Source organism: Ambystoma mexicanum, chromosome 3q (assembly GCF_040938575.1).
Source record: "Ambystoma mexicanum isolate Mex_15411 chromosome 3q, UKY_AmexF1_1, whole genome shotgun sequence".
NCBI lineage: Eukaryota > Metazoa > Chordata > Amphibia > Caudata > Ambystomatidae > Ambystoma > Ambystoma mexicanum.
In genome coordinates, this window is record NC_090926.1 from 1,079,440,650 (window position 1) to 1,079,512,738 (window position 72,089).

A 72,089-nucleotide genomic window follows, 5' to 3' on the forward strand; every position below is an offset into this window, starting at 1 on the left:
GCTGTTGGCAGCTTATGTCCAGGTAGTACAATGATGGCAGTGCTTGGCAAATGTCTGCTCATGCATACACAAAAGACAAATCTGTTGGCTGTGTTTTGAGGAAAGGATTCACTCTTTGCATAATTGCATTTGACTTTTAACTCCGTGTCAACTCCACTGGCAGGTCTTTGAAGTGGTAAGAGAGACCCCATGTGAGAACTCCAGTTTGCTGTCAGGAATCCCCCATAGTTCTACAGAACTGGTCAGCGCTTAAAACCGAAACACTCCCACTCTTGCACTTCACCCTATCACCCCCACCCCTCCCCGCGGCCTGCACCCTTGCACTTATCACCTTGTCATGCACTTTCCCGGGAGGATTGTCACAAGGCCAATATAACCGTTTCTTTGTTTTTTGGTGTTGTTGTAGTCTTATGAATCCCATGCCCCCCTCCCCCAAATCCGGTCTTGTGACGCCTGGAAACACCTGTGTTTAGGTGCCTTACAAATGTCCAATTAAACTAAAATAAAATAAAATAAATATATAAGTCACATGATTTATAGGCACTTCAAATAGCTGTTGACGTGGCCCACTTTTAAGCCTGCGCACTTTCTGGAAGATATGAGAATCCAGCCACAGAGAGATGGGATCATTTGCCTGGGGTCAAAGGATGATATCAAACAGTGAAACGTGGATAAGAACCCAGGTTTCCAGAACCCACAGTGTCTGTCTTCAATGAAACGCGGATTGGAACCCATAGTGTGTGCCTTCAGTGACACACAGATAGGAACCCAGGTTTCCAGAACCCACAGTGTGTGCCTTCAGTGAAACACAGATAGGAACCCAGTTTTCCAGAACCCACAGTGTGTGCATTCAGTGAAACGCAGATAGGAACCCAAGGTTCCAGAACCCAGAGTGTGTGCTTTCAGTGAAACGCAGATAGGAACCCAGGGTTCCAGATCCCACAGTGTGTGCATTCAGTGAAACGCAGATAGGAACCCAGGGTTCTAGAACCCATAGTATGGGCCTTGAGTGAAACGTGGATTGGAACCCAGGGTTCCAGAACCCACAGTGTGCCTTTAGTGAAACGCAGATAGGAACCCAGGGTTTCAGATCCCACAGGGTGTGCCTTCAGTGACACGCAGATAGGAACCCAGGTTTCCAGAACCCACAGTGTGTGCATTCATTGAAACGCAGATAGGAACCCAGGGTTCCAGAACCCACAGTATGTGCCTTGAGTGAAACATGGATTGGAACCCAGGGTTCCAGAACCCAGAGTGTGTGCTTTCAGTGAAACGCAGATAGGAACCCAGGGTTCCAGATCCCATAGGGTGTGCCTTCAGTGAAACGCGGAATGGAACCCAGGGTTTTCAGAACCCACAATGTGTGCCTTCAGTGAAACACACATAGGAACCCCGGTTTCCAGAGCCCACAGTGTGTATATTTAGTGAAACGCAGATAGGAACCCAGGGTTCCAGAACCCACAGTATGTGCCTTGAGTGAAATGCGGATTGGAACCCAGGGTTCCAGAACCCACAGGGTGTGCCTTCAGTGAAACGCGGAATGGAACCCAGGGTTTTCAGAACCCACAATGTGTGCCTTCAATGAAACACACAATTGAAACCAGGGTTTCCAGAACCCAGTGTGCGCCTTCAGTGAAACGCAGATAGGAACACAGGGCTCCAGATCCCACAGTGCGTGCCGTCAGTGAAACGTGCAGCGGAAACCAGGGTTTACAGAACCCACAATGTGTGCCTTCAGTGAAACACACATAGGTACCCAGGTTTCCAGAACCCACAGTGTGTGCATTCAGTGAAACGCAGATAGGAACCCAGGGTTCCAGAACCCACAGTATGTGCCTTGAGTGAAACGTGGATTGGAACCCAGGGTTCCAGAACCCACAGTGTGTGCCTTCAGTGAAACGCAGATATGAACCCAGGGTTCCAGAACCCACAGTCACGCCTTCAGTGAAACGGAGATTGGAACCCAGGGTTTCAGAACCCCCAGTGTGCGCCTTGAGTGAAGCGCTGATTGGATACCAGGGTTCCAGAACCCACAGTGTGTGCCTTCAGTGAAACGTGGATTGGAACCCAGGGTTCCAGATCCCACAGGGTGTGCCTTCAGTGAAAAGCGGATTGGAACCCACAGTATGTGCCTTGAGTGAAACGTGGATTGGAACCCAGGGTTCCAGAACCCACAGTGTGTGCCTTCAGTGAAACGCAGATATGAACCCAGGGTTCCAGAACCCACAGTCACGCCTTCAGCGAAACGGAGATTGGAACCCAGGGTTTCAGAACCCCCAGTGTGCGCCTTGAGTGAAGCGCGGATTGGATACCAGGGTTCCAGAACCCACAGGGTGTGCCTTCAGTGACACGCAGATAGGAACCCAGGTTTCCAGAACCCACAGTGTGTGCATTCATTGAAACGCAGATAGGAACCCAGGGTTCCAGAACCCACAGTATGTGCCTTGAGTGAAACATGGATTGGAACCCAGGGTTCCAGAACCCAGAGTGTGTGCTTTCAGTGAAACGCAGATAGGAACCCAGGGTTCCAGATCCCATAGGGTGTGCCTTCAGTGAAACGCGGAATGGAACCCAGGGTTTTCAGAACCCACAATGTGTGCCTTCAGTGAAACACACATAGGAACCCCGGTTTCCAGAGCCTTCACAGGGTGTGCCTTCAGTGAAACGCGGAATGGAACCCAGGGTTTTCAGAACCCACATTATGTGCCTTCAGTGAAACACACATAGGAACCCCGGTTTCCAGAGCCCACAGTGTGTATATTTAGTGAAACGCAGATAGGAACCCAGGGTTCCAGAACCCACAGTATGTGCCTCTAGTGAAATGCGGATTGGAACCCAGGGTTCCAGAACCCACAGGGTGTGCCTTCAGTGAAACGCGTAATGGAACCCAGGGTTTTCAGAACCCACAATGTGTGCATTCAATGAAACACACAATGGAAACCAGGGTTTCCAGAACCCAGTGTGCGCCTTCAGTGAAACACAGATAGGAACACAGGGCTCCAGATCCCACAGTGCGTGCCTTCAATGAAACGTGCAGCGGAAACCAGGGTTTCCAGAACCCACAATGTGTGCCTTCAGTGAAACGCGGTTTGGAACCCAGGGTTCCAGAACCCACAGTCACGCCTTCAGCGAAACAGAGATTGGAACTTAGGGTTCCAGAACCCCCAGTGTGCGCCTTCAGTGAAACAGAGATTGGAAACCAGGGTTTCCAGAACCCCCAGTGTGCGCCTTCAGTGAAACGCGGATTGGAACCCAGGGTTCCAGATCCCACAGGGTGTGCCTTCAGTGAAACGCGGAATGGAACCCAGGGTTTTCAGAACCCACAATGTGTGCCTTCAGTGAAACACACATAGGAACCCAGGTTTTCCAGAACCCACAGTGTGTGCATTCAGTGAAACGCAGATAGGAACCCAGGGTATGTGCCTTGAGTGAAACGTGGATTGGAACCCAGGGTTCCAGAACCCACAGTGTGTGCCTTCAGTGAAACGCAGATATGAACCCAGGGTTCCAGTACCCACAGTCACGCCTTCAGCAAAACAGAGATTGGAACCCAGGGTTTCAGAACCCCCAGTGTGCGCCTTGAGTGAAGCGCGGATTGGATACCAGGGTTCCAGAACCCACAGTGTGTGCCTTCAGTGAAACGTGGATTGGAACCCACAGTATGTACCTTGAGTGAAACGTGGATTGGAACCCAGGGTTCCAGAACCCACAGTGTGTGCCTTCAGTGAAACGCAGATATGAACCCAGGGTTCCAGAACCCACAGTCACACCTTCAGTGAAACGGAGATTGGAACCCAGGGTTTCAGAACCCCCAGTGTGCACCTTGAGTGAAGCGCGGATTGGATACCAGGGTTCCAGAACCCACAGTGTGTGCCTTCAGTGAAACGTGGATTTGAACCCAGGGTTCCAGATCCTACAGGGTGTGCCTTCAGTGAAAAGCGGATTGGAACCCACAGTATGTGCCTTGAGTGAAACGTGGATTGGAACCCAGGGTTCCAGAACCCACAGTGTGTGCCTTCAGTGAAACGCAGATATGAACCCAGGGTTCCAGAACCCACAGTCACGCCTTCAGCGAAACGGAGATTGGAACCCAGGGTTTCAGAACCCCCAGTGTGCGCCTTGAGTGAAGCGCGGATTGGATACCAGGGTTCCAGAACCCACAGTGTGTGCCTTCAGTGAAACGCAGATAGGAACCCAGGTTTCCAGAACCCACAGTGTGTGCATTCATTGAAACGCAGATATGAACCCAGGGTTCCAGAACCCACAGTATGTGCCTTGAGTGAAACATGGATTGGAACCCAGGGTTCCAGAACCCAGAGTGTGTGCTTTCAGTGAAACGCAGATAGGAACCCAGGGTTCCAGATCCCACAGGGTGTGCCTTCAGTGAAACGCGGAATGGAACCCAGGGTTTTCAGATCCCACAATGTGTGCCTTAAGTGAAACACACATAGGAACCCCGGTTTCCAGAGCCCACAGTGTGTATATTTAGTGAAACGCAGATAGGAACCCAGGGTTCCAGAACCCACAGTATGTGCCTCTAGTGAAATGCGGATTGGAACCCAGGGTTCCAGAACCCACAGGGTGTGCCTTCAGTGAAACACGTAATGGAACCCAGGGTTTTCAGAACCCACAATGTGTGCATTCAATGAAACACACAATGGAAACCAGGGTTTCCAGAACCCAGTGTGCGCCTTCAGTGAAACACAGATAGGAACACAGGGCTCCAGATGCCACAGTGCGTGCCTTCAGTGAAACGTGCAGCGGAAACCAGGGTTTCCAGAACCCACAATGTGTGCCTTCAGTGAAACGCGGTTTGGAACCCAGGGTTCCAGAACCCACAGTCACGCCTTCAGCGAAACAGAGATTGGAACTCAGGGTTCCAGAACCCCCAGTGTGCGCCTTCAGTGAAACAGAGATTGGAAACCAGGGTTTCCAGAACCCCCAATGTGCGCCTTCAGTGAAACGCGGATTGGAACCCAGGGTTCCAGATCCCACAGGGTGTGCCTTCAGTGAAACGCGGAATGGAACCCAGGGTTTTCAGAACCCACAATGTGTGCCTTCAGTGAAACACACATAGGAACCCAGGTTTCCAGAACCCACAGTGTGTGCATTCAGTGAAACGCAGATAGGAACCCAGGGTTCCAGATCCCACAGTATGTGCCTTGAGTGAAACGTGGATTGGAACCCAGGGTTCCAGAACCCACAGTGTGTGCCTTCAGTGAAACGCAGATATGAACCCAGGGTTCCAGAACCCACAGTCACGCCTTCAGCGAAACGGAGATTGGAACCCAGAGTTTCAGAACCCCCAGTGTGCGCCTTGAGTGAAGCGCGGATTGGATACCAGGGTTCCAGAACCCACAGTGTGTGCCTTCAGTGAAACGTGGATTGGAACCCAGGGTTCCAGATCCCACAGGGTGTGCCGTCAGTGAAAAGCGAATTGGAACCCACAGTATGTGCCTTGAGTGAAACGTGGATTGGAACCCAGGGTTCCAGAACCCACAGTGTGTGCCTTCAGTGAAACGCAGATATGAACCCAGGGTTCCAGAACCCACAGTCACGCCTTCAGCGAAACAGAGATTGGAACCCAGGGTTTCAGAACCCCCAGTGTGCGCCTTGAGTGAAGCGCGGATTGGATACCAGGGTTCCAGAACCCACAGTGTGTGCCTTCAGTGAAACGTGGATTGGAACCCAGGGTTCCAGATCCCACAGGGTGTGCCTTCAGTGAAAAGCGGATTGGAACCCACAGTATGTGCCTTGAGTGAAACGTGGATTGAAACCCAGGGTTCCAGAACCCACAGTGTGTGCCTTCAGTGAAAAGCAGATATGAACCCAGGGTTCCAGAACCCACAGTCACGCCTTCAGCGAAACGGAGATTGGAACCCAGGGTTTCAGAACCCCCAGTGTGCGCCTTCAGTGAAGCGCGGTTTGGATACCAGGGTTCCAGAACCCACAGTGTGTGCCTTCAGTGAAAAATGGATTGGAACCCAGCTGGAACACAACCATTGGCAACTAAAGTGCAGATCCCAACAGCATGAAGTAGTAACTGGCGAGTATACAGCTAGGGAAGGAGAACGGTGCAGCACACATTGGTAGTTTGTAACACTAGTAAGCCATTTAAAAAGCATGATTATTTATGCAAAGGGCATTATAAAGATATTTGATATGGACTGTACAAGTGTATCAACTACCCAGTTAAAGTTAGTACTCTTTTTATCGACCTGGGATTTATCAAAGGATGAATCAAACCTGCAAATAATAAAATGATCTCTGCAGCCAGGGCTTAACTCGTTGGTCTATCGTTCCGAGTCCAGTGGGCCTGATATGGTGTGGGCTAAGGCTGTCAGATATTTCTAGAAGTGGAGAAAACAGCAGGCACTCATTTTATGCACTCGCAAGGACTTGGGGTGGATGTAACTCACACGAGGAACAACGCTTAGGGTATTCAAACTCGCGTCGCAGTGTATTCTGGTAAATGTAGTCCAGCCAATGAGCTTGTGCGGGCACGCACTGAGAAAATCACTTCTGAGTAAATCTGTTTTATTTTGCAGATTATATATATCAGCCCATGCACGCGCCTCCATGTTCAAAGAAAGGCGCTGGCAGGGGTCCAGCCAGGTCCTATGCTACATGCAGGATACAACGAGCACTTTGCATTGTTCAGAATATCTACTATGCTGTATGCCATAAACAGTTCCACTCAGATAAAAAGGGAGAATGCAAAGCACAAGTGGCCCCAACAGTGCAAACAGGTCTCTGAATCCACAGTAACTTCTCACAAAGGATCCAGTAGATTCTCTGCAATTGGTAGGATGGCTGGGGTTTGCCGATTGGAAATGTGCAACCAAGACCTGTTTATGAACACACTCCAGTGGAGTAGCTCAGTGTGCCAGGCGGTGCCCGCAGCCGACACTCCAGAAACTCACAAAGTGATCGGGCTGGAGAGGGCAGCACAGATGTTCTAAATGCAGTTCTGTTCTGTGTTCAGACACGATGTTTTCAGCTCTTTTACATTGATGCCACCATGGCACGTCCCACTGGAGATATGTTACACCAATGCGTGTTAGCTGTGGCTTAACAAGCGGTGCTGTAAGTGCTGCATTTAAGCCAAAACTATTGGCATTGGAATTAAAGATAGGGGAGTGACGGAATGTGAGGAGGGACACATAGCCCACAGGAAATGCTTGGCTTTTTACCAATGCTTTGTCCAATAATGTCAATGCTAGACCCTACGGCCACACCTATCTACAGCATGCCCCCCGCTCCCCAGCCCAACCCCTTGGGTCTCTGTGTAGGCTCTGTGCTATTATGGGGATGCCAATGTGATTTATAAGTATTTTTGTGAAAGGTAATGGCTTTACTCCAACTGTAAATGAGCTCCTGGAGTAAAACAAATGTCTTAACCAAGTGTGCCGTCAGCAACTTGATTTTGAAGCAATATGTTTAAACCTGAACCTGTTCCTTGTACTGAATTCCTGTTAAAAGCAAACTTTGGCAAAGCCAACAGTTTTGGTACTTGCCTTGATGTTAGATAGACAGTGGAAACGCTGTGCCATAATATGCCCTGGCTCGGACTGCGGCATACCCTTGTCTCGGGAACCAATGAAAAAAAGGCTTACGGTTGCCAATGGCAATTCATTCCTTTTGTGACAGACCGTTGGAGTAGTACCCCAGAGGGAGTTATTGCTAAAATGTGATTGCAAATTGTGCATTTTGAAGAATATTTATTCATTAACTATGGTCAAAACTACTAGCTGCATGGTGAAGTAACTCATCAAAAAAGTGGGTACATTAACCCCCGAAAATGTGCCATTATAGCATTAAGCGTTTTGGGTTCGGCCTTTGCCCTATAGGCCAGTCCGAGCCTGAATATGCCCGGGTACTAACACCACTTACCAGCTGTTGCCATCTTATATCCACCGGAGTACCCTGATGGCTGAGCCTGAAATGCATACACAAAATCCAGTGCTTGTTTTATGTGCAATCAGCATTCTTTAACCACGTAAAGCACGTGAAGCACGCTTTAACCAATCCCCTTAGTCGCCCTTTGCTTTGGATGTCCAACTCTCCATCTTGTTTATGTGGTTGTCTCCCGCGTTCTCATGTCGAAGAACCGCGACTCATGACCTGATACTGACTTCGGTCCAACACACCAGAGCAGTCTTTCCAGCTGGGCACGTGACCGGTTTCACCCGAGCCCTGCCACCCTTCCAGAGGCCCTCGTCTAACATATCACTGCGTTAGCCTGACATGTGACTGCCAGCAGCGCCTCCAGCCACACCCCACCTTTTAGATACTCGCGGCGATCCGCAAGTCAGGCAACCCACGCGTGCACTCGTACACACATGCACACCAAGAACGCACGCCGGAGACGTGCGATGGCTCCGGTCTCCGGCTGCAACTGCCGAGCACCGCCTTTATTTGTTAACCGCGCATGCGCGAGCCCCTAGAGCCTCGCGCATGCGCACTACGTGTACGTAGTACACAACACTCCTCCTTTTCCCCCAGAAACAGAACAGTTCAACATGAACGCAACATTAACACAAAAACTTGCTTGTCATCATGAACAGGATATGTCTTAGCCGTCTCTGCTAGGGAGCCGGGTCCATGATGAAGTCCCTGAACCTCTGAGGTGGTCTCCGCCCTACCCTGCTCGGGTACCGTGGCGACGCCTCCTCCGGAACTTCTGGCGCCGGCATGTCGGCTACTGGAGGACCCTCTGCCGGTCCTGGCACACTTTCCTGTGCCGGAGCACTCTCCGCTGCCGCGTCATCCTCTGCTGTCTGGATGCGCTTGAAGAACGACACATTCCGTGTAATCGTGCCTCTGGCATTGGCTGCAGTGATCATGGTGCCCTTTACATGAGTTACACCTAGCGGTTGGGTCTCGTATGTTGTCGATAGTTTTCCTTCCGACCTTCGGTTTCGTACTAAGACAGTGTCCCCTACTGCTATTTGCTTCTCGGGTAGCCGTCTCCGTGCCGTTTCTCTCTCGTTTCTGGCCACTCTATCCAGCTGCACCTGCTCGTTGTTTATTACACCCGGGTCTCGCCCTTCGGTCTCTGGTATGAGCCCTCGCGGTATTCTTCTGAAGAGTGCCTCCGCCGGGGCAACTCCCGTGGATCGGTGCGGGGTTGTCCGATACTCCCGGAGAAATTCAAACAAGTTCCTCCGGAGGTCTTCCCCTCCATTTTCGGAAATTCGAAAGACCTTGTTTAGGGTGCGCATGAAACGCTCTACCTCGCCGTTGGCCCTTGGCCATAACGGGGTGACTTTCCGATGCTTTATCCCTTTTTCTTCGCAGTATCTTGCAAAAACTTGCCCCTGGAAGGGTGACCCGTTGTCTGAACACAACTCCACCGGAAAACCATGGGTTGCAAAGATCTTGTCCAGTGCTGCAACGGTGTGATCGCTGGCCGTGGATTCTACGAGTTCCACCTCCGGGTACCGCGACCACTGGTCGGTCACAACCAGGAAGTGCAGTCCTCGACCGGTGGAGCCGAAGTCGGCATGGACCGTCCCCCAGGGCAGTTCACTTCTCGCCATGGACTGTATTGGCGGTCCTCTGTCAGCTGGGCTGGTGGCCTGGCATGGGATGCACGCTCTCACAAACTCTTCGACTCTTTTCTCTAGGTCCGGGAACCAAACCTTCAGTCGGAGACGTGCCTTCATCCTGGTCATTCCTTGGTGTCCATTGTGAGCGAGGTGAAGGACCTTCCCAACGAGAGATCTGGGGATCGCAATCCTGTGTCCTCTCAGGAGCAGTCCGTCGGTCGTCACGGACAAATCATGACGTGCGCTCCACAAGGCCTGTAGGTCCTTTTGCACTTCCACGTTCCTCCTGGCGTTGTTCAAGAGGAGGTCCTTCCAGGCGCCTGATGTTACTGCTTCTTTTGCCCTCAGAAACGCCTCGTCAGAGTTAGACTCGTTGGCGATTGCCTCCCTTGAAAGTGCCACAGGCAGTGCCGATTCAACAACCAGATGAATGGAGTCCGCACAACTCGCGACTTCTGTGGTCGCCCCTGACTGCCCTGAACAGGGGTGACGGGACAGGTAGTCAGCGGGGTTGTTGGTTCCTGGGCGGTAGATCAGTCTGACCCCATACTCCATGAGGGACAGCATCCATCTTTCGATCCTCGGTGGTGGCTTGGACGATGCTCCCGCCAGGATGGGCAGTAATGGCTTGTGGTCTGTCACCACGACAACTGGCTTCCCCAAGATGTACAAACGAAAATGCTTGCAGCCCCATAATATCGCGAGGGCCTCACGTTCAATTTGGGAATACCTCCGCTCGGTGCTGGTCAATGCCTTGCTGGCATATGCGATGGGTCTCATCGCTCCCTGTTGATCTGCCTGTAGGAGAACAGCCCCCAGTCCCACGGGACTGGCATCCACCACTATCTCCGATTCCCGGGTTGGGTTAAAGTAAGCCATGGTGTCAAGTTCGGACAGGGCTTCTTTGATGGCTGTGAACGCCCTTTGTTCTTTGCCCGTCCATGCCCAAGCCACGTCCTTCCTGGTGAGGGCACGCAACGGTTCGGAAATAGAGGCCAAGTCCCGGATGAACCGTCCGCAATACGTCACCATGCCTAAAAAACTGCGAACTTCCGCCGGGGACGTGGGTGACGAAGCCTCTCTGATGTCCTTCACCTTCTTCGGGTCAGGGGAAATGCCTCCAGCGTGAAAAATGAATCCGAAGAATTCCAGGCTGTCCCTCATAAACTCGCACTTCTCCTGGTGCAGCGTAAGGCCAAGGTCTTGCAATCTGCGAAAAGTGTCCTCCAGGCGCTTGATGTGTTCCGCCTCTGACCTGGCGAATACAAGAATGTCATCCGACATGTTTATAACCCCTTTTAGCCCCGACAGGGCTCCTCTGATGGAGTTTTGGAATACCTCCGCCGCGGAGGATATCCCAAAACTGAGTCTCTTGTATTGGTATAGTCCTTCATGGGTTGTGAAGGTCGTTATATACCTGGACTCCGGGTGGAGTTCCAGCTGGTGGTACCCTGCTCTCAAGTCCAGCTTGGAGAAGATTCTAGCTCCTTGGAGTTCGCCCACAATGTCGTCCAGAGTTGGCGTGATGTGACGCTCCCTTTTTATAGCCAAGTTGGGCAGTCGCATGTCGACGCAGATTCGCACCGCTTCCGGTTGCTTTGGCTTTGGGGCAACAACGATCGGGGAAACCCAGGGCGTCGGCCCTTCAACCTTCTCTATAATGTCTCGTTCTATTAGGAGTTGAAGTTCCTTTTCCACCTGGGCCCTCAGGTGAAAAGGGATACGGCGATGCTTTAGCGCCGTTGGCCTGACCGACTTGTCGATGTGCAGCCGCACAGGATCCGCCTTGAGTTTTCCTATCCCACTGAAGAGTTCCTGAAAGCGTGCCAGCAGGCCATTCAGGTCCGACAGATATACGGCAAATGTGAAGTGCACCAAGTTAAGTGCTTCCGATGCCGCACAGCTCAGCAAAGAATGCGGGCTCACACTTGTGACGAAAAATCTCGCCTTGATGCTGTTCCCGCCGTGGGACACTGGGGCTATGAACACTCCTTGTATAGGTAGGGGTTCCTCCTCACCAAACGCATATATTTGTGCTCTTGATTGAGAAAGTTTCGGTGGGCCCGCGAGGGCCTTGTAGTGTCTGTCCGCGAGCACGCACACCGACGCCCCCGTGTCGATGAGGACTGGGGTGGGGACTTCCCCAATATTCACGGTGCATGTGGGTTTTCGTCTAGTTCCGGGGCCACTTGCAATGCTGGAGATACAGAAGATTTCACCTTCTTCTTCCTCTTCCTCTTCTTCGGCGATGTTCATGTTCTGTATCTCTTGTTCCAAAGAGGATACGCCCTTCACATTGCGGGCCCCATACCTCATGAACCTCTCTGGTCCCCTGTTGGCTGCTACGGGCACAGTGGCCCTACACATTCTGGCATAGTGTCCGGGGGCCCCACATCTGCCACATGTCCTCGACTTGGCTGGGCACTCACCCCTGTGAGGGAGATCGTACCCACAGTCCGAGCAAGATTGAGACAAGTTCGATCTCGTGGTCCTTTCCTCCGTCTTTGGTGTCCATTTGACCTTCCCCGGCATGAAACGCCTGACAGCGAGCGCTTCCTCCTCCCCTTTGGGTATGCTGGCTGCGTCCATCTTTGATCCTCTGGCCTCCGCCAGTTCGTGCGCCCTTCCCATGTCTAGGATCTGCCGGAGGGTGAGTCCAGGTTCTCTGAGGACTTGCCTCCTGAGTTTTCCAGAGCAGCATCCTTGCAGTAGTTGGTTTCTGACCATTTCCTCTTCATCTGCCCACCTGCAGGAGCTCGCCAGACGCCTCAGACGGGCACAGAATTGGTCTAACGATTCTTCGCTGCGTTGTCTTTCAGCCCCCATAACGAATCTGTCGAAATCGACATTCGCAAGTGGTAGGAAGTGATCCCTTAGCGCTTGCTTAACTGCGTCGTAAGTTGCCACCGGAATGTCGAGGGAGTCGTATATTTTCTGGACCTCCGTGCCTCCCGAGTACATCATGATGGCAATTTTTGCCTCATCCTCTGTTTCCCCTGAGGCCCTGAACATCATTTCCAGTCTTTTAACCCATGTGAGCCATTTGGGGCCGAGTTTAGATGGTGGGCCTGTAGTGTCGAACTCGGGCATGGGCACCCTCTTCATCACCCATCTCCCTGGGTACTCACAGTTGGGTCTTGACAGAAGACTGGTGATCCGACTCCAGGCTGTGGCGAAGATCTCCTGTGTTGACCTTTGTCCCTTCTTTTATCACAGCCCTGCTCCTGCTGGGCTGTGAAGTGTCCAAAAATTATCTAGTGTGATGGCTGATGACTCACAGATGGCGCACGAGCACCCAGAACGGGCCGCTACCACCGCGAGTGACGACTTCACTCAAGCGCTCAAAATGGCCGCCGGCTGTTTTCGAGCGGTCCGCGACTGCATCGCGCTCCGTTCGTTCCTGCAGTGACTTTGGAACGAGGTCGCGGGTCGTGTCTCCTCCTCGTCGCCAGTTTTAGATACTCGCGGCGATCCGCAAGTCAGGCAACCCACGCGTGCACTCGTACACACATGCACACCAAGAACGCACGCCGGAGACGTGCGATGGCTCCGGTCTCCGGCTGCAACTGCCGAGCACCGCCTTTATTTGTTAACCGCGCATGCGCGAGCCCCTAGAGCCTCGCGCATGCGCACTACGTGTACGTAGTACACAACACCACCCCCAATGACCACTAAAAGTCATATACCGAACATATGACTGACTCTGCCCCAGCCAGACCTACTTGCCTTCGAGATGATGAATGTACAGTCCTTCAACTTGCTCCCCATGGCACCCCCCCGGCCCCGCCCCAGCGTGTGACACGAAGGGATGTCTTGTCTGTTCAGCTGCGGAAGCTTGAAGATAAATGATTTAATTGGGGGTGATTAAGGGATCAATTGTTTCTTAGGAGAAAAGACAAATACACATATGTATAAGCCACACACGTGTATCTTGGTCCTGTGATCACGTTCTTTATAAATGTCACCAAAACGTAGTGTTATATTTGTACTCTTTGTTTAATTTTTATATTCCATATAAAACATATGTTTACCTTTCTGATTAGTTGAATATTTTTAATTCACAGAATTTGTATCGCACTCTTGAACTACAGCAATTATGTACGGGTACAGTGATTCGCGGGACACGATAGGCTAGTGAGTTAATCGTTGGCGCCTCCGATCTGTGTGCGATCTGCGGGTCGCAGGTTCGAACCCCGCCAAGGGCAGCTGAGCCTTTCTTCTTTCGGAGTCTGTTAAATGAGGACCACGTTCTTTCGGCTGGGTGCTAGCAAAGTGGATGGAAATATTTTCTATGTAAAGCCCTTCACAATTAACAGACTATTCTTGTGAATTACACCATTTGAACGTGTGCTATGTGCTTAAACAACTTCTATAGGTGTATATGAAAAATAGAAGAAAGGCAACTTTGCAGGACAGCTGAATTTACCATAAGCTGCAAAATATTAGAGGTTAGCAGAAGGTCATTGTGGTGTCCCAGTGTAGCATAGCGCATGCGAGAGCCTCGGTTGGGCCCGCGCATGCGCAGTTCAATAAACGGCGCCCATGCCGGCAGTTGCCGCCGGGACGCGTAGCAGGCAACATCGCTTCCCGTGCCTCTCTGTATGAGTGCGTGTGTGCCGCCCGAGGCACGGGTGGCCATATAACAGCTGGCGACGAGGCGGGACGCCACCGAGCGTTCGCTTGATGCACACGGCATATTGACCATCAGCGACGTTACGACGTGAGCAGCTGGTTTACAGCAGTAGCGGACTGAAAAGGTGCTCGTGCGCTGCTTCTACCACCCCATAAAACAATTTTTGGAAACTTTTTGACCGTCTTCGACACCCAGAGGACGGCCCACTTCTGACAGACACTAAGCGCCAGAAAAAAAACAAGGATACGTTGTCTGCCACCGGACAGGAATTGGAGGTACGTGCACTGCCCACCCGAGTCAGGTTTGCGGCCTCTAAACCACAAGGAGGTGCCTGTGCGACCTGTAAACATGGCAGGAAGCGACGGAGAGGCAGAAGCTGCGGCAGTGGTGGTGAAAACACAACAGGGGTCGTTAATGCCGATGCAAGAGTTTGATGTGTCAGGTCCCCCTTCGAAATCGGGCTCAAGATGGTTGCTATGGATAAAAAAACTTGATATGTACTTTACAGCGACGGGATAACTGATGATGATGCGAAGAGGGCCACCCTGTTGTATTTGGCGGGTTTGGAGGTCATACGCACGTATGAATCCCTTAACCTGCAGGTAGTCACCTATGCGGCAGTCAAGACTGCTTTGGAAAACTACTTTATACCGCTCTCCAATGTGGATTACGAGAGATTCCTCTTCTGCGGGGAGAAACAGCGGGAAGAGGAGTCACTTGATCAGTTTTGTGCTCGACTGCGAGTGATGGCCACCACTTATCGATGGAACAATGATGAATCCATGATAAGGAATCAGGTTCTCCAAGGATGTATATCGGGCAAGTGCTAAGGGAACCGGACTGGAACCTGCAGCAGATCCTGGACAGTGGCAGAACGTACGAACTGGCGGAGTCGAGAGGAGCTAAAATGGACGCAGCAGTGCGTCCGGGGACATCTGAGGATGCATTTGCTGTCGGAAAAAGGGCCATGTTGAAAGACAAGTGGGGGCAGAGAAAGCAAGAAACTCGCCCTCCAACGGGGTCTGACTCTATCTGCCAATACTGCGGATATGACTTGCCCCACTCCGAGGAGTGTCTGGCCAAGTCCAGATCATGTGGCCGATGCAATGGACCGGACACTACGCCCGGATGTGTCGCGCCCCTGCTCCGGTGTCGGTGCAGAGGGGCCCGGCCAGGGCACGGGGTGGCGGCTTCAGGAGGCAGAGGAGCATCGCAGCCTTGGAGCAGGAAATGCAAAGACTACCGTTAGAGGAAGAGGAGGAAGAGGAAGAAGTCTTCTTCATCTCGAGCATCGCGTCAGGGGCAAGAAGTAAGAGGCAGCCCAAATGGGTTGTGGACATTCAGGGAGTGCCGACTCAAGTACTCATCGACACAGGGGCCTCAGTCTGTGTGCTTGCTTCGGATCATTACCAGCGGATCCCGGGGCCTCCGGCGCTAGACGTTTCAACTGCAAAGATCTTCACGTTTGGCGGGGAGACTCCGCTTCCTATCAGGGGCGTGTTCGTAGCGCCTGTTTCCAGGGGCGGGAAAAGGCCTGATTCTTTGTCACAGATGTGAGTCCCCATTCTCTACTCAGCTGTGCGGCATCCAAAGCCCTGAGCCTGGTTCACTTTGCAATGGAGGTCTATCAAGTGGACATCGAAACGCTGCTGGACAGGTTTGCAGGTATTTTTGAAGGGGTCGGGAAGTTGAAGGCACCCCCAGTGCGTCTACACATTGACGACACGATCAGGCCAACGGCCCTCAAGCATAGGCGGATCCCATTCCATCTTTGTGAAAAGGTGGAGGAGGAGCTTTGCTCGCTTGTTAGCATGGATATTATCGAGAGGGTGGAAGGGCCGACGCCCTGGGTTTCACCCATAGTGGTAGCACCCAAGCCAAAACAGCCGGGGGCAGTGAGAATTTGTGTAGATCTGCGCCTCCCAAATGCCGCAATTAAGAGGGAGAGACACCTGACGCCGACCCTTGATGATATCATAGGGGAGTTGCAGGGGGCGAAAGTCTTCTCGAAATTGGATCTAAGAGCGGGCTATCACCAGCTGGAGCTCCACCCTGACTCTAGATTCATCACGACTTTAACGACACACGAAGGTCTTTACCAATTTAAGCGCCTGAGTTTCGGCATTTCATCAGCTGCCGAAGTATTCCAGAACACCATAAGAGGGGCGCTCGCAGGGTTAAAAGGCATTTTGAACATGAGTGATGACATTTTGGTATTTGCCGACTCGGAAGCAGGGCACATGAGGAGGCTCGAGAACACGCTGAAAAGGCTGAATGAACTGGGTCTTACCCTGCACTGTCAGAAGTGTGAATTCTTCAAAGACCGGATTGGGTTTTTCGGATTCATTTTTCACGCAGCGGGTGTGTCACCTGACCAGGCCAAGATCAGAGACATTCGTGAAGCAGCGGCACCATCGTCCCCCACGGAGGTAAGGAGCTTCCTGGGGATGGTGAATTACTGTGGGCGCTTCATCAAGGGTTTGGCTTCCCTATCTGATCCCCTAAGAGCATTGACCAGGAATGATGCAGAGTGGAAGTGGGAAAGCAGTGAACAGGAGGCGTTCCAGGCCCTCAAGAACGCCCTGTTGGATGGGGACACGATGGCGTACTTTAACCCTGCCGTGGAATCGGAGATTGTGGTCGATGCCAGTCCCGTAGGTGTTAGGGCAGTACCATTGCAGCTGGATGAAAGAGGGGACATACGGCCCATCGCGTATGCGAGCAAGGCTCTCTCCAACACCGAGAGGCGATATTCGCAAATTGAGAGGGAGGCACTGGCCATCCTGTGGGGCTGTCACCATTTTCGCCTCTACATCCTGGGCAAGCCTGTGGTAGTGGTGACAGACCACAAGCCGCTGCTACCCATCCTAGCGGGTGTGTCGTCGAAGCCACCACCCAGGATCGATAGGTGGATGCTGGCCCTGATGGAGCATGGGGTTCGACTGATATATAGACCGGGCACCAACAACCCGGCGGACTATCTCTCACGTCGCCCGAATTCGGAGAACATCGACAAGGACGGCGGTGTGTCGGACTGCCAAGGGCTGCTCTGTCATGTGATAGATGGGGCGCTTCCAGTGGCGGTGACGAGGCTAGCCATTGCGACGGAGTCCTCCAAGGATGAGGTCTTCGGCATAATCAAAGCAGCAGTAAGGAGTGGAGATTGGAGAGAAGTGCTGCGCAACAACTACCGACATCAGACGGAAGCCCAAAGGGATCTGCAGGCACTCTGGAGGGTCAGGGATGAGCTCTCTATTTCGGACGATGGACTGATCCTCAGAGGGCGGCAAATCATGATCCCACAGGCCTTAAGGATGCGGGTGTTGGAGCTAGCACACATTGGGCATCAAGGGGTCGTCAAGACCAAAGCGAGACTACAACCTAAGGTGTGGTTTCCGGATTTGGAGGGGAGGGTCGAGAGTTTCGTGAGAAGATGCCTGGCATGTCAGGTGGCGACCCCAGGAGACAAAGCTCCGCCGATAAGCTCGATGGAGCGAAGTGAGAAGCCGTGGGGAACGGTCCAAGTGGACTTCGGCTCGACGGGTCGTGGCATGTATTTCCTGGTGGCCGTGGACCAATGGTCTAGGTACCCAGAGGTGGACGTGGTGGAGTCGACGGCGACTGAGTTCACCACGAGAGCCCTGGACAAGATGTTCGCCACACATGGCTTTCCGGAGATACTTTGCTCTGGCAATGGACCGCCATTTACCGGCAGCCTGTTTGCCCAATATCTCTGGGAAAGGGGGATACATCACCGCAAGGTATCACCGCTGTGGCCCCGTGCCAATGGAGAGGCCGAAAGGCTAATGCGTACTTTAAACAAAGTGCTGAGGATTTCTGCCAATGGAGGTGACGACCTTCCAACGAAGCTCGTGGAATTTTTGCGAGGGTACCGAACCACGCCCCACCAGTCCACGGGGGTTGCCCCTGCGGAGGCGCTGTTTGGGCGCTGCCCAAGGGGAATGATACCGGAAGTTTATGGGAGGAGCCCAGGTGTCATAGACAATGAGAAGGTGCGAGAAGAGCTCGGCACGCGCAATCAGAAGGAAAGCGAGAGACGAGGTCTGCAAGACAAGGAAGTGTGCGTGGGGGACTCCGTGCTCGTTCGGAACAGACACCCTGTCGGCAAGCTATCTTTACCATATGAGCCCCGCCCGTGGAAAGTCACCCATGTGAAAGCGACCATGGTGACGGCGGCCTGCGAAAATGGCACGGTCACCCGCAACAGGTCCTTTTTCAAAAAAGTGGACACTGCAACAGATACCGCGGGTCAGGAGGATGGGCCGAGCCAGGAGGCAGTCCCTGAGGGTCCAATTGATGACCCCACTGGTGCCGTCGCCCCTCCCGGGGACAGGGCCGCTGGAACACCAACGGTCACTGCAAGGTATCCCGTGCGCAGTGGCCGGAGACTGCCTGCTCATCTCAAGGACTATGTCCTGGACTCAGGAGACTGAGCCGAGATTGCAACGGGCCGTCAAAAGTGGCGGGCGGATCCCGCTCATGTGTTACCGTTTATGTTTGGTGCTGCACCATAATGTTATGTTGTTTGTTGTTAAAAAAAGGAAGGGATGTGGTGTCCCAGTGTAGCATAGCGCATGCGCAAGCCTCGGTTGGGCCCGCGCATGCGCAGTTGAATAAACGGCGCCCGTGCCGGCAGTTGCCACCGGGACGCGTAACAGGCAACATCGCATCCCGTGCCTCTCTGTATGAGTGCGTGTATGCATGCGTGTCTGCCGCCCGAGGCACGGGTGGCCATATAACAGTCATGACATTGGGATAAGCGACACGTGACAGGTCTTTAGTCACGCGTCCTGCTTTGGGTTATAACCCTGCCTTTGTCAAAGCCCTGTCACAAAATGGCGGTGTTGTTCCGAGCCAATCTCTTCCGTGGCTTTAGATGTTATCTGAATCTCTGCATCGTGGGACTTGCAGGGTTACCCTCTACTACATTGTTCGGGTTGGAGCGCCCCCTGTCCACGAGGCTGCCACTACAACACGCGTCTGATTAGGAGTATGGCGATAACGGTATAAACGGCCAGTATACATAACATGCCTCCTGTTTTTAAAATACCACCCAGGAATGTGTTGGTAACGCATGGGACAATTACCGGATGGGGTATAGAGGAAGTATGCGTGCCGTAAATGTCCCATGCAATTCTAACAGATAAGTGGTATTTTAAAGTGGTTTCAAATAGAAGCTGCTTTTACCATCATAAGCATACGCAGGATTGGCTATTAATGTGCACTATTAGGCTCAGGGGTAAGTGCCCGCTATTTTAAAACCTACAATAAAAGAATTCATCTTTATTTATTAAACAATTATGCATCGACGCTGCAGGTGCAGGTGGAAGAGACAGAGGTCCTGTCAAAGCTGCAAGAGGTGGTAATAAGGTGACATTTAGATGCTTAACACAACCCATGACGAAAGCAATAAGTGTGACAACCATGTGATGCAATTCCAATGGGGCTGAGGGTAAAGAATAAAAGGGGGTCATGCCATTAGTCCAAGCATTGGCAACGCCAACAATATACGTTTTAGATAGTAATTTGCTAGGCACTGACATCATATTGCCACGTACTCGCATCATTTATTTATTTATTTATTTTTGATGTTTTAGTTTGATTTCAAACTTTTCCATCAGTATGAATTGGATTCATTGTAGTGAGAAAGAGGGGTAAAAAAAAAATTACAAAAAAAAGTCTTGGGATGTGATTCAGGCACTTCTTCCGTTGAGTTCAAGGATGCTGGAGAGGGACAGAGAAACAGAAAAATTGTGTATATGTATTTGTTGTTTTTTCCACTGAGGATGGCAGCCCATCTTTCTTCTGTATTCATTTGTTGCGATGCAAGATCGAAGTAGGTGTCAAATTGTTTGTGTTGAGGTGCGAGGGACTGACATTCCATAACCAAGTGGAATATGGTTTCCGGTATTGTTTCAGCTTTGCAGAATCAGCAGTAGTTTTGTGATCTGACAATCTGCCTTGTTGTTGAAAGATGAGATTTTGTTGGTAAAATGTTCAGACGAATTCTTAGGAATGTTGACCTGATGGTTTGGTCTGGGAATAGTAGAAGATACGATGGTGGTTCATGGATTTTTCTGTTGTCTGTGTTACATTGTAGGGTCTGTTTGTAGCTATTTTTCATTTGGGTGGTTTTGATCCAATCGTTCTGTAGAAGTTTGGTTTTGGCATGTTGTGGACGCATGATTAGGAGTTCTTTAGATATCTCTTCCTTTTCCATTTCTTTGATGATAGATTTTTTCCATTTTTCTAGCACCGTGTTGTTAAAGGTGTTTGGTTGGGTTTTCAGAATTTGAATTGCAGGAGTTTTCTCATCAGATAGTATTTTTCGATAGATGTCTAATCTTTTCCAGCATACAATGGATCCAATAGATTGAGTTGCGAGTTCGTATCGTATTCTCGGCATTGGGTACGAGTGTGGAAGGTGGAGAATCTTACGCCAAAAGGTTGACTCAAATTTCATCCAGTTTACTTTTACGGTATTCATCATTGCTTCTGTTCCGTAGGTTATTATAGGAATGTATTTTAGTCTGTAATAGGCAATGATTGGTCTGAATGAGAATTTTCCATATTTCCTGTGTAGTATGCATCATTGGCGTGCCAGTGTTTGTGCCTTTTGTTCTACTTTATCCAGCCATTGTTCTTCAGTCTTGGATTAGTTGATTAGTATGCCGAGGTATTTGAATGTTGTCACATTTTCTAGTCGGATTCCACTGATGTTGAAAGCCGGTTGGTGTATTGTTTTTGGTTGTGGTTTGGTTAGAGTCATAGTCTTTGTTTTTGAGATGTTGATTGTTAGCTCGTTGTTGTTCCTGTAGTTGCTCACTGATGTCAAGGCAACTTGTAATCCAGAGGAGGTTTTGTCGAGCAAGATGATATCATCGGCGTATGCCATACCAGGAACATGTGTTGAATTTATTTTCGGCGGATTGGTTTGGTTACTGATCAGATGCTGTTCAATGTCTTATGTAAACAGATTGTAAAGGGTTGCTGCTAGAGGGCACCCTTGCTTTAGGCCATTTGATGTCGTAATCGGTTTGGTGGTTGTTACTTGTTTTGTAAGTCTCACTTTTATTGAAGTTTCTGAGTAGAGTAGGATAATTGGTTCCAGGATGTTCGGGGGGCAATTCCAGGTTTTGAGTTTTGCCCATAACTTGTGGCGTGATATGGCGTCAAAGGCCATCTTCAGGTCGATGAATGCAGTGTATATGGTGGTCTTGTTGTTGATGGCTTCATGCTTGATCAGATGCAGTAGTATTAGATTGATATTGGTTCCAACATTGGCAGTAAAGCCCGTTTGCCGTGTTGAGATCCGGCCATTGTGTGTGGCCCAAGTAGTTAGTTGTCTCAATAGTGTTGTTGCAAAGAGTTTTCCCAGCGGGTCCAGTAGGGCGATTGGATGGAAATTCTGTGGTTGATCGTGGGGTCCTTGTTTGTGGATGGGGACAATTGTAGCTGATCTCCAAGAAGTTGGGATTTGGTTGAGTGTGTTTATGATGGATATTATCTGGCACATGAAGTTTGCCCTTGCCGGGGGATCTTGCTTAAGTGCAGTGTTTGAGAGTCTGTCAGGTGCTCTTGATGTATTTAGGTTTTTCATCATGCTGATCAGGTCGTCATATTCGACGTTTACTGACCACTTCGTTTTGTTGTTGTTTGTTTCTACTTCGAGTTGGGATGATCGAGTTGCATAGATGTTTGAAAAATGTGTAATCCACGTTTGTTGCGGTACGTTGGCCGTTAGCTTGTGCTGTTTTTGGGAATTATCATTAAGGAGATTCCAAAGCTCTCTTGTGTTGTTTGAGTTATATGTCTTCAATATGATTTCTGCATCTGTTTGCAGGAGGATTTTTTTGTTGAGATTTTTTCCACTTGTTATATGATTGTTTCGATTTTGAAATCTGTAGAATGTTTTCTGCCGTTTTTGTTTTCTTCAACTGTCTTAATGTTTTCGCCAGGCATTTTTTCTTTTTGGCTATTTCCTGGTTGTATGTGTGGAGATGTTTTTTTCTGGTCGGTTTTTGACTGTTTGTTGAAAAGGTAGCAGAATCCAATCGTAGTTCAGTTTTTCAATGGCTGTCTTGTTTGAGGCAAGAAGTTTCATCGGAAGATGAGCTGTCGCTGCTTGTGGGATGCGGAGCCTTGAAGATGTTCCATTGAGTTCTACTGCACATGCTGTCAGGGCTGTATCTTGTTTGGTGATGAAGTGTGAATAGACTGTTAGTTGATTGTGGTCGCTTTTGTCAGAGAGTATCATTTGGGCTGATTTGACCGATTCGTGCAGAGTTTGTGAGAGGAATATGTAGTCGATGATTGCAGATGAGGATCCTCTGGCCCATGTTGGCACGTACGGAGTGGAGTTGTTCCTTGCATGGTTTAAGAGGTGAGAATTTCGTTCATCCCTCTGGTTACTTTTGGTGAAAGTTGAGCTTGGGATCGGGGAGTACCGTTCTGTGTGAATAAGTTGATGTTGAGATCCCCACAGAGTATTATTTCTAGATGGTAGTGAGTTCTAGCTAGTTTGTCAATTGTAATGAATTCTCTGTCAATGAATGCTTCGGTTTTTATTGCTGCAGGGTTTCAGTACAGGTTTAATATTGCAATTCTTGTTTCGTCGTTTTTTTGGGTCTGGTTATTCTCCATCGTCCTTATTATTGTTAGTTGGATCCAGGGATTGTGTTTTCGCCGGTCAGTACTGTCCATTGAGGGTTTATTTTGATTAGGGTGAGAAGGCCTGATGCTGGTCTTCCTTGTATTTTGACTATTGCAGGGTTGAGAAAAGTAAGAAATCCATCGCACGCTGGCGTTTCACTGATCCAAGTCTCTTGCAGGCATATGATTTGATAGTTTTCTAGATCAGTTGAGGGATGGGTGAACAAATGAAAGTTTCCACTAGTATTCCATGAGCAAAGTGACCATGTGAGATCTGGTTTCAGTGATTGTTATGATTGGGAGTTGAGTGAAATGCTTGAAGATACGGTTTCTGTAATTGAAGTTTCGAAGTCGTAGATTCTTTTGAATGGTCGTTCTGTTCTGTTCCATTCTTCCGGTTGTTGAGCATGAGTCGAGTAGCAACATTTCCTGTGTGGACATGGGTGTGGTTGCTCATCTGCATCCTTGGTTGGTGTTTTCTTGTTGATGTAGATGCCCAGCTGTTAAAGTCAAGTTTGAGGAGTTGGGCACGCTTTGATAGAATCAGTTCTTGGTCGTTTGGGTCGGAAAGTTCAGCAATGATCTTGTCTAGATCCTTCTCGTCTTTGAAAATTATAAGATCAATCTTTTTTGTTGTTATTTTTTGTAATTGCGGAATCGCTCCAAAGAGGCGGAGGGTGTTGGTTCTATTGAGTATTAGTGGTTCAGATCTGTTGATATCGTTTTCGATATAAATTTCGTAGATTTGGTTTTGTTGCAACGGATTGACAAATGATGGAAGTGTTCAATCGGTGTTGCCTGATGCTCGTGAACTGATAGAATCGTCTGGAATTTGGTCGTATGATTCTGGTGCTGATGAGACGAATGTGTCGGTTTTGAAGGATATATCTGAGGTTTCTTGTAATGTGTCTTCAGAGATTTCTTCATACATGTCCGGTAGTTGTGGTTCGTGGTTAGTTGTGTACTCATCTATTGTTATGAAGCTTGAGGGCACTGTGGATTGCCTGGGTGGTGGTGTATCATCTGTTATCTGATCTCCGTGGGTTGAAAGATTGAGGAGGTTTTCATCGTGGGAGGAATGTTCAGATAGTGGCTCTGATGGTCCACTGGTCTGTAATGCCCTGGTATGTCGCTGCTGTTTCGGGTTGTTGTTGTCCATTGTGGGGTGGGGGCAACGTGTCTTCTCTGTTGGTAATGGATGGATTTGATCCGTCGTCTTCACTGTTCTCAGGAAAGCCCTTGATCCTGTTTGTTGTTTTTTATTAGTTTTTGGCTGTGCTGCTTACATGGCATTTGCTTGTTTTACCTTAGAGAACATCTGGTATTGCTCTGTAGTATTCTTAGTTGAGTAATTAGGATCCTGGATCTCTAGTTGTGAGGTTATAGCGGGTTCCATCTTTCGTTGTGTATGACGTTCGCCGATGGTTCGAACTCCACAAGTTGGTTGTTGGGACGTGTCATTATCAGGAGGAGCTAGTGTGCCTTGATCAATCCTTTTGTTCGCTTGCTGCGCTGTTTGATGTTGATGCTGTGCTTTGAGGAGAGCTAATACTTCTGTGTTTAGTTTGGTTTTTTCTTGGCGATCGCTACTTGCTATTTCTGACAGACGTTGTTGCCATCGGTTGGATTGTTCTGCTTCCAAATTCAAACGGGATTCAATTGTGGTTATAAAGTTCTCTATGTAAATCTGTTTGGAGTGTATAAGTGCTAGGATAGTTGCTTGGTCTTTGATGTTGTCGTTCATGGATTCGTGTAACTTCAAAAAGGGGATCATTGATTGAGACAGCACTGCAATGAGCATATTTTGTAAGTCTAGCATAGTAGTCGGAATCCTGGGGTTGGTGCAATCCTCATGGTCGTGGTTGTTGGATGTCGTGTTAGTAGTTTTGATTTCTGGTGCGGTCAATTGAGGAGTAGGCCGTTGGTTCTTGGTCGTTAGGTCAGGCGTGTAGTGGGACTCATCTGTTTCATAGTTGAATCGAGTAGGAATATTTTGGTTTCCTGGTGGATTTGTTTCAGTTTCTCTTTTGATGAGTCTTTGGCCGGTTCCTTGTGTCATGCATGGGGTCGAAGTAAGATGCGGTTGATGGTTTCCTGTTATTTTGCCGAATATTTCTTTTCGTTTGTCTAGGCTTAGCATAATTGATTACATTTCTATAATGTCCAATGAAAGTCTTCGTGCCTTGGTTATGGTTTGGTTAGCGGCGTTTTCTGGAGCTTGAGCAACTTTGATGGAGTTATGCGTATGTAGCCACGCAAGTTTGGCTAATCTTGCTTTTTCTTTCTTTGTTTGTTGAGTTGTACTGGTTGGTGGTTTTTGTAAGGTAGTGGTGAGTCTTGATTCATCTGATTGAGGTTTGCCAACTTCATGATTGTTAAGATCTTTCATAATCACATGTGATTCTTCTTGGGTGAGAGGCTGGGGCATGGGTATATGAATGTGTTGCTCCTTTGTTGGTTTCTTAGTTGTATCATTTGGAGTCTTGTGTTTTTGTGAGTCAGAAGATGGCGCAGATGGTTCTTGTTGTGTGACAGCAGGAGACTTGGTAGTTGATTTATCTGTTTCATCTAGTGATGCAGAGGCAGAGATGGGGGCTATTGTGGCTCCTAGTGGTGTTACGAGTCGTTCATGTAGAGTAGAATCCTTACTGTTACAATTCGTTTGTGTAATGGCGTTATTCAAAGTAGCATTAGTGGTGGATTCTGGTTTTCTCTTTTCTGCACTTGCAGTTATGTTTTGCTTCTGTGGAGGTTGTTGGTTTCGGGGCGTAGGTGTTGTTGTTTCTTCCTGTTCGATGTAGCTTTGTGAGTTATCTTCTATTGGTTGGATATCGTTGGATGACTGAGTAGTAGGAGTTATTAGTTGAGCGGATGCTGGTTCGGCATCGTTGTGGATGTTGGTGGGTTGGGTTTCGTGATGTTCAGTCGTGGTATTGTTGCTATGAATTTGTGCTTGTATGTTGATCTGATTCGGTAGATCTGTTTGATCGTTCAGTTGTCGATTGGGTTCTGGATTCAATCGATCAGTCTTTATTTTGGGGGGGGGTCATCTGTTTTGGAGACATGCTCGATGTCCGAGTTCGCGTGTTGTTAATGGTGATTCAAATCAGTTTTTGCCATATGGGCTATTGAAAGTGATTGTTCCAAGGTTAGTTGCGAGGTTTCTAGAGCAGACATAGCAGCAGTGTTGAGTTTTGTTCTTAATCTTGTTTTAGGGCGCACAACGGTTTTCTGTTTGGGTTGAGTTGTCGACATTTCTCCTTTGATTATTGAAGGGTCTGTGTTGAGATCCGAGGTGTGGACCCTATCAATCTCTGGGAAATGGTGGTAAGTTTCTGTGAGTTCAGGATCCAAGGGGCGTGCCCTTTCGGTCTCCTGGGTGGAAGTGTGACAGTAGCTCTGTTGAGGTTGTTGTACAATTTCCTTGTGGACTCCTGACCAGGTTAAAGAAGCGTTGTTGTTGCTGTAGTGCAGGATCCAAGGGATGTGCCCTTTTGATCTCCTTGATAGAGGTGTGACACTGACTGTGCTGAAAGAATTGTTGCGTCTGTGTTAGGATATAAGGGCCGAACCCTTTCAGTCTCCTTACAGAGTGGAAAGTGCGATGTTATAGCTGTAGGCTACAGGATCCAAGGGACAGCCCTTTTGGTTTCCTGAGCAGAGGGTGTTGTAGTAGCTCTGTTAAGATCCAAGGGACAAGCCCTTTCGGTCTCCTAACAGAGGTGGTCGGTGTGTTACAGGTTCTTTAGGCTACAGGATCCAAGATCTTCTGTAGGACTGGCCCTTTCAATCTACTGGCACAGTGGTCGACTCGTTGCTAGTTATTTGAACTGCAGGCTCCGGAATCTCGTCTGGAGAATGTAGCAGTGGTTCTACTTGGAATTTGAAGAGGTGAGGCAGAGGGATGGTCTTTTTGTGAGGTCAGATCTTCTTATTTATTTGGAGTGGAGTTTTCCGTTTTCCCAGAGATACAGTGAAGTCGCTGGGGATGTTGTGGAGGTTATGATGTAGAGAGTCGAGTAGACTGAGCGAGGGTGTGATTGGGGTCTATTGTGGAGTGGACCGTGTTCGTGGGTGGTCACTTAACACCTCACTTCAGTTCGTGAGTGCATTCCCTATTTTCAGCTCACGCCACAGAGGGGAGCGTGGGCGAGGAATTTTCTGTAGCACTCTTGGTGTCACAGTAGAGCTGTTTGTATCCCGTGGTTGGGAGAGGCGGGATGTGCTCGCGTTGGTTGAAGTTGAATGGAGAGGCACCGCCTCTAAGTGAGTACCGAACGTTTGCAGGAGGGCTGGGGAGCACTGAGGATCGTCGCCGTAAGTTTGTGGTATGATTTCTGCAGGGTGTGGGTGGTCCTGTAGTGATGGGGGGCGCTACTATGGATCGAGGTGCGCCTCTGCCCTGCAGGACGCGAGAGAGTTCACACTGCTTCGTTCGCGTGGCCAGGCTCCGCCTCCGCAAGGAATTCAGGCGACGCGAACTGGTGGGGGAGCAGTGGAGCTCGTCGCGGAGCGCCCGCCCGACTCGCCGCTGGAGACTTGGACGTCGGCGGCTCCGGAAGTCTTGGGCTCACGGCAGGGAGACAGGCGTAATGAGTACATTGTTTTCAGCGGATTGTGAGAAGTTGGGGGGGACGTTGCTGTTAGTCAGGCACACTGTGATCCACCACTATCAGTTTAGAGATAGTAGTGTGTGGTTGGTGAGGGTAGGAAGTGCTGGAGCTGGTGTCTGAAGGGTGTCAGTGGGCAGGCTCTGTGGGAGACAGGGCCGCTGGCTAAAATATGACCGTGTCTGTGTCCGATGGGCGGACTGTGCCGCAGTGAGGCGGCTGGCGGCGATGAAGCGACTTGCACGCTGCAGTGTCCTCTGGGTGCCAGGGGTGCAGGATTGGGTGGTGGGTGCCGGATAGAGGGTGCTGCCTGTTCGAACTGGCAGTTCGCGCTCAAAAGTATGGGTTAAGTCCACAGCAGCCTGGGATTGTAAGAGTACTGTCCGATGGAATCCGTGTCGGTGCACCGCGAGCCGCGGAGCCCGCAGAGCCCAAAGACAAAAAGACTCTGCAGCAGACTCTGCGGCCGCTCTGTTAGGCAGAATCCTGTGCAGTTCCCTTAGGGACCACTGCAAGAAGATTACAGGAGTAAGCAGTAAACCCAATTGGTAGCAGTCTGTATCACCCAGATTTACCTGGTAGCTGTGGCTGAGCAGTCAGACTTCTCTCAAGAAGAGTTAGGCAGTATACAGAGGATACACAATAGGGCCAAAAACACAGTAGAACAAGCAAACACTGACCAGAGCTTTGTATCAAAAGTATATAATTATTTATTTAACACACACTTTAGAAAATACACTAGCACTATTAATCAAAAGCAAGTTCCAACACAATCAGAAAAGTATTTACACCTCCCTTAGCAATTACTAGACAAGTCTAAGTTAAAACACCACTTTTTGTCAAAACAGAGGTGAGCGTGTAACTTAGATGGCACTCCAATAATTAGGTTAAAGGGAGAGAAAAAGGCAGGTCATAAAAATAAAACAGTTCCCAACACTTTTAAGAGACAAAATCAAGTTACTGAAGGCAGGGTATACTGTAGAGCCAAAGTTCATAGGCCAGGCCCACTTTGAATGGAGCAAGGCAAAATGTGCCCAAGATCACACGGTTTAGCAATGCATTCAAGTCTTTGTAGAAATGTGCAAAAGAGGTTGGGGTGGTTCAAAAGACAAAGTTAGAAGGTCTGGGGCCAACCCAGTTGGTAAGCCAAGGATTTAAGGGTCACCTTGGGCAAACCGAAGAAAGGGAGGCCAAGTAGAACACAGTACCTAAAAGAGTGAGGAAGCTCCAGCGGTGGCAGTTCCTGGCAGCGGGTGCAGTTCATGGTTTTGACCAGGGGAAGAGAGGATCTCGTCGAGGAGGAAACTTGGAGTCGTTGCACTGCCCAGGGAAGAAACCAGCCGCAGAGTTCGTTGGTGAAAAGGTGCGTTCCTGGTATTCGCGGTCACAGTGGTGAAACTTGGCTATCTGGCCACCGGGGTGCTTGGCACGGGTGATTCGACCAAGAGACGTCCTGGAAGGCGAAATGGCGAACTGGTTGATCCCACCAGCTCAGAGGGAGAAGACTCTTGCAGCAGAAGATCTCCTCTTGTCGTCGGGAAAGTGGTGAGGTCATTGCAGCAGGGCTCCACCGGTGGTGTCGTCGTTGCAGATGGCTCAGCTTCTTCCCTCTTCAGATTTCTTAGATCCTGTGGCGACTTCTGAAGTTGCAGTGCCAAAAGCCCTGCTTTTATGCAGAAAACCCCCCATTCAAAAGCCTAGCTGTCACTCAAACATGCTAAGTGGTGAGCCGGGGGGCTACTACTACTGCTAAATACTGTTTCAAAGCGCCCACATGGAACAGGGAGGGGACAAGAAGAAGCACTGAAGGGGAGGGGACAACAAATTAAATACATACAGAATATTTAATACAGTGGGGGGAGGACAAACCTTCTATACCTCAAGTTGTGAGTGTTCAGAACGTGCAAGTGCAGAAGGGAGAGGGATTGGGATAGGTGCTGGGGTGTTCATGGGTGAGCAACAGGGGATTTGCAATGTAGGGTAAGTGCTGCCTCCAAGTGTGGGGGTGAGCTGTGGCAAGTGCTGAGGATAGACAGAAGCTTGGGCGATTCGGTGTGGGAGGTCAGGGCCCTGAGGATGCATAAGGGCCCTGAACACCAAACAAGAAACTGTGAGATTAGCAGAGGAGAGAAGGAGGAGGAAAAGAGGAAAGTCTCAAGGAGCTTCCACAGTTTGAGAAGATCCTGCTCAAGGCGCAGGGAGAGGGGGAGGCTGCTCCAAAGAAGGGAGCCAGCTGAGGAAAGCAATCAACTTTCTGACCTCTGTTTAGCAAAACGCTTGATATACAAGGAGTTGGTGCCAGAGGAGCGCAGTACTCTAGAGGAGGAATATTTAGTAAGAGAGAGTTGCAGATAGTGTGGTCCCAGGCCCCAGGCAGCCTTGTGGATGATACAGAGGGATTTGAATTTAATCCGTGAAGCAACCGGGAGCCAGTGAAGACTTTTTAGGGCTGGGGTCCCTGAGCTTGAGGCCAGGGATAAGTCTTGCTGCCCTATTCTGGATTAGCTGGAGGGGTTGCAGAGTGGAAGAAGGTAGGTTCAGGAGGTGGCTATTGCAATAGTCAAGCCTGGAGAGAACCAGGGCTTGGGTAACTTTGAGCTTCTGGGGGAAAGTTAGAAAAGGTAGAATTCCTTTGAGAAGACAGAACTGAAAGTGGGACTTCTTGGTAATGTCCTGAGTGTGAGGGAAGAAGGAGAGGGTGGAGTTGAAGATGACTGCTGTCATCATTCGAAGATTATTGTTGAGTACTGAAAAGTGCCGGTACTCGGGACTGTCAAGTGCCTGACCATTTAAAGCACTGATTATTCACACCATAGAATCACCAAGCCCGGTGACCTCACCCCGCCACCATTTTTTATCGAATTGGCCAATACTTATGAATCGCAGGTAGCTGCTGTTCACAAAAAATCTCTCTGATTAGAACTGGGGAAGAGGTGCCATTTAACTGCCAGCAGCACAGAGAACTACGTGATCAAGCTTGCCCAAACAATGACCAGACATTTGGGAATTGTCCTGTGGACCACTGTGAGCCTGAATACATCATTGCAGAGGCGGCCGAGGAAGGCGGCCCGTGCTGCCGGTCCACCCAGGCGTGTCAGCTGTATGTGAGTGAGCAGACGGTGGGACCACTCTAAGCCCTTGCTGATGATGGCAGACGGTGGGACCACTCTAAGCCCTTGCTGATGATGGCAGACGGTGGGACCACTCTAAGCCCTTGCTGATGATGGCAGACGGTGGGACCACTCTAAGCCCTTGCTGATGATGGCAGACGGTGGGACCACTCTAAGCCCTTGCTGATGATGGCAGACGGAGGGACCACTCTAAGCCCTTGCTGATGATGGCAGACGGTGTGACCACTCTAAGCCCTTGCTGATGATGGCAGACGGTGGGACCACTCTAAGCCCTTGCTGATGATGGCAGACGGTGGGACCACTCTAAGCCCTTGCTGATGATGGCAGACAGTGGGACCACTCTAAGCCCTTGCTGATGATGGCAGACGGTGGGACCACTCTAAGCCCTTGCTGATGATGGCAGACGGTGGGACCACCCGAATTCACTGATTTGTTTGATGACCTGAGGAACCCCCATCATCATGTCCCTACCTGGACTGCTGGTACAATTTGCATCATTAATAATCTAAGGTAGTCAGGGGCGTAGACGAACCGGGGTCAGAAGTGGGGGGCGGGGCCACGGTTAAAAAAACAGAAACGTCCCATTATAAGTATAGGAACTTTGATGAAAATAGCCTTTTCCGGGGGAGCAGGGGGTGCCTGAGCCCCAGAGCACCCGCGTATTCGAAACCCCTGAATGTAGTATATCGTGGATCGAAACAGAGAGACTTCCCCTGTACCGCGCTCCTTTCATTTTATTTTTATATCCTTTCCCGGTTTTTTGGACTCTTAGTTTTTCTATTATTTTTTTTAAAACCTAGATTACATTAGTTTTTATTTGACTGCTATGGTGAAGAATTCACAGCCGTCTGCCAGCAATGTTTTCACATGTCCTGAGCAGAGGCGCCACTAGAAATCATTATTAGCGGGGGAAAGCAGGGGGCACAAATGCAACGGGGGGATGCGGTTGTGGCACATGAAAGTGGGGTGGTCAGACGACGCCCCGGTTTTGCCGGCACTGTCCTGGAGTTGGGCCCTCTCCCCCACCGTTCAGAGAGTTCTTTTTAACTTTAACAATCCCATCCTGGTTTTACGGAAAAGGAAGGTGACAGTCCCAGGTTTTTGGGTAAAGGGAGGGTGACAACTTCACAAGTAACAAGTATAAACTAAATGAACATCATAGCACTAGGAGAATTCCACTATCGCTTCACGGGCTCCAACCCCCACTGGTTGTGCCACAGAGACAGGCTTAGAAATAAATGTGCACCAAGGCCTGTAAAATCATTTAGAGCACAATGGCCTGTTTGATTAATATGCTGACATCCATGAACCGCACAATTTACATTATATATTACATATTATTTATGGTGTGGGGGAGTGTTGAGGGCCTTGGGGGAGAGGTTGCATGGGTGAGTACATAACACCATATAGACCGAACTATTTATTTATAAAGTTATTCCTATTGGCTGTGTCCCCACAACTATATGACTGTCTCTGTAAAGGTACTCTTTCTATCCCTCTAGATCATCAAGCTTACCCTAGGGTGCGTTGGTGTTACGCCTATCTAGGGTGAGGTATAGTCAAGGGTCTGGCCCTATCCTCTCTCACTACTTTCCTACATCTAAAAATATGTGCACACTCATTGGGTGTCGATTCTTTTCTTTTATTCTTATTGCATCCAATGTCTGTGTCTTATTTCTCACAACGTCTTCATTACACCTAATCGAGAATTATTAAAATGCACTGCTTATGTACCCGTTAGCTGTCTCAAATGAAATAAAAATTGATGCAATTTAACCAAGCCCACTGGTATGTTGTCACGGGTCTCAGGGTTTAGGTCATCCACCCTAAACCAATACAGTTTGTCGACCGGTTTCAGCGGTTGCAATCAACCCTAAACCAATACATCAACCCTTAACCAATACAGTTTGTCGACCGGTTTCAGCGGTTGCAATCAACCCTAAACCAATACATCAACCCTTAACCAATACAGTTTGTCGACCGGTTTCAGCGGTTGCAATCAACCCTAAACCAATACATCAACCCTTAACCAATACAGTTTGTCGACCGGTTTCAGCGGTTGCAATCAACCCTAAACCAATACATCAACCCTTAACCAATACAGTTTGTCGACCGGTTTCAGCGGTTGCAACTGATTTTCCGCTTTCTTAACGACATAATGGTATTGCTTCATTATATGAGTGAGCCTGGCAGGCGGGTGGAGGAGTCCATTTATATTGCTGGCCATCTCGGTTTTTCGTCTTGAAAATCTGATCACCCTAAATAAGATGTTGGGGCGGGAGGCCCAAATAAGGACGCAACACCGGTCTGGAGGGAGACGCCTTTACTTTATTCCTCCTCCTTTCAATAGATCATTCTAACTGCCGTTCTCCCCTTTAGCCCCACCTCTTCCTCCTTCCTCCAGCATCTCGCCTTTGTCCCATAAGGTGCAGTGACCTGTAATATCACCCCTGGACAAAAAGGTTGGGTTCAACACTCCTCCACCAATCATGTGGGTCGCTTGATGCTATGTTGCGGGCAAGTGCATCCCTCACCTGGTCTGGCTGTCGCAGGTTCTGTGGGTTGCTCTGGTGGCAGCCCTAGTCCTCCATCGGAGGAATCCACGGGTCATCTCTGGGTTCTCTCACCTCTAGTTCTTGGCTAGGCACAGGTAATTCAGTTTCCTCATTCCTTACCAGATGCTTGAACTGTGCGCTGTTCTTTGTGATTTCTTGTTTTGTGTTCTGTGCCGTCGCCCTGGTCCATTGGAGGGCCACAACCCTGAGGGGGTTCGGTGAATATCGTGCATGTGGTTTCTTGTTCATTGCCTGTCTCACTAGGACTTCATCCTCAACCAGATATTATTTGGGCACTGCCTATCTCCTGGTACCTGTGTCATGTTTGTCTTGTTCTTTCTTTGCAGCGTCTTGGCGTGCTATATCATCGTCCATCCTCTCTTGGTCATCTGTGTGTCTTATGATCCTGGTGTGTACTTTGTGGCGTATCATGATTTCTGCTGGTGTTTTGTTGGTTGCCTCATGTGGTGTGTTTTGGTAGTCTCTGAGCATCCTGCACAGTGCTTGGTGAGGGTTTGTTGCCTCAATGTGTGCTCCTTGCATAGTCTTCTTAATGGATGCCATGAAGCGTAAAACCATCCCGTTGGCTTGAGGCTATCTGGGTGTGATTTTCTGGTGGCTGAACCCCATATGTTTTGCGAACGCCGCAAAGTCATGTCTGTTGAATGAAGGTACGTGGTCTGACTCGGTGGTGTGGGTATGTCCCACTTGCTCATCACCTCGTCAAAGATGGTGTCTACTTGTGGATATGCCATCATTGTGGTTCTCTTGATGATAGGAAAACACGAGAATTAATTACTGAAGACCAATCTGTAGTCTCCCGTCTCCATGGGCCCGTAGAAGTCCACTGCCACGCAGTGCCATGGTTCGTCTGGTATTTGTGTGGCTTGTAAGGGTATGGGAGCCTCTGCCCTCGTGGTGCATTGACAGGGTGTGCACTTCTTTATCAATTCTTCCACAAGAGTGTCTATGAACGGGAACCACACGTGGCATCTCAGTCATTTTTTTGTGTTGTCCTCCCCTCGGTGTCCTTCATGTGCTGTTCTGATGACCTCAGCTCTGAGGGCGGACGCAATGACTAGTTTACATCCTCTCAATAGAAGCTAGTTGTCTTTGACAGCCAGCTCTTTGCATACCTTGGCCAATTTCTCGATCTCCTGCTTGCTCGCCCCCGGGTATTTCTCGAGCTGCCGGTGGTAGTCTTTCCATTGGTTGTCATTGGTTAGTGCTATGGCCAGGTTCATTGATGAGCCGGCTGCCGACGCTGTTGCGACCGTACCTATTGATAGTGCAGGGGGTAATGCATTCACAGTGACATTGTTGATGTATTCCATGTCCCCCTTTCCTGTCATTGGGCCCCCTGTGGGGTGTCGTGAGATATAGTCTGCTGGCTTCAGGCCACGGTACGGCACAGAAACGGCACTACTGGATCTCAAAAATCAAAACGATGATCTAAGAGACGCTGGTAGGCCAGCTCTCCTTCTCCTGCTAGACCTGTCTGCGGCATTTGATCTGATAGATCACAATACCCTATGTCATCATCTGTCCCCCACTGCCAACTTCTCCCCGAAAGCTTGTGAATGGATATCGTCCTTCCTCAAAGAGAGAGTGTTGAAGGTGTTCTCCGACTCTTCGAGTGCTCTCCCTAGCCCTATCAAATGCGGCATCCGTCAAGGGTCCTGCATATCACCAACTCTCTACAACCTCTTCACTAGGCCACTGTTCCAACTTCTCCATGGGCATCTCATATACTAACTATGCAGATGACACCCAGGTGCTCATCCCACTGACTGGTGACTACCTTACAGATATGAATACTCTCAATCTCATCTACTCCACAATTCAGTCCTGGATGGCTGAAAACTAGCTGTTCTTGAACAGTGAGAAAACAGAACTCCTGCTAATTGGATCCACAGCCACACTGAGTAAACTCGGCATGCAATACAGCTCATTTACAAGAGATAATATTACCAGTACTGTGTCCCAAGCCATCAAGACACTGGGTGTATACCTGGAACCTAGCATGACCATGGACAGACAGGTTAATGCTATCGCATCCTCAGCTGCTTACCATTCCAAACTGATCAATGCAGTTAGGCCGTTCCTGTCACAAGAAAACTGCATCACCATCGCAAGGGCCATTATCGGATCTAGGCTAGATGATTGTAACGCACTCTATGCCGGTACATCCCAAAAGAACTTGTCGAAACTTCAAGTAGCTCAGAATAATGCCTTGAGGGCTGCGACTGGTAAAGAATGCAGGGATCACATCTCTGGGGTTAGAAGGGAGGTTCATTGGCTGCCCGTCAAAGAAAGGATCCTTTTCAAAACACTGGGCATTTCACACAAATGCATCCATGGATTGGCCCCCACCTACTTAGCTCAGAGGATCATCAAAAAAACACCCTCTAGACCTTCCAGATCTGCATACGCGAATCGCTTCATTGTTCCTCATACACGAAGAGTGCGAGCTGGTGGCTCAAGTTTCCCTACCTTGGCTGGAACTTACTGGAACACTCTCCCTGCCCAACTCAGAATGATCGAATCCCACACAACCTTCCGTAAATCCTTGAAGACAAAGCTTTTTGTTTGACTCGCCTTCAACCTATTCACCATCATTTAAATACTGTACTGCTTACTGTACCTGACATGTAACCTATTGTAAACTATGTAACTGTATTAATCCACTGTACTGGGCCGCTATCCTGTAACCCTTAAGCAAGCCTGCATACATATTTTTTTCAGCGCCTCTATGCCCTTGGGTTGTAGCGCGCTATACAAATACTAAAATAAAATTAAAATAAAATAAATATTAGCTTGCGTCACATCTAGGCAGAACTGTGAATATTAGTTTGTGTCACATCTAGACAGAACTGTAATTATTAGCTTGTGTCACATCTAGACAGAACTGTGAATATTAGTTTGCGCCACATCTAGACAGAACTGTGAATATTAGCTTGCGTCACATCCAAACAGAACTGTGAATATTAGTTTGTGTCACATCTAGACAGAACTGTAATTATTAGCTTGTGTCACATCTAGACAGAACTGTGAATATTAGTTTGCGCCACATCTAGACAGAACTGTGAATATTAGCTTGCGTCACATCCAAACAGAACTGTGAATATTAGTTTGTGTCACATCTAGACAGAACTGTAATTATTAGCTTGTGTCACATCTAGACAGAACTGTGAATATTAGTTTGCGCCACATCTAGACAGAACTGTGAATATTAGCTTGCGTCACATCCAGACAGAACTGTGAATATTAGTTTGCGCCACATCCAGACAGAACTGTGAATATTAGTTTGCGCCACATCTAGACAGAACTGTGAATATTAGTTTGCGTCACATCTAGACAGAACTGTGAATATTAGCTTGCGTCACATCTAGACAGAACTGTGAATATTAGTTTGCGCCACATCTAGACAGAACTGTGAATATTAGCTTGCGTTACATCTAGACAGAACTGTGAATATTAGTTTGCGCCACATCTAGACAGAACTGTGAATATTGGCCAGCATCACAATTAAACAGAAATGTGGCAGATATTCAGGAGCCACATCTAGATAGAATTCCAAGATTAGCAGGCACCGGCTCGAGAAAGAATTGAGAAGGTTAGCATGCGTCACATCTAGATAGGGATGCAACTAATAAACCCCACTAAAAAAATCTCACTCCTCTGCACACACCTCTCACACTCTAACTAAACATAACAACACATTTAAAGCACACCAAACCGCATGCATTTCACTACACCGCAACAACAAAACCAATCATACATAGCCTCACATAACAGAACATGACGGCTACCAACCAAAAGCACACCTAAACTCAGCTACCGGTATTAACTGAACTGAAGCTGCGAACAGCACATCACAGCTCTCTTGCTCTCTCTCCCACTTGGTCCCACTAACTCACCTCCCTCCACCCCCTTTCTTTTTCAGATCCGCCAGAGCACCAGGTGACCACTCCGGTGGTGATAGTGCACAGTACAAATGCCTTTTAACAAAACATAACATACTATAGTAATATGTGTATAGTTATTATAGGTACTAATGGGGAAATATATCGTATATTTGTAATATGGTGGAGTCATATAATTGAGGTGGTTTATGGTCTTTCCATCTAATGCCATTGCATCAAATTTTTTCCATCTTTGCATCTAATGCATTTTGTTTTTATTTTTATGTATTTTACTTGTTTTTGGTGGGGGATCCCCCCATTCCCCGTTTTCTACCCTTTATAATGCACCTAAACAAAAATTAACCCTTTACCCCCCAAACAAATGCATTAAATGCAAAGTTTTAGATGGAAAAAATTAGATGGAATGGCATTAGATGGAAAGACCAGATACCATTGAAGCGTATATGGTATTTATGATTGTAATACAATTGAGGATAGTTCTCTTAGATCTCTCCTCCGCCTTTGACACGGGCAACCATTCTATCCTCATTAAACTGCTACATGATACCTTTGGCATCACAGACCTGGCATTGGACTGGCTGACCTGTTTCCTCACTGACCACCCTTCCCAGCTGCAACTGTGGCATTTCTCCTCCACCACCTCACCTTCTGCTTGGAATAAACATTTCCAGTCTGGACCCAGCAATGTTGGCCAGTACCACCCAGGAACACTCATGCTGATTTCAAATGCATGGCACAGTAAGAGCTGCCGTCCACCCACCCCTCTTGCACCCCCCTTCACCTCCCCAATCAGAGGCCTGCTCTCACGGACCGGCACACAGCCATCAACATTCACACAGCACCCTTCATTCTTCATTCACTCCCACATTCACCCACACTGTGCACCCATAGAGCATTCAAACACGTGCGCCAAGAGGAACATGCACTTGCTCCTTCAGGTGACTATGAGTCCTAGTGCCCTGACTGTGCGTGTAATTCTTGTCGCTGATTCGCTCAGCCAAAGTGAACCATTCTCTTGAAGGTGTTATTCCGGGAGGGCCCACCTTTCACTCGGGCAATTCTCTGACGGGCCGCTCCGCTCCCTCTGCGGTCTGTCAGAAATTGCAGCATGCGCGCGCAGTGAAGAGATTGGAAACTGGAGCAGTGAGTGGTAGAGAGTGGGAAGGAGATTGAGGGACGTGTTATTTTGTGGGTGGAGGGCACAGGGCCAGGATAGGAGGGCATGGATTGCGGGGGTGGAGTGGGGCCTAGGGGGAGAGTGGGGCTGTCGCTGCGCAACAGAAGGGACGAGGTGCATTAATGTGAGGGAGATCTGAGGGGCGGACAGGCGGGGGCTGCAGGCATTTCCCCCACACCACAGGAGAGTCAGGGAAGTGAGGGCACGTAAGAACATTGCCCACAGCACGGAAACAGGACGCAGGAAACCGCGTCTCGGCAAAAGTGGGCAATTGGCATGGATGCACTAATCCTTGAAAGCACAATCCTGAGGAGCAGTTAAACACGCCTCAGTGGCATGTTTCTCTTGTGAACAGCATAACCCGCCAGGCCTCCTTTTCTTGGATTCTACTCGAAGCCTTTCATTTAGGCTTGCATTTATAATGGAAAAGTAAATTTTCAAGCACCAGAATGCAGTCACAAATAGTCAAGGGTGGCTGGTTCATAATGGATGACGGGGCGTTGACCCAGGACTCATTATGGATGAGCCAAGCCAGCCCAGGGAAAACACTGAGCACTGCCCCAGCCTCAGCAAGCAGCTGAAGGGGCCCTCCTGGGCTGGCGCGTATGCCCAAAGAGCCATGCAAGAACGAGCGCGTTTTCCTTCACCAGTCTTGGATAGGCCATTGGGGATGCAAGTTAAGGGAACTTCAAGGCTGCATGTGGGAGGGGTTCTCTTGCACCCCCCAGCACATCCAAGGCCCGAGGGGTGGTGTAAAAGGAGTTCCAGCTCCACCATGCAAATGCAGAAGCCAGGAAGCACACTCTGCTTCCTGGTTTCTGTTGTATGCTCCACCTGAGCTGGAGGGCCTTTATTGCTGCAGGCAGCGCAAGGCTGAGAGGACTGGATTCTGAAGCTGGACTGCATGGAAAAGAATAATATAAATGTATATTCTGTGTGTTTGTATGTAAGTAGGTGCTCTGCAGTGCTTCCCCTTCACGGCTGCCTGAGGTGTCAGCATGGCTGGGTCTAGTCGGAGTGGGCTGAGGCAGGGCCCTGGCTCGGGAGCCTTTTCTGAAGACTGTTGGGGCTCGGTTCCGGCTAGCCCCACCCCACTTAAAGCCCCGACTATGACCCAGTATTTGCTTGGAATCTACTTTCTTGCAAATCTGGACCAGGGGACTACCTGTTGCAGCGCCAGCTGCCTCCACCAACAAGACCTGTTGTCGCTGGCCTTCATCTCACCTGTGTCTCGTTGCCACTCCTTCCATGGCCCATACATCAGCACCCCCTTCCTCGGACTTAGGCAGGGGGCACCGACACCTGACTTGTCTGAGCCTGAATGCCACGTCCCACCGTGCATAGGAGGCGCTGTGGACCCCTCCGGTTTCTGTTTGCAAGGGAGGGAGTTGGATTGAGATGGGCCACCCCGGGTGCTAAAAGCTTTAGCACCCTGGCGGGGGTGGAATTCCCAGGCACTGGATGCCGGGGGCCCTCTTTAACGCACCAAATGCCCAGGATTTCCATGCCCCCAGGTCACTAAATCTTCAACGGGCACTCGCTTTCATCATTATTTCTAACAGGTGTGAAACTGGTTATGAATTAGATTCATAAAATGTGCAGTTCCGCAGAAAGGTAACCCTTTGGTTGCTTGTGAATCAAGCAAAGAACATTGTATACATTGTGTAAGTATCTAGTTTACATTTTCTTTCGCAAATGGATCAATTCACTGCAGCACATGGTGGGGGTGTAGCTTTCCATTTCAGAGAGTCCATCACACAGAGACATTATTGACATCTTCCACAGTGACGTGTACCTTTTACTCACAAAGAATCACGTGTGACCATACCCACATGACCCATATTCCACCAATCGCTGCCAGCTGGACATCCCTTGACTGGCACAAAAGCTGTACATTATTACAGCACGGGGCCAATCAGAAACACTGAGAGCCCAGCAGGAAGCTCTCACGGGGAGGCCTCAGTCATTACTGTCCACGGGTGAAACAGAGGGGGAGGGCACGCGGGCTCCACATTATCTATGCACTGTTCCAAGATGTGTTGCAATGGCTTGCGGCTCATGGCAAGACTCTCGGATACGGTTGCAGGGGGTGTAAATGTGTGGGTGGACCAAACGGCTCCTTTCATAAGTTCGAGGGGGAAAGACCCATTGCGGTACCCCACACGACCCTGGATAAAGCTGAATAACGAGCAGAGACCCCTTTCCCAATCCACAACCACCTTTGGCACACATTGGCACATTACACTTCTCTAAGCAGCAGAACCGGGGTGTGGCAGTGAGCAGAGGTAGTCTGCCTGATTCTGTGGCACGAGTCTACCTCAAGGCCCATTTCCAGCCACCGGGCTCTGTTCCCCTAACCCGTGCATCTGTCCATTTGTACCTTTAAACATTATACTTGCTCATTCTTCCGTTCCTTTCCTTTCCCCCTACTAAGGTGCAGAATGAGACTTGTCTTCTTTTTGGCATAAAACTGCTGGATGATTTATTTCACAACATCATAAAAAACACTGCACACATTAGTGAAAATAGTTTCTGAAGGTGCAGCGACTGCTCCGTGTCCAACAACCTGCTTCCCACTTTTTCTTGCACGAAGTCCACAGTAGGCCAAACTCTCCCCACCCTTCGTGCCTGAGCCCCGTCTGCCCTTGCAGGTGTTCTTGGGCGGGGAGAGCACCATTTCTTCGAGGGAAGCTGGGCCCTTATTGTTACCACCAGACGCCCCGCTGCTTAGGCTCCCAAGAGGCGCTGGTCCGAGAAGATGCGAAGACCCTTCCGGCTTTCTCATGGCTTATTCGCAGTCTGTCTCTTGTGATTGGTCGCCCAAACACCGCCATGCCACAGGTGGGTTACCGTCCACCGTGGCTCCGCTCTTTCCTTATTTACAATTCCAAGAAGTTCGTGCACACATTCCAAAAAAAGAGCTCCAGCCCCATCGCCGACAAATGTACTCCATCCTTAAGATAATATTCTGGGGATTTCAAGTTGATCAAGCCATGTCTGATCTGTGGAAAACCTCTGCCCTTGCAGAATTTTGACATTGCGCAATTCAGCTTTCTCCTTGATCTTTCTACTGCTGCGTGGTCATCCGCGCTTCTCCATTCCTGCCCTGGGATGATTTCCGACCACACGATTTCGGTCTCAACCAGCTGCGCTGACAACTCCTGAAATGAAAACATCATCTCCCTCATCAGAGCCCCCCTCCCCAGGCTTGTCAAGTCATTTCCGCCTAGATGAATGATCAAGACCTCTGGCTTTTATTGCTTACCCAGCAACTTGCGGATATGCCCTTGCAGCTGGGCCCATCTCATCCCGGGCACCCCATGCCACCATATCCGGTATTCTACGGCTGTCAACTCTTCCTGTTCTGCCGTCCAGCTTGCCCCGGCCCTTGACACAAAGGACTGCCCTACCACCCAGACGGACCGCCTCTTCTCTGTGCTGCTGCTATAGGGGAGGAGATGAGAAGGCAGCAGGTTAACTGTACATTTTTTCCGGCCTGACGTATCTTTTGAAACGCCCCGATGTCCACCTCCCTATTTGCTTGATTTCCTCAGACCCAAGCCCCCAGCTGCCACTGAAGTGGCCGCCCCATCCTAAAAGAATGTGTCCCGAACGCCCCCTCCGTTAACCCCATTCTCTCCAACGCCATGTGCATGACCCTTTTAAACTGAAAGCGGCTCAAGGCAGACCCGTCCCTGTGCAGTAGAAGTGGAAACATCTTGTCAGAAGGCAGCCTCTTGTCGCTCTTACCATCTCTATAGCATCGCCCGAAGAGGAATAATGTACCTGGCACAACTCTTCAGCTATGCCATCATTCACAGATTCCCCTTCTGGGAAGGAGAGTTGGTATATCAAGTGATACTGTCCCTCCTCCTTCTTGTGAACCAACCCCAATGGTGATACCACAAATTTCTCCATAGGTGGGCAGGAGAAAGGTCCAGCAAATATTCCCAATTTGATTTCTTTTTTAACTTACTGCGCCACCACCTCCGGCCTCCCCAATGCCGACCGGAAGTTGATTGCTTCCCTGTCACCCTTAGTCCCTGAGAAGGGGATCCTGAAACCCCACCTGAAACCTTTCCATATGAATTTTGTATCTGCCCTATTGTGGTACACTTTAAAAAAAGGAATCAATGCATGGAGGTTAACTGTCGTGGGTAAACATGTTTTAATTACACTCTGACTTTTCATTGGGTTGGCAAACCCTGGCATGGGTGGTTGGTCTTTACTCCCGCTTTGCTTTATCTTTGGGTTTGGTGGTGCTCTTATGTTTCCCTTCACTTGAAGAGGAGCTGCGGGCCCCTGCGCTTCTACCCTTTGCATGCCTAAATCAACACTTTTTGCCAAAGGTGCAGTCCCCATCAGCAAACTTCCCGCAATCTGCTTCCTCCCCCTGGTAGCTGGAACGGCTGTTCCAAGAGTAGTGCCCGTGAAAGGACCCCCTCCCCCATTGAGAGTAACCCCCTCTCCATCTCCAAACCTGAGTTGTTTCCCCTTGGGCCTTGTCCCCAGATTCTCTGGTGGGTGCCATCTTATCTATGTACCCCCCGACATCCACCTCATCCCATGACATAGCGGGCCAGACTTGCATTTTGAGCCAAAAACCCTGGTCATACTCCAACCATCCTTCACCCCCATATTTCCGGTATAGGTTGTGTATATATTGCTCGTATGCAATCATTGCCAATGCATCCTGCGGAAACTTCTCTAGCATATTGGACATATACATTCTGAAAGCCTTCAGCCAATTGTGGATGGTTGGTTCCACCTTGGCTCTCTCCCTTTCCATTTAAATCATATAGTTAATTCAAATGTTCTTGCCGTGCATTCAAGCCCCACTCTTTCACCAGCCGCGGCCCGGTCTATGACTGTGTCCCAGTACAGACCACTTCTGCAGATCCTTTGATTATTTTCACCCGTGTGGGAGGGAATACACATTTCACTCCAGTGCACACGATATATATTCTCGTTTAGACTTCCTGTTGACGAGTGGTGTGCTGACTCAGAACGTAGAGAATTGTGTGATTGATTCTATTGTGATTTCTGACCACGCACCTATCATGTTAGATATGTCTCTTAATTATGCCTCTATTAGATCCAGGGTTTGGAGGTTCGACACTATGATTATGAAAGAGGAAGGTTTGAGGGAAATGGTGAAAGAAGCTGAGGAGTATATTAGAACTAACATGAATGGTGAGGTGGGAACCAACACGGCGTGGGAGGCATTCAAATGTGTGATGCGTGGTGTGGCAATGAAATTGTCTGTAATTCGTAAGAGGAAGAATGTTGAGGAAATGGAGAAGTTGAAACATTCAATTAAGGGTCTGGAGAAGGGGCTAATGTTTAGATTTGATGCAGTGATTTCAACCAAGTTACTGAAAATGAAATATGATTTGAACAGTATTTTGAGTGAAAAAGCACAGTTCATGATTTTTAGAACCAAATGCATGTATTATGAGGGAGGTGAAAAGTGTGGCAGGCTACTGGCCCATAGACTGAAACAGAGGGAGGCGAATAGAACAATTAAAACTATTAACGACAGCAACGTGTGACAAGAGACCCAGTTGAAATTAATGCCGTATTCAGGAACTTCTATAAAGACTTATATAGTGAACAATCTGAAATAGACTCGGACCGGATGAAGCAATTTTTTTGAGTCTATGGAGTTAAGACACTTGTCGGATACAGAGAAAAATATTCTGGAATCAGAGATCTCTCTTGATGAAGTGAAAAAGGCTGTTTGGAGGCTCAGTTTGGGGAAAAGTCCTGGCCCGGACGGATTCCCGATCGAATTCTATCGAGGGATGCCCGAGGAGGTATTGGACCTGATGAGGGGGATGTTTAAAGATAGTAAACTGAAGAGTTTGCTACCAGCAACTTTGAGACATGCCACAATATCACTTTTGCATAAACAGGTCGTCCTGAGCTGGATGCTAGCAGTTATAGGCCGATCAGCCTGTTGAATTGCGATTCTAAAATCCTATCAAAGATCCTGGCGAGCAGGTTGGAGACGATGCTTCCTAGAATAATTCATCCTTACCAGGTTGGTTTCATTAAAGTAAAGCACTCCTCTGTCAATATGAGAAAGCTGCTGCTTACCCTGGAAGTATGTCAAAAGAACGAGTTGGAGGCTGTTGCCTTGTCTCTGGACGCCGAGAAGGCATTCTACCGTGTGAGATGGAGTTTTATGATGAATACCATGGAGAGGATGGATTTTGGTCCTGAGTTTTTTTAAGCTGGATTCAATTGTTGTATACAAACCAGACTGCAGAGGTCAACACAAATGGGATTATATCGGAAAGTTTTGAACTGCAACGGGGGACTAGGCAAGGCTGTCCTTTATCTCCTCTGCTGTTTATAATATCCATTGAACCTTTGGCAGAGGCGATTAGATCTAATGACAAGATAGTGGGAGTCAATTACAGTGGAGTATGCCAGAAACTATGGCTGTATGCCGATGATTTACTGTTGGTCGTCCAGGAACTGGCTTCTTCTCTTCCAGAAGTGATGGTCTTGATTGAAGATTTTGGCCTGTTGTCAAATTATAAAATCAACTGGACCAAATCGGAGGCTCTACCAGGTTCACACTTGACTAATTGTAGAGCACTTGTGAACGTAGGTTTCAGATGGTGTCTGACACAAATGAAGTACTTGGGAATTTGGATCTCTGGGAACCTGAGGACCATGATTGGCCTGAATTTGGATATAATTCTGCAAAACTTAAGATTGGAATTGGACCCTTGGAGTGAGCTTGGCCTATCCATTGGTGGCAAAATTAATGCTATTTAGATGATTTTAGCTCCAAAGTTAAATTACATTCTGAATATGATCCCCCTTCCTGTCTGTAAATGGAATTGGAAAAAGATTTCAAGTATTCTGCAGAACTTTTTATGGAGTAAGAACACACAGAGATTAAAAATATGGAAGTTGCCGCTGCAAGAGGACAGAGGGGGATTGAATGTCCCAAATTTCGAACTATATCATCAAGCATTTTTATTGAGGCATGTCCTGCCCTTTTTGGAAGATATGGAAGATGAATGGGGCGTGGCAGAGACAACGGGTGCTGGCCCCTTGCGCCCTGGGACTCTCCTTTCCACTGTCACGACAGATCGGGAAAACGTTTCTGTTCTAACAAGTTTCCTTAGAACCACATGGAGATCATGTGAACAGTCTGTCGGGTTTATGCCTGGTAAAACGGGTAACCCGGATATCAAATTGAACAATAAGACCTTGTTCTGGCCAGAGTGGTTCGCAGCAGGGATTGTTAAAGTCGAAGATCTTTTCAATGGGACCGCTTGGAAAACATTTCGGATTTTGAAACTAGAGTTTGATTTACCTACAGGTACTTATGGCGAATACAGAAAGTTAAGGAGAGCAGTGAACATTCGATCTTTGGTTATCTCTGATTTGGCTCTAACTATCCAAAAGATTTGCAGAAGTGATCATTCAGCATCTAAAATGTATAAAATGTGGTTTCACTAATGCTAATGCGGAGCTCCAGGACAAATGGTTTTGCTATCTAGGAATATTAAAAGAATGTCCCTGAATGTTGGAGAGAGATCCAGACAAGTAATGCTCTTGAATCAAGTTTTCTGGACACCAATAGGACTTAAGGAACGTAATTTAACAGAGTCAGACAGCTGTTGGGGATGTGGTCACCTTCGTGGCACTATGGAACATATGCTATGGGAGTGTCACAGGGTGAGGAATTTCTGGTCGGATGTGAAAAGTATGATGAACAAGGTTGTCAATGCAGATTTGGAATATGACTTTCAGACTCTAATACTGGGGGAATCCACCATGCTGGACAATTTAGGGAAACATCAGATTACATGGATTTTACATGGGGCCATGATGGTGAAAGAACTGACCCTGAGAAATTGGAAATCAGATGTTCACCCGACGTTGATCGTGTGGATGGAGGAGATGTATCACACAAGCAATATTGAAAATGTGATATATTCTGTGAAAGGGGAAGGACGTATTTTTGATAAAATATGGAAGGTCTTTTTGGATAAGGGCTAGTCAATCGTTGGAGCTTCCTGTGTCGAGTTAACCTGTATTCAGATAAGTAGACATGCATGTTTCAATTTACTCATTATATTGTTCATGTTTTTTGCTTCTTGGTTTGTTGCTATGCCAAAGTTTTCTAGAAGGTTGTTTTCAGGCCAATGTTTTGAATTGCTATTGCTTTTTGACTTTTGCATCACACCATTTCTCCCCCCCCCTTTTTTTTCGCCCAATATATTTATCATTATTATTGTATGGATAATTGTCTATTGTATCTCTTTGTTACACTGATTTCTTCTGTTAATATTTAATAAATTGGTTTATATATATTGATTATTTTCACCCACAGGCGGCCCAGATGCCACTAAATCTCCACACGATGGTGCCTACTGCCTCCCCCGGCTCCTGCACCGCAGTCTGTGGCTCGCCTACCTTTGTCCTGCATGCCAGTGCCTTGATTTGTACGGGCTGCGTCCCAGAGTGACTACGCTGCTCCACACTTTCCGCCCGCTCCGATGACTTGCTTCCTCCTTCTTTGTTGTCCGCTCGCTCGCTCGCCTCTAGATCACTCGCTGTCCTTTCCCCGAGCTGCAGCTGGTCCTTGCCCCTGCTGCACCGGCTTCAGTCCAGGATCCCGAACCGTACTCCGCGACGGCCGCTCCTCTTCCTGTATTGCACGCGGTGGCCCCAGGCACCAGCACCGTGGCTCGATCCTCTTCTGCACAGCTCCCAGCTGGCCTCGCGCTCCGACGACACCTGGATCGCCTCCCGCACAGCTCGCTTCCAGCTCGGCAGCACCTAAAAATGAAAACAAAGAGAAGAAAACCAAAAACGAAAATCCTCTTCTGCTGCGGCGGGTTTTCTTCTGCTGAGGGATGGATGCTTCCTGCAGCAGGACTCCCACTGCTTATATGGGGCTTGGCCCGCCCCTTTCCTTTGTTGCCCTTCGCGGGCCTTTCTATCGCTTTGGCGCGCTTTGTGCTATCCCTCCCACTTACCCAAGGAAGAGGGAGGAAGAGGACCCTGCCCGGGTTATCGGGGTGCCTCCTCCATTTTGCTTTTTTGTCGTCACCTTCATAATCCTCTGCCAGGACGTTACTTTTGAGGGCAGGGCATTCAGAAAGGGAATAGATATCCAATGGAAGCCAAACAGAGCAAGACAAGAGACCCACCAGTACACCTCACTGCACAGCAGCACTAGTCCTAGGTGACATATACACAGCACTCAATGTCAACTCTCAGCAACATTGCATGAGACATCACTCATCCAAGGCAAACCCCTACATCACTGGGCAACACTCAAGATAGGCGACAACAGTGTCATTTCATGAATTGGTAGCAATGGGCACTGTAAAAATGAGTGTCTTCCTGGTTGAGATAAGGGTTACCTCAATGTCAAGCATCACGTGACACGGGTGGAACTGTTACACATAAGCACGGTGAAGCTGGTCAGCTCTGGCTGAGCTGCCCACTGCGTGAATTTGAGTGCCATGCGGTACTCGCCAGCTCAGGGCTTTAAAGACCAGCTTCTGCACGCCAGAATCTTCAAAAGTTGGCCTCATGACAAAGTCACAACAATGCTCTCCCAGGTGAACAGAGTTCTTCCGAATGATATATTTTGCATGATAACCTTTCACTTCCCGCCCGCAGATCGTTAGCTCGCCAGAGGGAATTGAGAAACCAGTTATGCGACATGCCATTATCTGTTTCATGTCTGGTGTCAGGAGAAGCACACAGGTGCTCATTTTGTTAGGCATGCTAGTTGCACAAAGGCCGCAAACGTACTGCAATCACATCCATGTCATTTTGCACTACGCCATTTCCGTTCATAGTTTTGACTTTGTAATGCGCAAACATCATACATGCCTACTGCCGTGTACGTAGAAGGCCAGTTGGATTTGCAAGGATTCCTATGGACCCTACCAGCTTGTATTAATGGGCATCAATTACATTTGATTGTTCTTCTGTGTCTGTGCATTTGGGTTCCAGGTGGACTGCCAGTTCTGTGCATGCGGAAGTCTAGAATATTCCATGGACTGTCCACAAGAGTAAACTACTCTGTTCTTTAGGACCAAGTCTCAGCGGCTCATTGGCATTCTATTTTTCCTTCCCCTCTCTCCAATGCCAAGATGCCTACGCAGGCAATGGAGCACTTTATACAGTGGATGCCATACAATGCCAGGCAAGGGAGCATGGCACATGTGACTGAAGAGGAGTCTGTCAGATAGGCAGTCACCACTGAAGGTCCTGTCCTAATCCACACTTCCAAGCGGCAGTGGCGTAGCGTTGTTTGTGCTGAGTGAGCTCCATTTCCCTGTATGAAGCTACCTGACCTGTCTGTGAGCAGCAGAGACTGTTAGGAAGGGCATTTTCAAGTGCCTTCCGTGCGGGCCTACCCAGTACACCTGGCTGCTCGTGAACTCAGTGCGCGTCCTCAAGGCCAGTGCTGGTGTTCTTGGCACTGGTCCTGATGTTGGGGGTCTGTCCTAATGCTGTGTGTCCTTTCTGTCTGTGTGTTTTCAATTGTTTTCAGCTGCTTTTGCTGCACCAAAGCACAATTGTGAGGCCTGTACTAATGATTTTCTGGCCTGTCTTGATCTACCGGGGTCTGTGTTATCAATTGTTTTCTGTTGTATTTGCTGGCTGTAAAGAACTGGGTATCCAGTGATAACAGAGAATACAATTACAGAGAATGCTATAACAGAGAAACAAGGGAAAAAACATTGACATGTTTTAAAAAAGTTATGGGGTGGGGGTGGGGATGGGGTTGGTTTAAGCATGTCGAGAAATGTGGGGTTATGGGGCGGACACCCCCAAACAATTGATATTTTTGTGCTTATTATTTTAGCTGAAAAGCTGTACTCACATAGGAGCAGGGACGTCATTTGGGGATTGCCAGCTACCCCTGGCCCACTCTCTGCTACCCCTAGACTTGTCCTCGCTACCCCTGGGCCACTGGACAAAGAGGCAGTGCCAAGAGCAGATATATGTGTTTCACCTGCAAAAAGCGGTTGTAAATGCAGCTAAATGTGCTACAGCATTTTTCACCTGGAATCTCGATCTCGTTAGCTGGAGAAATAACAGGGATGTGGGAAATACCATGAAGCCGCCATCACTAACATGTTGGCAGACCATAAGTGAAGAATGCCTGAATGGCTGGGTTCAGAGGTGGGGCTGTCTGTGCAGCTCATACCCAGTACTGTAGCAACAGGAAGGGTATGGGGGCTAGGTCTAGCTAGCTGGGAATGGGTAAGAGCAGCCAGCAGTACTCAGTGACAGCACAGCATGAATGCAAATTCATCCGTGTTTCTCCTTGTCTGCTTTACACATCCAGTGAGCCACTGGGTCTGTGAGGAGAGAGGTGTTCCCCAGCGGCTTCTACCACTCATCCTGCCTGGATCTGCCAGACCTGCATCACAGGCACACTCTAGATGGAGGCAAGGTGAGATAATTCATGAACATGAAGTTGCCCTCTGCCTTTGAAGTAAACCACCTGTTGCTTCCTGATGCCAAAAAAAATATATTTGGAAGGATAGCTCAGGGGAAACGCACTGGCTTTGAGAAAAAGAGGATTCAGCACAACATGGGTTCAGGTCCTGTTCCAGTGCTTATAAGTTGGAAGAGTCTGGCATTAAGCAAGATATAAAGGACCAAAGAAAATAATAAAATGGACCGTTGCCAGGATGATGTCATGGACCTGCTGCTGCTGCTGCTGCAGTTTACATTTTAAAATAAATTAAAAAACGCAATTACTGTGACCTGAAACACATCCTTCCTCTCTATCTCCCATCTAACAAAATAAACTGTTGTTTACTTACCAAATAAGCAAAACAGAAAGGTGATGGCTGGGAGGTTTCAAATCATTCATAACCACTGGCACAGCTCTGGGCAACCCTCCAGACCATCGTTATTCAGCCTGCCAAGCCACTGCAGGAGTTGTGGCAGTCCAGCCCAAACTGCTAGGTCATATCCCTTCTGAACGAGACCACAAGCATCCCCAGACATGTTTCAACCTCATTGGACATCATCACTTTGGAGTAGCTTAGGCCTGTAGCTCATCAGGCTTTTCTAGGCGTAATGTCGTTGAGCTACTGCTGCTGTTAACATTTTGAAATTAAAAAAACCTCCAATGACTGTGACCTGCAACACATCCATCCCCTCTATCTCCCATCTAGCAACAACATCTGTGGGCTACTTACCAAACAAGCAAAACAGAAGGTGATGGCTGAGAGGTTTAAAATCATTCATAACCAATGGCACAGCTCTGCGCAACCCTCAAGACCATAATTGTTCTGGTTGGACTTGTGTTGGCCTTTTACTGTTTACAGTCTGTGGCCAGACACCTGGCAGACACTGGATATCTGCACTTTGGGGTTTAGGCCTCTTTGAGATGCTCTGTTTGTTTACAGTTTAGCCCGAGTGATGTACAATAGTCCAGGTTTTTTTGTTGGATGTCTGCTTACATTCACTGTAATTTGGTAATATGGGCCTATACACACTGATATTCACGCTACATATGGTGATCCATTCTTGTATGAAATGTATGTCATATTAGTGATATCGTAACCATATTTTTCTTAGTGTTCTGAGGAACAATGCTATTTGATGTCACTTCCTGTTTTGTCAAGGAGTGAAAGGTCATGAGCCATTACTTCCCGTGAAGTCACTTGGGAGCGTGGTCAATTGGCATCACTTCCTGTGATGTCACCAGAGGTCAAGGGTCATGTGATGCCACTTATGCTACCCCAGGCATTTTAGTGAAATGACGTCTCTGCATAGAAAAAACTGGGAGGCATGTGCGGATATGGTTGAGGCCTGTCCTGAGCTGCGCGTGCCTGGTCCCTCACCCGGCCGCCCTGCACTCTTTACATAGAGGCATATTCGCACACTTTGATGTTAAGCCCACCATGCAATGGACCCTCAATACAGTACGTACTTCTTTGATTGGGTGATAGTTTCTCGAGATTATATCGCATTGAGCATCGAAGAAAGTGACACTAATCACTGGTGTGGAAACCTGGAAAGAAACACTGAAGAATTAAATTCAGATTTTCTTTATAGGGCAGGTGAACTTTGGCATGGAAAAGGGTGAGCACATAATGTGAGTAGCTGCTTAATGATCTGGCACCTTGAGGATGTCTTCTTGTTTGGCATTTCCTGTTAGTTGTACAGGGCTCTTTTGCTACACAGCTTGGTTTCCACTATGTAAAGCCCAACTAATGCATATGCACCTTCTACAATAGTCCTCCTGCTTCCATGCACCATAGTAAAAGAGAAGATAACCTCATGTCCTGATATTCAAGTTAGCAATTTTGGTTGGTGGAAGGACTGACGTGGAATAAAGATCAAAGCAGCACGCGCTTAACCTACTTAGCTATTTCACTGGTTTTATTGGCCACACTACAAATGCCATTTCCTTCTTGCTGAAAAATCCCTTTCACCCACCCTTTTGTCATTAGAAATTACTGCATAGTTTGTTAACGGGCTCCATTTTTTATTTTTATATTGATATTGATATTGCTATTTTATTTGTATTGCGTTCGTACAGAAGTGTTTTTGGCTATTAGTTGTCGCTTGCGACACCTATAAACTGAAACTATTGCATTGGAGTAGAGATAGGGAGAAATGGCATATGAGGAGGGACACGCAGCATGTAGGTGGTGTTTGGTTATTTAAGTAAGTTGTCTCTTTTTCCTCTTTGCTGCAACATTAGATTTTGGGTGCATTTGGTTTAAATAGCATTTTCAGTGCTCTTCTGCGCCATCTTTCAGCCCCATAGTCCTTTCTCCCAGCCGCTTCCATCTACCCCTCTTGGCCAACCTGGTAGCTCTCCTACCCCCACTGATTGGCTGGTTTTTCCTGTGCAAGTGTTTGCAAGGCTTCCGGCCCTGCAGCTTCAACCCGTGCATGGAATTTAGCTGGAGGTGCCTTTGGGTAAATTGTGCCTTTTCCTCTTAGCTGCAACATTAGATTTTGTGTACATTTGGTTTAAATTGCATTTTCGGCTCTCTCCTGCACCATCTCTCACCCCCATAGTCTTTTTTCCGTGACACTTCCTTCTCCCCCTCTCGGCCCACTTACTAGTCCTCCCTCCACCCGTAATTGGCCCCCTCTCTCCTTCTAAGACACCTTCCTAGGGCAGCCTCTGCCTGGGCAGCCCTCATCTAAAGACGCAACGCAAAGGGCAGCTCCCATAGAAGCAACTCCAGTCCGTGTTTGCCTGTTAAGCCAGCCGGCCATCAACCATCAGCGACTGACAAGGTAAGTGTGGTCTGGGTGGGGAATACATCAATTACTGTATCCCAAAAAGCCCTGCCACTCTTCTTACAATACATAACATATCACACCAAAGTCAGGAAGCGTGTAAATAATTTCCCAATCACTGAAGTGTACTAACTTTTAGGTGGCTTTATTTCTTTCTTTTACTCTATGTTACTGTTGTATTCCCAATTTAGGTGTTTTTCCTCTATCCATGTATCTCAAATTTAGGCGTTTTGCATTTTCTAGTGTGTTCCCAATTTAGACCGTTTCTCCCTCTATCCAGGTATCTCAAATCTAGGTGTTTTTCATTTACTATTGTGCCCTCGATTTAAGCTTGTCTCCCAATTACCAGGTACCCCCAATCCTAGGTGTTGCTGCTTTTGCTGTTGTGTCTCCAATTTAGGCTTTTCTCCCACTTCCCAGGTATCCCAGATCTAGGTATTTTGCATTTACTGCCGTGTCCCCAATTTAGGTGTTTTTCCCTCTATCCAGGTATCTCAAATCTAGGCATTTTGCATTTACTGTTGTGTTCCCAATTTAGGTGTTTTTCCCTCTATCCAGGTATCTCAGATCTAGGTGTTTTGCATTTACTGTTGTGTCCCCAATTTAGGTGTCTTTCCCTCTATCCGGGTATCTCAAATTTAGGTGTTTTGGACTTAATGTTGTGTACCCAACGTAGGCTTTTCTCCCACTTGCAAAGTACCCCAATCCTAGGTGTTGCTGCTTTTGCTGTTGCGTTTCCAATTTTGTCTTTTCTGCCAATTCACAGCTATCTCAAATCTAGGTGCCTTGCATTAATTGTTGTTTCTCTAATTTAGATGTTTTTCTCTCCTCGCTCGTTCCTCCTACTCCAGGCGTCCTCCCCCTAGCACTGTGTTCCAATCCTAGGTGTTTCCCCTCCACTGCTCTGTCCCCAACCAGGGATTGCCCATCCACTCCCTTGTCTCAACCCTAAGGGGTCATCCATCTCCTGCTGTATTCGAAGCACAAGGGTCCTGATTCGCAGAGCGTTTTCCTATGGGATTGCACCATTATAAAATGCTTCTGTGAATCAGGCCCAAGGTGTCTACTACTGCAACGGATAGCTAGTCACATAGTTTTCTCCCGTTCCTGCCCACAGCCAAATTAATTAATATGTATCAAATGGAATAACGCCCCATAGCCAACCCTAAAACCCAGCGCCCTAGTTAGCCCCATTCAGAGGTGTTGAATGGTCACTCAGTCCTTATTCAGTATTTTGTAGAATGGTTAATTCCCTGAACCATCGCAAAACCCAACCACCCAAATTTAGCCTGAACAGCACCGGCGAATCACCCACTCCAAAGCCTTGGAACAAGACATCGGTAACCATACAACAACAACGAAATGACCACGCTATTGCTCCAAAAAGACACCAAAAGCCCAGAGACACAAAGGAAAACCTGTAAATGACTGAACCATGAGGTAAACAACCCCTGGTTCTGCAACTTAAAACCATCAACTACAAGCAAGAACTAACCACATCAGTGAAGACTTATTCCCAGAAACCAGGAAACCCATCAACCCAAAGAGGACAACCGCTCAAAGGAATCCAACTCACAACTCGAACACCATGCCACACCCAATGTGCCAGTCAGCAAGATCTCACAACTCCGAAAAAATGGGGAAGAAGAGACTAAACGGCCCGAGGACAAATACAAAGAACAGAGCAAAGACAGTCCAAATCGCTCGCTACCTCTTGACATACGACTGCTTTGTAAGTAAAGACGGACTGCCAGCAACACACCCACAAACAAGAAGCAAAACAAATACAGACCTCACCAGGACACTAAACGCAGCACGACTATTAATGAACCACCCCAACCAAGAGAACACAATGGACAATACACTTACAAGAATCAGGGACAAACTTGGATCCAGAATCTTCTACACACCCTACATCACCAAAGACTGGAACAAAGGACGGGCACCAACACAACTCAACTGCCAGAATGAACCAAAACCAAACCACCCTGCAATCAATCTAATCAGACTACTTGACGAAGAGACTGACCACCTAGGAAATCCTCCTGCCAACAGGCACAACCAGGAGAGAACCACCAGCAATGGCAACCCAACCGACAACACACCGAACCAAATTGACAATAGAACAAACAACAACCCACAAGGAAAATTAAACAAACTACAATGTAGCCTGCTCAATGTTGAATCCATGGCAAAACACTCAACAGAAATCCATGACCTACTAAGCGAAGGAGGCAGAGACATTCTCCTTCTTACAGAAACCTGGTATCCTTAATTACAAAGTCATCGCAAATGAAGCCATACCCAGAATTTCAAATTAATACACGCCAACACAGAAAACCGGAGAGGAGGCAGAATTGCAATGATACACAAAGAACACATCCAGGCCGTTCATCTCTACCCAACCAAGGGAGAAGACTGTGAATCCCTCCTCATCCTGGTAAAACTCAATGACCAAACCAAGATAGTGTTCCTGCTGATGACCACCATCCTACAACCCCAACTTCGTGACAAAACTAGCAGACTTTGCTGCCATTTTATCGACCTACCACGACATACTGGGATACTTCAACTTTGGGTTTACAAAAAAAATGAAACCTCAGCAAACTCACTCTTCACACTTTGGAGAACATTGCACTTCAAGCAAATAGTAGATGGATCCACCCACAACGCCATACACACCCTGGATGCAATCTTCTGCAGAGAAGGGCTATGCGCACCCGGGCCAGCTACAACGATAATATGGAGCGATCATTACCTGATACCATTCAACATCACACTCCAAACCCGTCTACTGGCCTGGAAAGGAAACACTCCATGCCAGCAAGAAAAGAAACTGGAAGAACCTAGACCTGGAGGCCTTAACAAGCTTACTAGAGTCGTCCCTACCCAGCACCACAGAACCCAGTGAAACAACCCAAGATGCAGAAGAAAACATACTCAACAGCTGGATTACTGAGGCCTTAGACCACCTGGCACCAGTAAAACCTTTTAAAGCCACACCAAAAAATAATTGCCACAAAATGGTTCACAGAAGAACTGAAAGAACAAAAAAAAAACAATTGCAAAATGGAAAAAACATGGAGCGAACAGTACAACCGACAGAACAAAATAAAATACCAAAGACAGCTCAGACCATACAAATCATCAGTACTCAAAGCAGCAACAAAAAATACTACGCCACAAGAATTGAATCGACAAACAATTCACAGAAAGAACTCTTCAGAATCATCAAAGAGATTTAAAAAAATCCTCACCCTGCAAGAAATCTGTCATCTCGAAACAAGTATCACGAACCACCTGAGATCAAAAACAAAAAGAATCAAACAAAACTCACCTGCTTAGAACCAAGCACAGAAGAAACATTGGCCACACTGATCAAGGAAACCAACCTTGCAGGATGGCCAACGGACCCCTACCCCCATGGCATCTTCAAAGAAATCCTCAACCACAGAACCCGCGCCTTGAAACACTTGTGTATAGGCGCGTTATAAATGCAATATCATTTCATATCATAACACACTTCTGGAACCTAATGAACGTATCAGTTAAAAAAGGAATCGTACCAACCACCTATCAAATCAGCATACATCAAACCACTGGTAAAAAAGGAATCAGAAAGCGTAGAAGACCCGAGCAACTACAGAACAATATCCAACTTGCCCTACCCAGCGAAGATCCTGGAAAACCAGGTGTACAAGACCCTAGTTAAATACATAAAAAAACAAATGGAATACTCAATCAGTCACAAGTTGGCTTCAGGCCGATGAGAGGAACAGAATCAGTACTCCTATCGATATGGGATGACCTGAAAATAAATGCAGCCAACGATACCCAATCGGCCCTCATTATTGGACATATCTGTGGTCTTAGACACAATTAGCCACACAAGACTAATAAAAGGACTGCTTGGAATGTGGCATATAGGATTCCGTACTAAGGTGGCTTGCCTCATTCCTCACAAACCAAACCGAAAGAACCTACTTACCATCATTCATCTGAAACACCAAAAATATTGCCTGCGGAATTCCACAGGGATCCAGCCTCTCACCCCTGCTTTGTCCCATGATAAAAATCATTCTAACTCATGGACTAACCGCCTACAACTACGCAGATGACACACAACTGATTGTGAAGACGACCACGACCCAGGAACAAAATAACTTCCTCAACAACTGCCTCACAGATATCTACAACTGGATGGCAACCAACAACCTCAAACTGAACCCAGCAAAAACAGAAATAATGCTCTCACCCACAGAAATCAATCAACACAACCAACCCACGGAACACAACCGTAGACTTCCAAAGTAGTAAATAACCTAGGTATACTCATGGACAACGGACTATTTCTGTAACCACAACTCAATGCAATCACCAAAAAATGCTTCTTTCTACTAAGAGTACTCAGAGGACTACTCCCATACCTTGCAGAACCCTCGCAATCATATCTCTAATACTTACAAGAATTGACTATGCAAACAGCCCCTACCTATGAATGCCGGAAAGACTTGCCAAGAAACTCCAAAGAGTGCAAAACACTGCAGCCAGGATTCTACTAAGATTCAACAGAAGAGACCACATCACTCCAGCTCCGGAAAGCCTACACTGGCTACCAGTAAAAAAATAAATTAAATTCAAAGTACTCTAAATCACCCACAAAGCCTTACCCAGAGAAGGAGCCGAATTCCTCCAAGCTAAGATCAGCCGCTACCAGCCAAGAAAGGACCTAAGATCAAGCGATAAACTACAAATAGAGGTAAAACAATACAAAAAGGGAAATTTGGAGGAACAGCCTTCTCACGTTTAATTGCTAACCCCTGGAACACCATGCCCAAGAAATTAGAACCACAGAAGACCACATCATCTTCAGGAAATTACTCAAAAGCTGGTTATTCATCGCAAAGGGACATCGGCAGCAATAACATTGCGGACCAAAAAGAAATAGACTAAGGGATATGGTCACAGATACCAGCAACAACATCTTAGAGGACCAGAACACTGCATCGCCCCCAACCATACCCAACAACTAGAGTGATAAACGAAGAGAAGGCCGACCAACCAACAGACAGATTTAGGGATAACACCACAAGCGCTTATGCACCAAGTACACTCAGATAGGTAAGCTATTAAAACTCAAGCATCACCCAACCTTCCCACCCACAACTAGGCCCCGCTAATCTGCCCATCCTTGACAAGGTCTGCTCGGCTGAGCACCTCTCCGATACCTTATAACTCCTGCTGCGCACCCTTTCGGCAACCGACCGGAAATCAGGTCCAGATTTGGATTGGCCTCTCTGCCTTTCGGCCTGTGGCTGGGCCGAGGAGCCAAGAGTAATACTTTGTGTGTTAAAAAACATGGACAACTACCGTACAAGTACTGTACCAGCTGCGGTGGCAGTGCATTTTGAAAGTGGTATAGAATAATTGGGTATGGTATGTCTGCGCTCTTCCCAAAAAATAGTCTAATAGTTAATCAGTCCATTGATTCTTCTGATCACTTTAAAACAAATGTTTTGTTTTTATTAATCTTCAAATAAGGTATTCAGCCGACACGTGTTTTGACCCTTAAGGTCCTCCACAAGGCTGATATTTAACACACATTCAACATGTTGCAATAGAAAAGTAAATGTTTGCAACAGAGAAATACATAATATCAAAGGTTGTAAAACAAACACAATGGTATAATACATGATATAAACAACAAACCCACAAAAAGTAAAAACATTATTGCTTGTTCCATTCGTTACGCTTACCTTCCTCTTTTGGACAAAGGTGCAAAAGGAGAAATGTTTTTGTTGGCATAAAAAGGCAGCAGATTTATTTTTACAACATTGCTAATCATCACTGAAAGCCAAACCTTTGTGAAATAGCTCTCTAGGTGTAGCAACCAGTCGACTGTTCCATGTCCAAACCTTGCTTCCCCCTTTTCCGAGCAAGACAACTCTAGGCCAAAGCTCCCCCAACCATTGTTTTCCTGCTCCCTGCATGCCCTTGCAGGTGATCCTGGGCTGGAGGAGTACCGTTTTTCCGGGGGAAGCTGAGCCCTCGTCGAAACCTCCAGGGTCCTTGCCGCTATGCCTCAAGGGAGCGCTGTTCGAAAAAGTGAAAAACCTTCCCCCTTTCCCACGTCTTGTTAGTAGTCTCTACAGTGTCACTGGTCTCTAAAACACTGCCTCGCCGTTCTGCGACTGCAACGGCAAGCCTTGCACTTTCCTTATCGCCAAAGTCCTTATGTAGGGTGGGTGGAAGAAAAAACTGCTTGATACTTTGTTGTTCCGGCATCTGCTTGCTGCAAAGATGATGTAGCCAGTCTTCTGTGCTGTATTTATCCCCCCTGGCATGCCCCCTTTTTCTGTTGCATTTTCTCAGGCTTTACGGCCCATTTGCTGGGCTTCCTGCCCCTTTGTGCCTTTTGCGGGCTCAACACCCGGGTTTCTGGCAAAACTCCTCCCCCTTAACAAGGGGGAGGGAGGAAGACGCTGCCCTGTTATCTGGGCGCCCCCCCTCCCCATCCCGGTCGTCACCTCCATTACTGCTCCTTTGTTACTGCACCGTCAAACTCGTATCAAGCTCTTTGTGGCCGTTTGTCCCACCCTGCCTGTCTTCGAGACTTCCCCGCACCAACATCCCGGCTATAGCAGAGCCAATTTACTGGAGTGGTGAAAGGTCATTTGAACCCGTTTCCAACACATGGCTGCCTCACCATGTTTGCAGCATCCCTCACCCACCCCAAGCAGCACATTTGGGTAAGCATAGGTGAGCAATGTTCGAAAGGCCCCGATTTTTAAATGTAATCATTTTGTTTGTGGCTCATTTTGTGCCCCTTTGCCCGCCTACCCCTTCCCAGCATCCCTTTGGATAGCAGAGGCATTACATTGAAGTGTGCCCAACCCTACATAACAAGGGCCTTCAGGGCAGCCCGTCCTGGGTGGCTTGCGAAGGGGAGAGGCAATGGCTGTTGCCTGTTTGTCGTGTTGCTGCTGCTGCCCTGCCCTGGCCCACACTCAGACTACACTTCCACTAGGCAAGGGACCCTGCCTCACTGTGATTTTTGCTACTGGTGTTCCCCGCTCATTATTTACTCACTCTAACTTTGCTCCCTGGTCGTTTCACGTTGTGATTTAGTTATGTCATGGCCGATGGAACAAAGGATGATTCAGGCTCATGAAACACAACAATAATAAATGTAATTCAAACGGAAATGGGCAAAGAGCTTGGGGTTTTCTGGGTAAATGATTGATGGGATTTTCAAAGTAGGCCTATGAGGAGAAGTTGCAGCTTTCTTGAGTGGGCATGTGCCTGTCTGTCAATCCATCACTCAATACTTTAGGGCTCTGCCCCTGGACGGTAAAACAAAGGTCACGCACAGTCAGTGGCTTTTCAAGTGTCCCCTGCACTTCTTTCTTAGCTGGCTAGGTTCTTTCCGTTGTCTTTGCTGTTGTCATGATGCTGAGTTTAATATTTATTTATTCATTTAGTGCATTTATTGAGCGTGGGCCTAGCTCCGAGAAGCCAATTTACAACATTTAAGCAACAGCAGAAGTAATCAGAGGCGAGGTGGGGTCCACTGTGGGTGGGATTGGGGGCGTGAAGAAGGTGCTCCTTGAAAAGAAGAGCCTTGAGCTCTTTCTGGAGTCCTCCCCACCAGTTGGACAGGGGCCCAGGCTTGCCGCAGGTCTTGCTACACCCGGGCTATCTCACTGCGTCCAGTACTGGGTTCTCTGCCTCTGCTACAGGCATTGCCAGCCAGCAAAGAATGAGAAGCTTGCTGTTGCTTACTTCTCTGGCCTTCTCCTCCTTGATGCCACGCAGTGTTCGGGCCCTCTGGCCCTCCTATCGGCTCTTCTCTTTCCGAGGGTGACCCTTGCTTCTTCACTCTTCTGTATTCTCTCCTTTTCCTCGCTTGCATTCTCACTCTTCCTGTTCTGGGGCCAGGCCTTATTTCCCCAGGGCCCTGCTGTGTACGAGTAGCACAGCTGCAGGTGTGTTGCGAGCAAGCGAACCCGGGCTGGGAGGTGAAGTCAAAACAGCGCCCCGGCAGTACCTGACCGGCATTGCCCAGGACAAGTGCCACAACATCCCTGCTAGTGGCAACTAAACGTGAAGAGAGAGAAGAGAGCGGGTGAATCCAGGACGTGCAAAGAACAGTAAATAGAGGTCCCCACTGCACTGGCCTGGACACAGTCACAAGGTCAAGACAAGCAGCTTGCAGAAAGCAGCTGATCACACGTGATCACGTCTGTCACACAAGCACTCACACACTTGGCAAAGCCCGAGGGACAAACCCTAGCGGCAGACACGTAAGAGGAACAACTCATGCACGCAACGCACTACACACAAGGAAGACACGCGGTCCAGGTACCCCACACCTTTCCCCTGCGAGAAGACCACATGCAACAAGTCTGCCCAAGGGTAGAGCAGGCCAAGACTCCAGGAAACAGCATCAAAGTACATAGATACGGCGAGTTGAGAAATATATGATAAAGGACCTTTGCAGGAGTGTTACCTCAGTAAGTAGTCTGTCTTGGGAGAATAGCTCCGGGGCAACGTGCTCGCCTTGGAAGCAAGAGGACGCGAAGCAACACAGGTTCAATCCCCAGGTCCACGCTCAGGAACCTCTGGGTATTAAGTGCGTTAAAAATAACCAATTAAACTATTAAATAAATAAAAGTAGCATCTGTGCCCAATTGGATAAGAGAGCAGATTGTCTGAATGCCTCTCAAACAGGCCAAAACAACGCTAGCCAACCAACCTTGGACGGTTTTGTCAAAACTAAGCAGCAAGCATCTGGAGGAAATATGAAAACGGTGCAGGAGAGAGAAGGAAGTGCCATGGAGTTGCACAACCAAGTCATGCTAGCAATAGCAGACTTAAAGGCCTCATTGGGGTCGCAGATTGAAGCAGTGCAGCTAGTTGTTGGGTTGTTGCAACAAGATGTGCAGAGCCCAGCGGAGCATGCTGGAGTCGCAGGTGAAATAGAACTCAGGAGTGCTCCGGACCACGCATGCGGACGTCCATGTACTGCAACAGTAAGTCAGCCTTATGGAGAACAGAGTGGAGGAGGCTGAAGGTTGAGCACCAAGAAATAATATCCGTATGGTGGGTTTGCCTGAGGGAGCAGAAGGAACGGACACAACGACATATGTAGAAAATATGTTACTCCAGGAAATTGGGCCCAGGAACCTCACACACGGCTTTACGATCGATGCCTGATTGTACGTTTCAGGTGCAGAAGAGCAGAGCACAATTTGCAGAGGCTAAGGGTAGGCTCTGGGCTGCTGAACTGAAATAAATGTTGATCTACCCAGTGCGGCTCAAAATCATATACAAAAATAGGACGTGATTCTTTGACCTCCCAGAAGAAGCACAGACATGGATGAATAGAGAGAAGATAGGACGCAGTGAATATGAAGGAGGCGACGACCAACGGAACAGCAAAGGGAGTCTTGACCAATCTGAGGCTGAGAATAACTATTGTACAGAGGTATGCTGTGATGACACCGCGATTATGCAAACATATTTGGATTTCAGGGCTTATTGATAAGCGTTACATTTCCCTATGGATCATATCAAATACGCTTGGAATTGTTTTACTTTATAACTGGTGGTTTTTACTAACAGTCAATGCTTTATAACAAAGCAGAGGAGGCTGTGCCTATGGCGGTGTACCCCACATCCTTCAAGGTTTATTTTTCAAGGGCAATTGTTTGTTTGCCCATCCTGTCAGTATGGAAAACAAAAACCCCAAACCATCGTCTTGCCCCCCCCGGGCAAGCATGCTCCGGTCTCAGACAATCTTTGACAATCCCCTAGGGGGGGTGGCCTATACCCCCCCACCTTTGTATCTCAAGCCCTATGTGCACTGTGATACTCGTATCTTACTACTGTAAACACAAATCACAAGACACAAAGAAAACACATGAATCGATTCAATTATAACAATGGAATACATTTATTTATGCACTGCTTAGCATAATTCAAACAATGCTAAAACTCTAGCCAATTTCTAATTTGCACCTTTTATGCTTCTGGTGCAAATCTACCATGCAACAACTATAAGCCTTTCAGGTTCCTAATGAAAGCATGTGATGCAAGCCTGTGATGCTAGTTCAGTCTAATGCGAGCCTGTGATTGTAATGCAGTCTAAATGCAAGCGTCAAACATCCAGCAATCCTCTCCAACAATCCTCTCCAACAATCCTCTCCTTCATGCAGAATCAAACATCTCCAATCCAATCCACACCATGCTTCACACTCACTCTCTTAAGACAATCCCTATCTGATATCCCCTTTCAGCCAAACCCAAAGCTCTTTGTGTGAGTGTCTGACCAACAACTAGATGGTGTCACATTCTAATCATAGGCATAATTCTGGGGGGGTGGACAGGGATGCATCCGTGGCTGTCCCCCCAACCTCCATGGCACACCATTCTGTCCCCACTCTTTTGGCTTGAGCACCTCCCCTTCAGATGCCATGTCTTTCCCAAACCCATCAACAAAGTTACCCCACTAAATATAATCAGTTTTTCCAGCCATGAACCATACTTCCCATTTGCTTCTCTCTCCTCTCCAGCTCTGTATTTGTCAAGCCAGGTCTCTCCTCTTCGCGCTACTCTCTTCAGTCAGTCAGTCAGTCAGCAGTGGCAGGCCCCTTAAGATCTGGTCACAGAGCTTCTGACAAGCTCTGACAAGCTCTCTGCCCCAAAGCCATCGGATTCTGCTGCACTAAGACATCTCTCCCTCATTCTCAGGATTCCATCCAAAACTCCATCAGCAACTAGCTCGAACGAACTCCATCAGTTTCTAACCCCATCCTCTAACAGACCTTCAGCAAACAGCAAGGACTAGGGGCAACTCCTTCACAGCAACTCCCTGGAACTAGCCACTCTCCTTTCTCTCCAGCTCTGGTTATAGTTTCCAATGACGCACCCATTTCTATAGTTACTATAAACATTATCTAAGCTAAGAATGTCTATTCTGTGTCAGCATATTACAATGCCTGCCAGTCTGTGTTTTATGTTCCTTCTCGCGTTCTGGTTACTACATGTGCTGTGTCAATCTGACATAGGACATCATATCTCTCTGCCTTGGCCTTCCGTGTCTGGTGTCTGCAAAACACCATCTAATTCCATCTATTTCTCCATTCGCTTCCACTGTTGGCACCTCGAAATGCTCTCTCTGTCCCCGTGTTCAAAGCATCTCATTGCCTGCAAAGGCTTCTCTCTCCTCTCTACCCACTCCATGTCGCGCTCCCTCCCACCTTTGTCTCCGTGAACACCAGCTCAAGCCGATGCTGATAAGCCTCCTTCGCTCTATCTGTCTGCCTGCCAAGCAACTGTTTACAATTTCCTTCTTTCAGTGTTAACCATAACATCTTCGCGCTGAGCCCAGTGCAAACAACTTATGTGTGTCTTCATCAGAAATGGCTCATAGGCCTTGTGCTAAATGCTTCCTAGCGTTTACTCTATTCCTTCTCGCAATGCAAGCGCTACATAATGCAAACTCATTCTAAGTGCACACTCAACATGCATAGATACATACATGACAGTTTCTTCATGTCTCTCTACAAAGCATACATGTGTCATCATACTAAATGGCTCTTCATGTCATTTCAAATATGACTGTGTTTGTCATTTCCAGGCCTCAGTCATTCTCTCTAATAGCACTTTTCTCTCTCAGTCTAAGTGCTACATTCTAATGCATAATGCAATTACATTTTAAGCAAACCCTTCATACAACAGGGTCTATTTCTCTCTTCAAATGCATAACATAAGTGGAAAATGTAATGATGCTACTTCAGCAATGTACTACTCAGAACTGGATGCAATAATGGATAACTAACCATGATGCAATCATGCCTAAAGGAATAATACTGGGTAACAATTAGTAATGGTTCTCTACCAATGGGTACTAATCGGTAGTGGTTCTGTAACAATGAGTACTGATTCTCTAATGATTCTAATGATGAGTCTAATGATGAGTGTAACAATAACAATCCAGGCTCCTCATTTTATCAGATTCCACAATTCTCTCCTCTTATCGTTAGATAAATCATAACATAACATATGTCATACAAAACATAACAATGTGGTATGCTAATACCAAGCAATATTGCAAATGAAAAGGGAAAAAGCATATTATTCATGATGCATAAAAACCCCTTTTTTCAAAATGCAAGCCTTTCACTCTATCAGTGGCAAGCTAAAATATTCAAATGCATAACTGCAAATGTGTCAGAAATCAGAATAGCATAGCCACATTTCAAAGGTCAAAAGTCAAGCCAGAAGGTCAAAGTGCTTACAAGCCAAAAGTGTGAAAGTGTCTCTACAAGCAGAAATCGAAAAATGCAATGCACAGAATCAATGCATAAGTACTGTGGCTACAGGTGTTTCCAGTTCAATATGTCAAGTACAAAATATGACAATCACTTTCACAGGTGTCAAAGGTCAGTACAGATGTCAGTAGCCAAACAGGCCAAGCATTCATTACAGATCAATGCATACATATCAGTGTATACATCCAGTGTATTTGTCATATATGCCAATTCATTTACTATATTCCAGTCCAAGGTATTTCCAGGTCACTCATGAGGTATGTGTGTCCTCACATATGTGCACAATTCCAGGTCAGCACAAATCTACTTCTAATGCAAAAGGTTCAGCCAAGGAATGTCAACAAGGATGCAGTGTCAACGAAGCAAGTGTTCACAAATCAGATAATGTTTTCACTAAGAGCATATCAGTGTTCAGCAAAATTTTTCAAAGTTCAGGTAGCAAAGTTCTCCACAGCAACAAATGTGAAGCAGTAAAGTGTTCAAGCCAATTCAAGCTAGCCTGCTTAATAAATGACAGGAAGCTAAATGAGATTTCGCACAGAGCTCCAAAAAGACAGGAGCAAGCATCAAGTGTCGGTACCATATGTGCCTCATTTCATCCCCATGGGGTGATCAACACATGCCCTTCACTTTTCAAAGGTAGCACCAGGAAAACCGCGTGTCAGAACTTTCAATTGATGCATATTGATGCATACGCTCCCTTTTCCCTAGGCCTTCATTCACATTTGGGGAACAAAGGCGGGTGCAAACAAAAGCACAGGTGCACTTATTCAGAGTGTTTACATGCCAATGCAGATGGTGACTCTCCAGTGCAATTCCATGCACATTAGCCCTTGGCATAGGCCCAAACTCCAGCTTCAAATTCTCTCCTTCCTCGCCAAGTCATACTGTTGCCAGTATTCCAGCTCATGCCAGTTCCTTGCCATGCCAGTCCCATGCTCTTCAAATGAGGGACCAGCCAGTATTGAATGCAGTGCAAATTTCAAAGCCCCATCGATCAATGCTCAATCTCTTTCACTCAAGAGACAAAGCTTCACTGCTTCCAAACGTGGATCAGCAATTCAAATTCTTTTAGAGTATGACTTCCTGCTCAGTCCCGCACTTCTCTGTTTCTCCTCAGGCACAAACTTGTCTGGTTCACAAGGAAAGGCATTCCAAATGGATTCTCTTCTCGCTGCATATCACAAAAGCTACTCACAAAGCAATTGGGATTTCTTCTCTTCTCTTCTCCTGCTGAACAATCTATCACTGCTTTTTCACTCTCACTTTTCACAGGATGCTGCAAGGAGTATTCTCTCTACACAGTCGGTCAAACGTCTTCACTTCCCATGGCAATAGGTGTCATGCCACGAAGTCTGTTTAGCAAGCAGATTTTCTGGGTACATTCTCAGAGCACAGCCATTAGACAAGGCCACACCCTAAGGCCTCAAATCGGTCTGTCGACATTCACCAAAAGTGCTGCTGCAAAGCCAATGTCTCATCATTGCTGCAAACAAACAGCCATGATGCAAAGTCACATTACAAGGTGACAAAAGAAAGTCTCTTTCTCTATGCTTGGTGCTGTTGCAAAACAGCCATTTAAAGTCACAAGGTGTCAGCATCATGGATCACAAACAGACGGTCATCAATGTCTGGTCAATCTGGTCTGGACAATCTGGTCAGTCTGTTTTCAGGACATGCTGGTCATCTGAACATGCTGCTGCCAATCATGGTCTGGTCAATTCATGCGGCGATGCAATCTGGTCTGTCATCAAGGCGATCTGGTCAATCAATGTTTCACTGTCTGCAAGTCTCGGTCTGGTCAAGGTGTTTCCAGATTTCATGCAAAGAAAACAAAAGTGCAAGAATCAGTGTTTAATCAGATTTCAGGTGTAATCAAAGCCAAAAAGCAGCATTTCCAATTGTGCGTTGTAGTGCACATTGCTAGTTCTACAATGACTAATATGTCAGGCTGATTGCTTTCCCATGTCTCCCAAAAGTCATCAATGCTATCTCCTCTGTGTCTCTGTCAGTTCTATCAATGTGTCAATGCATCTAACTATGCCTGCCTCTCCATGCCTGTCTAACCATGCCTCATAATGCATGCATGCTTAATGCATTTCTCCTACCTCCATCTGTGTACTTCTCAAAACAAAACACATAATTTCACATGTTTCAAAAAATAATGCACCTTCAAAAATTACACATTCAAAAATGCTACACATTCAAAAATGTCATAACTGCATTTCTAATTCAATTGCACTCCACATTCTGCATTTCCATCTGTGTCACTTCCATGTCAAAGATCAATAGCCATGTAGGCCTAGTGTTTATTCTAGCCACACTCTCCCATTTTTTTTCATCATAAGTTTTCACGAAGCTGAATAACTCCATGCTGAAAAAAAACCCCAAACAAACAAATTGGTTTCATTCAAACAAATACTGCCATATATAATGATATTCACATTCAAACAACATTTCCCCAATGCACTACTAACTCCTGCTTCAAATAAACAGTCTGCCAGTTCCGCGCGATCTCTAATGTCAACAAACATCCTCTCCATGCACAATCTTCAAACTAAAAAAAATAATGGAATGCAAAGTCTAAAAAACACCCAAATATAGCACGAACACCGCGATTCACGTTCTGCTTCAATGCTATCAAAATATCTATGTCGTTAGACAATATTTTTTTTTCACTCTATAACGTAAGCAAAAATACTGGTACTGCCAAAAACGTCATTTCAAAAGTAATTTCTCTTCAAATCAAAGATCTTCACATAACTACCTTCATGCAAATATCTCTTTCAATGCAAGGGCCTTTCCAATGATACAGTTTCACAATGCCTCAAATTTCATAGGCAAAACCCCTATAAACTCTCTCTGTCATCTATTACCTGGCAAACCCCTCATTCAATCTGTTAAATCTGTTGCTCTACTGTGGCTGCAATCTCTCTCATGTATTGCTGCCCTATCAGTGGAACAAACTGCTTTCTAGTTCACACAATTTCGGTCCTTATTCTGAGGTAACTCTTTCTCCCCACAAACACTGTTAATTTCTAGGAACTCTGTTCCCGCCCATTTTCAATGGGTCATATTTTCAAAGCTGCTGCTGGGACATTTTCCCAGTCTAATCACATGTCTGTTTCACTATTCATTTCTTGTATGGTTGGCGCCGGTGAAATTTCTCAGGTGTCAAGCATACTTCTGAGCCGATTTCTCATTGCCTTCAGGTCACTAAGAAATGTGCTCATACTACAGTTTAAAAAATCTTCACCCTCGGGATTTCTCTTCAACCAATCCCACGACACCTCAGTGGGTTACAAAAAAACCAAGTTCCAAGACTTTCTCTAAAACTAACAGATATCGTCTACGGCAACCTTGCCAAAAATGTGCCACAAATTTTCAACCAAATGGAAACCAAAACCTAGTTAAGACCTCACCAAAAAGTGTCAGTCTCCGCAGATTTCCAAATAATGTACCACAAGCGTCTTCAAGAAAAAATACTGTTTCTCTCGCTCGGCGAATCAATGTACATTTATTCATAAAACATTGGCAGTCATGAAATACTGCTCCCGGTCAATGTCAACCAAATGTCAACTAATGTCAACCAATTCCGGCAAATCAAAGAACAGTCAGACAATTACGTTCCTCTTCCTATGCTGAATAAAATTGTGGACAGCATGCTCTAATTCAATAATATCCCCAAGACAGACAAAACATGAAACATAAAAAATCTATTCCCACGACGAACTAACAGAAAAAACAAAAAATGAAACACAGTTGCACATAATGTTCAAACTTCGACTGCCGTAAAACCGGATAAGTGGATCAACAAGCCAACTGCAATCCATCTTATCAGTCAGCATTAGTGAAGATCCGGGTGTCCCCTCCATTTGTCAGTCTGGAAAACAAAAACCCCTAACCATTGTCTTGCCCCCCCCGGGCAAGCATGCTCCGGTGTCAGACAATCTTTGACAATCCCCTAGGGGGGCTATACCCTCCCCACCTTCATATCTCAAGCACTATGTGCACTGTGATACTCCTATCTTACTACTGTAAACACAAATCACAAGACACAAAGAAAACACATGAATCGATCCAATTATAACAATGGAATACATTTATTAATAACTGCTTAGCATAATTCAAATGATGCTAAAACTCTAGCCAATTTTGAATGTGCACCTTTTATGCTTCTGGTGCAAATCTACCATGCAATAACTATAAGCCTTTCAGGTTCCTAATGCAAGCCTGTGATTCAAGCCTGTGATGCTAGTGCAGTCTAATGTGAGCCTGTGATTGTAATGCAGTCCAAATACAAGCGTCAAACATCAAGCAATCCTCTCCAACAATCCTCTCCTTCATGCAGAATCAAACCTCTCCAATCCAATCCACACCAATCCACACCATGCTTCACACTCACTCTCTTAAGACAATCCCTATCTGATCTCCCCTTTCAGCCAAACCCAAGGCTCTTTGTGTGAGTGTCTGACCAACAACTAGATGGTGTCACATTCTAATCATAGGCATAATTTCGGGGGGTTGGACAGGGATGCATCCGTGGCCGTCCCCCCAACCTCCATGGCACACCCTTCTTTCCCCACTCTTTTGGCTCGGGCACCTCCCCTTCAGATGCCATGTCTTTCCCAAACCCATCAACAAAGTTACCCCACTAAATATAATCAATCAGTTTGTCTAGCCATGAACCATACTTCCCATTTGCTTCTCTCTCCTCTCCAGCTCTGTATTTGTCAAGCTAGGTCTCTCCTCTTCCCGCTACTCTCTTCAATCAGTCAGTCAGCAGTGGCAGGCCCCTTAACATCTGGTCACATGACTGCTTCTGCCAAGCTCTGACAAGTTCTCTGCCCCAAAGCCATCAGATTCTGCTGCACCAAGACATCTCTCCCTCATTCTCAGGATTCCATCCACAACTCCATCAGCAACTAGATTGAACAAACTCCATCAGTTTCTAACCCCATCCTCCAACAGACTCTCAGCAACCAGCAAGGACTAGGGGCAACTCCTTCACAGCAACTCCCTCCAACTAGCCACTCTCCTTTCTCTCCAGCTCTGGTTATAGTTTCCAATGACGCACCCATTTCTATGGTTACTATGAACATTCTCTAAGCTAAGAATGTCTATTTTGTGTCAGCATATACCAATGCCTGCCAGTCTGTGTTTTATGTTTCTTCTCGCGTTATGGTCACTACATGTGCTGTGCCAATCTGACATAGGACATCATATCTCTCTGCCTTGGCCTTCCGTGTCTGGTGTCTGCAAAACACCATCTAATTCCATCTATTTCTCCATTCGCTTCCATTGTTGGCATCTCGAAATGCTCTCTCTGTCCCCGTATTCAAAGCATCTCATTGCCTGCAAAGGCTTCTCTCTCCTCTCTACCCACTCCATGTCGCGCTCCCTCCCACCTTTGTCAGGCTCAAGCTGATGCTGATAAGCCTCCTTTGCTCTATCTGTCTGCCTGTCAAGCAACTGTTTACATATTCCTTCTTTCAGTGTTAACAATAACATCTTCGAGCTAATCCCAGTGCAAACAACTTCTGTGTGTCTCCATCAAAAATGGCTCATAGGCCTCGTGCTAAATGCTTCCTAGCGTTTATTCCTTCTCGCAATGCAAGCGCTACATAATGCAAACTCATTCTAAGTGCACACTCAACATGCATACATACATACATGACAGTCTCTTAATGTGTCTCTACAAAGCATACATGTGTCATCATACTAAATGGCTCTTCATGTCATTTCAAATATGACTGTGTGTGTCATTTCCAGGCCTCATTCATTCTCTCTAATAGCACGTTTCTCTCTCAGTCTAAGCGCTACATTCTAATGTATAATGCAATAACATTTTAAGCAAACCCTTCATACAACAGGGCCTATTTCTCTCTTCAAATGCATAACATGTCAATGGCTAATGCATAAAGTGGCAGTCTAATATGTGGAAAATGTAAAGATGCTACTTCAGCAATGTACTACTCAGAACTGGATGCAATAATGGATAACTAACCATGATGCAATCATGCTTTAACAGTCAAGAGGGTCAGTTATACCACGGAGGGGCCTGAGACCCGGAGACCCACATGGTTGGGGAATGGTGGGGTCAGGAGACAGCTAATCCTGGAGAAAAACGGACAGGAAAATATAATGTGGAGCTACAAGACGGGGACACAGGAGTAGGAATGTCACGTTTATGCGAGACAGCAGAGATGCCGACGTTCAACTCTGGCAGTCATCAGGAAGACATGGAACCTCCGGGCGGTCACACTCGAGCCGTAACGCCATGTTCATGCAGAGTAGTCAAAGGACCGCGAGCCGTGAGAGGCGGGGCTGCAGCGGCATGGGAAGCCGTGTTGTTCAACAGCCCACATAAGTGCCGTGGAATATAAAAGAACAACTTCACAATATCAATACAGCCCAAAAACACGGGTCTCACAGAGACACACACAGTCCCTTCCAGGGAAAAATTAAGCACTTACCTGGGCAGAGGAGACTGGGACAGGGAGCGGATGAAGGTCGAGGACGAAGACAAGTTGCAATGCATCAAGGGAAAAAGGGGCAGGGCTTGGGGGAGTTTATATACACTATAGGAGGAAGTGAACACTAATTGGCCTGTTAAGTTCTGGCTATATAAAGACAACACTGGAAGGCAAGAGTGTGTTCATTCTTGGTTTTGTTGCAGATCGAACCAGACCGAACATCCAGAGCTACTGAAGGCTGGTGGGCGTATGAGGACTAGGAGGAGAAGTCTTGCCAGAAGTCCTTACTCCATTCCCCGCAAAGAACTGAGAAGAAACCCAGCATAAGCACAAAGAAGGACATTGCAGAAAATAATTTGGCGTGAAGCTATTTTACTTTACCCAATATTTTTAAAGTCTGACTAAAGACTCATTTTTATTTCTCTCAACACCGCCTGACTGTCTCATTGTTACAAAGTTTGTTGTCAGAAGTGGGATCCTGAAACACGGCATGGAGACTATCATCAAGGCCTTAGCAGAGGGACAGCAACAGCTCCAGCTACTGGTGCAGGTGCAGGGACATCAAGCCCAGGCGGATCGACAAGCCATACAACAAGCCCTACAGTTGCAAGCTGCCTCCCAGGATGCCCTGAAGAAAGTGACAGAAGCTGTGGTCGCTCATAGAGGCATGACGTCGGCCCCGTCCAATATTCTACAGAAATTCCAGGCCGGGGAGGATCCAGGTTATTTCATTACGAATTTCGAAAGG